The 72,089-nt window shown below is 48.8% G+C and overlaps 2 protein-coding genes across 3 annotated transcripts in view; both read left to right on the top strand.

Annotated features, from left to right (window-relative positions):
- PPP2R2A (protein phosphatase 2 regulatory subunit Balpha) overlaps positions 1 to 1,867 on the top strand; it is a 56,255-nt gene extending 54,388 nt beyond the window's left edge. For both annotated transcript variants that reach the window (XM_075346461.1, XM_075346460.1), the window contains exons 9-10: positions 545 to 636; positions 728 to 1,867. In XM_075346461.1, coding sequence (XP_075202576.1) covers positions 545 to 636; positions 728 to 1,007 — 372 coding nt within the window. In that variant the 3' untranslated portion in view covers positions 1,008 to 1,867. The remainder of the gene's footprint in view (positions 1 to 544; positions 637 to 727) is intronic.
- Positions 1,868 to 22,926: 21,059 nt separating this feature from the next.
- Positions 22,927 to 62,672, top strand: BNIP3L (BCL2 interacting protein 3 like). The gene is made up of 6 exons (XM_075346459.1): positions 22,927 to 23,037; positions 30,016 to 30,190; positions 32,291 to 32,357; positions 41,772 to 41,875; positions 44,112 to 44,261; positions 55,961 to 62,672. The coding sequence occupies exons 1-6, from the start codon at positions 22,998 to 23,000 to the stop codon at positions 56,007 to 56,009; spliced, it is 585 nt and encodes a 194-aa protein (XP_075202574.1). The 5' UTR covers positions 22,927 to 22,997; the 3' UTR covers positions 56,010 to 62,672.
- The last annotated feature ends 9,417 nt before the right edge of the window (positions 62,673 to 72,089 follow it).

Raw genomic sequence — 72,089 nt, 5'->3', positions numbered from 1 at the left:
GTTTCTGTGGAGGACAGGGACTTATATGATCTCTACTGCAGTGTAAATTATTTTGTAGCCTATACAAGCAAAAATTGAAAGCCTAGATAGACCTGATGATCGCATCAGACTTTATGCCACGGTTTGCCGTTGCTGATGTGGTGTACCCCTGGGTGATGTTACTACAATGCCCCTGCACTGGGTTTGGGGTCACTATGGCACTGTTATGCATTTCTGTAGCTGGGATTTGGTCAAACCATTAATCTCTGCATCCGATAAAAAACTTGTTTGTTACTGAGAGGAGTCCATCGGCAGCTGAAGCGGAGGACGGTGCACCGAGTTTTCCACGTAGGCTGCAGATGGTCATCTCCTGGGTAATGTGTTCATCCCGTTTACTTCCGATCACTAACAAAATGGGCAACTTTGCAGCTGGAGAGGCTTCAATCAGGCAAAAGTCATAGTCGCAGGCCTGTGGTTTAGCTGCTGTCCGACACACGACACCCCCACCCCCCATAGTGCCTGAGGTATGCCCCCGCAGTCAGCATCCGTTCTGCTTTCCTTGCAGGTACATGAATACCTCAGGAGTAAGCTCTGCTCCTTATACGAGAACGACTGCATCTTTGACAAGTTTGAGTGCTGTTGGAACGGACCTGACAAGTAAGTAATAAGACGGCGCCGAGCCCTGCGGAGACGAGGGGGGGGGGGGGTCGTATCTATGCCACTAACTCGTGCCGCTCTTCCCTCCTAGCGTCGTCATGACCGGCTCCTACAACAACTTTTTCCGAATGTTTGACCGCAGCACCAAACGTGACATCACCCTTGAGGCCTCACGGGAGAACAGCAAGCCACGCATGGTGCTGAAACCACGGAAAGTGTGCGCCAGCGGGAAACGGAAGAAGGACGAGATCACGGTGGACAGTCTGGACTTCAACAAGAAGATCCTGCACACGGCCTGGCACCCGAAAGAGAACATCATTGCCGTGGCCACCACCAATAACCTGTATATATTCCAGGACCGGGTCAATTAGTACTGGCCCTTTTCCATACAGGACAGTCCTTTTAGTCCCAACTAGTTCCAATAGTCGAGCCTAGAAATTCGTACCCCGTTCCAAAACTGAAGAGCTCTTCTGACCGTGCGGGAACTCTTGCCAGTCCCACCCCGTCTGACTTTTCCAGTGTTTAAGGTGCCATCGATTCTCCTTTTATTTTTATGGCTGCACAGGGCGGTCCTCGCTCCTGCGGTCTTCTCGCCCTGTGGGGAATTACTGTATTTTTTTTTCTTTCTTTTTTAACCATCTTGCCTGATGTGTAGATTTCATTTTGTCTAATTTTTTTTTTTTTATTATTTTGAGATGTCAATGGCGGTCCCAGCCTGCGCTGCGTGCGGTCCCCTCTGTAGGACCAGACTAGTCAGGGTGGCTTTAACCTGTGCTTTATTTTGTTCTTCCCCCTCCTTCACTCCATATTATTCTTACATTCTTTTTTTTCTTACACCCCCCCCCCCCCACCTATACACTCCCTCATCCTTTTTTTTATGTCTTTTTTGCATTCTTTAGAAACTCATTTTTCCGTACCTAAAACCTCCCATTTCCCGCTCGTCGTACCCTGCGCTGGCGGAAAGTCCCAACGGCTGGGAATTGGGCCGAGCGCGGCCGGATCGGAGGCATGGGGGCGGGGGGTGGGGGGGGACAAGGTCCTGACCGAGAAGTCGTCTTGGTCTCTCATTTCTTAATGACGACCTGACTGTAATCACTACTTGCCTTGTCTGGCGATTGAGAAAAGGGGGGGAAGAAAAATCAAAACAAAAAGGACTTAAATGAAAAAAATAATGAAAAAAAGCCAAAAAACTAAGGATAAAAAACTACTGAATAAAAGTTAATGAAAAGGATGTGTCGTAGTTATTAGAAATGCTCATTAATCCGTTAATTAAAGGGGCGTTCCCAGTCACCACTGATGATGGGGGAGACCCTCCTTTTTGTTATTGGTGGGGCCCTCGATGTTGAGCGCTTAGGTGATGACTGGGAACCCTATATTGGTTATAAGTGGCAATAATGAGCTTTATCTCCACACGTGAGGATGGACAGATCCACAGGAGATGTGATAAATTGTGATACTTCCACCAATCCTTCATTGACAGCCATAGGGCCGGATCCGGCGCACTCCACTACAATGTGATACAGTATAATGGCAGCGAGACAACTTCCAGGTCACATGCTCCGGTCACATGACAGCATGTGACCGGAGCTTGTCGCGCTGCCATTGTACTGGACCACATTGTACTGGAGTGCGCCGGATCCGGCAATCCGGCGAAAAGCCGGGTGTGGAAACGGCCCTTACTACGGTTCCATTCACACACGAGGCTTGGGGATCCACGTTTCCCATGATCAATTGGATCACCGCACCTTTATACATTCATCACCTGTCCTCTAGGTGGGTGATATTCTTTATAGGACAACCCCTTTAAATACTTTACAGGGGATTGTCTGGGAATTAACGAAGTGTAGGATAGTGTGTGGGGAGGTCAATAGATACAAGTGCATCTCAATAAATTAGAATATCATCAAAAAGTTACATTATTTCAGTAATTCAATACAAAAAGGGAAACTCATATTATATAGAGTCATTACACACAGAGGGATCTATTCCTATATATTATATAGAGTCATTACACACAGAGGGATCTATTCCTATATATTATATAGAGTCATTACACACAGTGATCTATTCCTCTATATTATATAGAGTCATTACACACAGAGGGATCTATTTTTATATATTATATAGTCATTACACACAGAGGGATCTATTCCTATATATTATATAGAGTCATTACAGAGGGATCTATTCCTATATATTACATAGTCATTACACACAGAGGGATCTATTTCTTTGTCGCTCTATTGGGAGACCCAGACAATTGGGTGTATAGGCTATGCCTCCGGAGGCCGCACAAAGTATTACACTCAAAAGTGTTAAGCCCCTCCCCTTCTGCCTATACACCCCTCGTGCTCCCACGGGCTCCTCAGTTTTATTGCTTTGTGCGAAGGAGGCAGACCTGCACACATAGCTCCACAGATTGGTCAGCAGCAGCTGCTGACCAGGTCGGATGGAAGAAAAGTGGGCCCATATAGGGCCCCCAGCATGCTCCCTTCTCACCCCACTCTTGTCGGCGGTGTTGTTAAGGTTGAGGTATCCATTGCGGGTACGGAGGCTGGAGCCCACATGCTGTTTTTCCTTCCCCATCCCCCTCAGGGCTCTGGGCGAAGTGGGATCCTATCGGTCTCCAGGCACTGAGACCGTGCTTCATCCACAACTCCTGGGAGCCTGCTGGATAGGAGCCGGGTACCGTTCAGGGACATGGCCCTGCTACTTGAAGGTACTCTGTATCCCTGTGGGGACCGCGCACGGCAACACCTCAGCTTTGCTGGGTGTGCTAGTGCACCGGGGACCGCGGCGCTGACCGGGTTAAACTGTGCCATTACACACTCAGCGTCGCTGAGTGTGTTGATATGTAGGGGCTACCGCGCTAACCGCCGCTGCCATGGGAAACTGCGGCGCGGCTGGGACTTGTAGTTCGCCGGGGACTTCGGCGCCGGCCGCGCTTTTACGGCGGCCACGCTTATACTCGAGTCCCCGGCTTTCTTGCGGCCTAGTTTCCTTTTCTCCCGCCCTCAGCCCTGACAGGCAGGGGAAGGGCGGGACGCTGCACGGAACGAGCAGCACTGAGGGCTGGAGTATGATTTCCATTCTCCACCCCCCTCACTGTGCACAGTGTGAGCACCAGTTCCCGCACTTTCTCGGCCACGCCCACGGCTCCCTCCTCTCGTCAGGACGCCGCAGCCATTCCTGTCAGCTCCTCCGACGCTGCAGAGAGGGACAAACCCTGGGAGACCCAGACACGGTCTCTGGTGGCCTCACAACCGCTTTAAAGCGGGTGGTAAGCAGCACCTGTTGGTGCTAGCCCCATGGTGCTGTAGTGTATTGAAACATTATTTGTTTATAGTATACTCTTTCACTGTATGAGCACAGTTCATTCTGGCTATATACCCTATTGTGTTAGGGAAAACAATAGCATGGCGCTCACAAAGCAAGGGTGCCAAAACACAGGCTTATTATGCTGCCTGCGCCGATTGTACGACCCAGCTGCCGGCAGGTCCCACTGACCCTCATTGTGTGCAATGTTCGGCCTCTGTGGCACTTCTTCAGCCAGAGCCTCTGCTAAGAGGGGCCCAGGGGGAGCCACCTGTTGACACTGTCCAGGTGACGGGGACTGAGTTTGCAAAACTCTCTGAGACTATGGCTAAGATACTAGAAGCCTTGCAGTCCAGGCCGGTATCTCAGCACAGGGACTCTGTTGAATCATTGTTCCCTGGCCCCCCTCAGTTGGACCAACAATGTCCTCCCGGGGTATATCATACATCCCAGGCTGAGGGTTCTGACTTAGACCCCAGTCCCAGACCGACTAAGCGGGCTCGCTTAGAATTTCCCTCGACATCATATTGTTCAGGGTCTCAGCGGGGGGAATCTCTGGTTGATGATGCGGAGACAGCTGATCAGGATTCTGATCCTGAGGGCGCTCTCAATCTTAATACTCCAGACGGGGACGCCATAGTGAACGATCTTATTGCGTCCATCAATCAAATGCTGGATATTTCTCCCTCAACTCCTCCGGCGGAGGAGTCAGCTTCTCAGCAGGAGAAATTCCGTTTCAGGTTCCCCAAGCGTACACCGAGTATGTTTCTAGACCACTCTGATTTCAGAGAGGCAGTCCAGAATCACTATGCTTGTCCAGATAAGCGTTTTTTCTAAGCGCCTTAAGGATACACGTTATCCTTTTCCCCCTGACGTGGTTAAAGGTTGGACTCAGTGTCCCAAAGTGGATCCTCCAATCTCCAGACTGGCGGCTAGATCCATACTTGCAGTGGAAGATGGGGCCTCGCTCAAAGATGCCACTGACAGGCAGATGGAGCTCTGGTTGAAATCCATCTATGAAGCTATCGGAGCTTCTTTTGCCCCAGCATTCGCAGCCGTATGGGCGCTACAAGCTATCTCAGCAGGTCAAGTGCAAATTGAAGCAGCCACATGCACGTCCGCGCCACAAGTGGCATCCATTACCACCCAGACCTCGGCATTTGCGTCTTACGCTATTAATGCTGTCCTGGACTCTGCGAGCCGTACGGCGGTTGCGGCCGCCAATCCGGTGGTACTCCGCAGGGCCTTGTGGCTACGGGAATGGAAGGCAGATTCTGCTTCCAAAAAGCGCTTAACCAGTTTGCCAATTTCTGGCGACAGGCTGTTTGGCGAGCGTTTGGATGAAATCATCAAACAATCCAAGGGAAAGGATACATCCTTACCCCAGCCCAAACAGAACATACCCCAACAGAGGAGAGGGCAGTCGAGGTTTCGGTCCTTTCGGGGCGAGGGCAGGTCCCAATTCTCCTCGTCCAAAAGGTCTCAGAAAGAACAAAGGAACTCATGCATGGCGGTCTAAGTCACGTCCTAAAAAGACCACCGGAGGCGCCGCTAACAAAGCGGCTTCCTCATGACTTTCAACCTCCTCTAGCAGCATCCTCGGTCGGTGGCAGGCTCTCCCGCTTTTGCGACACCTGGCTGCCACAAATAAAAGACCGCTGGGTGAGAGACATTCTGTCTCACGGTTACAAGATAGAGTTCACTTCTCATCCCCCGACTCGATTCTTCAGGTCATCCCCGCCTCCCGAGCGAGCCGAGGCTCTTCTGCAGGCGCTGCGCACTCTGAAGGTAGAAGGAGTGGTGATCCCTGTTCCTCTCCAGCGACAGAGCCACGGTTTTTACTCCAACTTGTTTGTAGTCCCAAAGAAGGACGGGTCTTTCCGCCCGGTTCTGGACCTGAAACTGCTCAACAAACACGTAAAAGCCAGACGGTTCAGGATGGAATCCCTCCGCTCCGTCATCGATTCAATGTCCCAAGGAGATTTCCTTGCATCGATCGATATCAAAGATGCTTATCTCCACGTACCGATTGCTCCAGAACACCAGCGCTTCTTGCGCTTCGCCATAGGAAACGAACACCTGCAGTTCGTGGCACTGCCGTTCGGCCTGGCAACAGCCCCACGGGTTTTTACCAAGGTTATGGCTACTGTAGTAGCGCTCCTACACTCGCAGGGTTACTCGGTGATCCCGTACTTAGACGATCTGCTAATCAAGGCACCTCTCAAGAGGCATGCCAACGCAGCCTCGACGCTACCCTGGAGACTCTCCAGGGTTTCGGGTGGATCATCAATTTTCCAAAGTCAAATCTGACACCGGCCCAATCACTGACGTATCTTGGCATGGAGTTTCATACCCTCTCAGCGATAGTGAAGCTTCCGCTGATCAAGCAGCAGTCACTACAGAAAGGGGTACAATCTCTCCTTCAAGGCCAGTCACACCCCTTGAGGCGCTTCATGCACTTCCTGGGGAAGATGGTGGCAGCAATGGAGGCAGTCCCTTTCGCGCAGTTTCACCTGCGTCCCCTTCAATGGGACATCCTACGCAAATGGGACAGGTAGTCGACGTCCCTCGACAGGACCGTCTCCCTCTCTCAGGCGACCAAAGCTTCCCTTCGGTGGTGGCTTCTTCCCACTTCATTATCGAAGGGGAAATCCTTCCTACCCCCATCCTGGGAAGTAGTCACGACGGACGCGAGTCTGTCAGGGTGGGGAGCGGTTTTTCTCCACCACAGGGCTCAGGGTACGTGGACCCAGCAAGAGTCCTCGCTTCAGATCAATGTTCTGGAAATACGGGCAGTGTATCTTGCCCTGAAAGCGTTCCAGCAGTGGCTGGAAGGCAAGCAGATCCGAATTCAGTCGGACAATTCCACAGCGGTGGCATACATCAACCACCAAGGCGGCACACGCAGCCGGCAAGCCTTCCAGGAAGTCCGGCGGATTTTGATGTGGGTGGAAGCCACGGCCTCCACCATATCCGCAGTGCACATCCCAGGCGTGGAAAACTGGGAAGCAGATTATCTCAGTCGCCAGGGCATGGACGCAGGGGAATGGTCCCTTCACCCGGACGTGTTTCAGGAGATCTGTTGCCACTGGGGGGTGCCGGACGTCGACCTCATGGCGTCCCGGCACAACAACAAGGTACCAATGTTCATGGCACGGTCTCAAGATCCCAGAGCTATGGCGGCAGACGCCTTAGTTCAGGATTGGTCGCAGTTTCAGCTCCCTTATGTGTTTCCTCCGCTGGCACTGTTGCCCAGAGTGTTACGCAAGATCAGGGCCGACTGCCGCCGCGCCATCCTCGTTGCTCCAGACTGGCCGAGGAGGTCGTGGTACCCGGATCTGTGGCATCTCACGGTCGGCCAACCGTGGGCACTACCAGACCGAACAGACTTGCTATCTCAAGGGCCGTTTTTCCATCTGAATTCTGCGGCCCTCAACCTGACTGTGTGGCCATTGAGTCCTGGATCCTAGCGTCTCCAGGGTTATCTCAAGACGTCATTGCCACTATGAGACAGGCTAGGAAACCAACGTCCGCCAAGATCTATCACAGGACGTGGAAAATTTTTCTGTCGTGGTGCTCTGCTCAGGGTTTTTCTCCCTGGCCATTTGCATTACCTACTTTTCTGTCCTTCCTTCAATCTGGACTGGAAAAGGGTTTGTCGCTCGGCTCCCTTAAGGGACAAGTCTCAGCGCTCTCTGTGTTTTTCCAGAAGCGCCTAGCCAGACTTCCACGGGTAGGCACGTTCCTGCAGGGGGTTTGTCACATAGTTCCTCCTTACAAGCGGCCGTTAGAACCCTGGGATCTAAACAGGGTGCTGATGGTTCTTCAGAAACCACCATTCGAGCCAATGAGAGATATTTCCCTCTCACGACTTTCGCAGAAAGTGGTTTTTCTAGTAGCAGTCACTTCCCTTCGGAGAGTGTCTGAGCTAGCAGTGTTGTCGTGCCAAGCCCTTTTCCTGGTGTTTCACCAGGACAAGGTGGCTCTACGTCCGGTTCCGGAATTTCTCCCTAAGGTGGTATCCCCCTTTCATCTCAATCAGGATATTTCCTTACCTTCTTTTTATCCTCATCCAGTTCACCAATGTGAAAAGGATTTGCACTTGTTAGATTTGGTGAGAGCACTCAGACTCTACATTTCTCGTACGGCGCCCCTGCGCCGCTCGGATGCACTCTTTGTCCTTGTCGCTGGCCAGCGTAAAGGGTCACAGGCTTCCAAATCAACCCTGGCTCGGTGGATCAAGGAGCCAATTATCGAAGCTTACCGTTCGGATGGGCTTCCGGTTCCCTCAGGGCTGAAGGCCCATTCTACCAGAGCCGTGGGCGCGTCCTGGGCTTTGAGGCACCAGGCTACGGCTCAGCAGGTGTGTCAAGCGGCTACCTGGTCGAGCCTGCACACTTTCACGAAGCACTATCAGGTGCATACCTATGCTTCGGCGGATGCCAGCCTAGGTAGACGAGTCCTTCAGGCGGCGGTTGCCCACCTGTAGGAAAGGGCCGTTTTACGGCTCTCTTACGAGGTATTATTTACCCACCCAGGGACTGCTTTTGGACGTCCCAATTGTCTGGGTCTCCCAATAGAGCGACAAAGAAGAAGGGAATTTTGTTTACTTACCGTAAATTCCTTTTCTTCTAGCTCTAATTGGGAGACCCAGCACCCGCCCCTGTTTTTTTGTGTACACATGATGTTCATGTTGAATGGTTTCAGTTCTCCGATATTCCTTCGGATTGAAGTTACTTTAAACCAGTTTTTAATTCTTTTTCCTCCTTCTTGCTTTTGCACCAAAACTGAGGAGCCCGTGGGAGCACGGGGGGGTGTATAGGCAGAAGGGGAGGGGCTTAACACTTTTGAGTGTAATACTTTGTGCGGCCTCCGGAGGCATAGCCTATACACCCAATTGTCTGGGTCTCCCAATTAGAGCTAGAAGAAAAGGAATTTACGGTAAGTAAACAAAATTCCCTCCTTTTATATATTATATAGTCATTACACACAGAGGGATCTATTCCTATATATTATATAGTCATTACACACAGAGGGATTTATTTCAAGTGTTTATTTCTGTTAATGATTATGTATTGCAGCCAATGAAAACCCAAAAGTCATTATCTCAGAAAATTAGAATAATTGCCACAAAACACCTACATAGGCTTCCTAAGCATTTGAAATGGTCCCTTAGTTTGGTTCAGTAGGCTACACAATCATGGGGAAGACCAGATGTCCAGAAGGCAGTCATTGACACACTCCACAAGGAGGATAAGCCACAAAAGGCCATTGGTAAAGAAGCTGGCTGTTCAAAGCTGCCAGTATCCAAGCATATTAATGGAAAGTTGAGTGGAAGGAAAAAGTGTGGTAGACAAAGGTGCACAAGCAACTGGGATAACCACAGCCTTGATAGGATTAAGAAAAGGCCATTCAAAAATTTGCGGGAGATTCACAAGGAGTGGACGCTGCTGGAGTCAGTGCCTCAAGAGCCACCACACACAGACGTATCCAGGACATGGGCTACAAGTGTCACATTCCTTTTGTCTAGCCACTCATCACCAATAGACAATGCGAGAAGCGTCTTAAACCTGGGCCAAGGAGAAAAAGATCTGGACTGTTCTCAGTGTCCAAGGTGTTGATTTCAGATGAAAGTAAATTTTGCATTTCATTTGGAAATCGCGGTCCCAGAGTCTGGAGGAAGAGTGGAGAGGCCACAAGCCAAGCTGCTGAGGTCTAGTGTGAAGTTTCCACAATCAGTGATGGTTTGGGAAGCCATGTCATCTGCTGGTGTAGCTCCACTGTGTTTTATCAAGACCAAAGTCAGTGCAGCTGTCTGCCAGGAAATTGTACAGCTCTTCATGGTTCCCTCTGCCGACAAGCTTTTTGGAGATGGAAATTTAATTTTCCAGCAGGACTTGGCACCTGTCCACACTGCCAAAAGTAGCAATACCTGGTTTACTAATCAGAGTATCGCTGTGCTTGATTGGCGGCAAGCTCGCCTGACCTAAACCCCATAGAGATCTATGAGAGACACCAGAGCCAACAATGCAGACGAGCTGAAGGCTGCTATCAAAGCAACCTGGGCTTCCATAACACCTCAGCAGTGCCACAGGCTGATCGCCTCCATGCCACGCCGCATTGATGGAGTAATTCATGCAAAAGGACCAAGTATTGAGGCATTTACTGTACAGACTTTTCAGTAGGCGCCAACATTTCTGAGTGTAAAATCATTCTTTCAGTTGGTCTTATATAATATTCTAATTTTCTGAGATAATGACTTTTGGGTTTTCATTGGCTGTAAGCCATAATCATCAACATTAACAGAAAAAACATGCAATAGATCACTCTGTGTGTAATGACTCTAAATAATACATGGAAATGGATCCCTCTGTGTGTAATGACTCTATATAATATATAGGAATAGATCCCTCTGTGTGTAATGACTATATATAATATATAGGAATAGATCCCTCTCTGTGTAATGACTCTATATAATATATAGTAATAGATCCCTCTGTGTGTAATGGCACTATATAATATATAGGAATAGATCATTGTGTGTAATGACTCTATATAATATATATAGATCCTTCTGTGTGTAATGACTCTATATAATATATAGTAATAGATCCCTCTGTGTAATGACTATATAATATATAGGAATAGATCCTTCTGTGTGTAATGGCTCTATATAATATATAGTAATAGATCCCTCTGTGTGGAATAACTCTATATAATATATAGGAATAGATCCCTCTGTGTGTAATGACTTTATATAATATATAGGAATAGATCCCTCTGTGTGTAATGGCTCTATATAATATATAGTAATAGATCCCTCTGTGTGTAATGACTCTATATAATATATGCGTTTCCCTTTTTGTATTAGCTGAAAGTAACGTTTTGAGGATATAATTTGAGATGCCCCTTTATATTCTACACACCCCTGTTAGAATGCCAGGATTTGTCATGTGACAAGCATGCCAAGAAGAATCATTTTGGAACTTTTTTCCGCCTTTATTGTCTGCCATAATTGTACAATTCAACTGAAAGATAAACAATTTTTTCAGGTAGAAAAATTTAAAATAATTTGGTTGTATAAATCTGCACACCCTTAAATTAATGCTTTGTTGAAGTATCCTTTTGAGTTTATCGGCATGGCCCATCTATATCTAGCACTCTTTGCCCACTCTGCGTTGCAGAAGATCTAAATCTGTCAGGTTGTGAGGACACCTGTGTACAGCGCCCTCTTCAGGTCACCACAGAATTTGTTGGATTCAGGTCTGGACTATGGCCAGGCCATTCCAAAACTTAATCTTCTGGCGAAACCATTCTTTTGTTGATTTGGAAGTATGCTTATGGTGGTTTTACTAAAAGGTGAAATTACAACCCCTTTAAGTATCGGCCATCAAAACATTTGCCTACCCCTTTAATCGGTCATCAAAAAACCTCATAGTATAGGACATCACTATCATATGCTAGGATAACGCCTTGAAATATAGGCTTTCAATCTCATATGCGGCCTGATGAATTTGTTGCAAAATTTTTTGAACTATTCAGAATTCCTTCCTCTGTAACTACATCCCCAGTTCCAGCTGCCAAAAAAGAGCCCCAAAGCACAATGCTGCTCCCGCCATGCTTCACTGTGGGTATGGTGATCTTTTGGTGATGTGCAGTGTTGGGATTGTGCTGAACATACCTTTTTTTTAAAATTCAACCTTGGTCTCCTCAGACAGAACTCGATTCCCCACATGTTTTTGGGAGACTTGATGTGGGTTTTGGCAAAACATAACAAGGGTAGTATGTTTTTCTTTTTAAGAAAACACCTCTGTCTTCCGAACCTACACCACAGGCTAGGCGAAAAGATTGTTGCCACATGCAGCACACAACCAGTACTTGCCAGAAATTGCTGCAGCTCCTTTAATGTTGCTGTAAGTCTCTTGGCAGTTTCCCAGTCCAGTTTTCTTGTCTTTTCATTACTTTTTGAGGGATGTCAAGTTCTAGGTAATGTCACAGTTGTGCCAAATTTAAGCCACTTCATGATGACCATCTTCACTATATCTAATGCCTTGGAAGTTTTTTGTACCCATCGAACTGATAACTTTCAACAATGAGATCCTTTTGCTGTGTTGTTCGCTGTTTACGGCCCACTGCTGCTGATCATAATGAGATACCTTTGCTGTGTTGTTAGCTGTTTACGGACCATTATTATTAATTATTATAGCGCCATTTATTCCATAGCGCTTTACATGTGAAAGGGATATACAAAATAGGGACAGGCACAATAATCATAAACAATACAAGGCACAGACAGGTACAGGAGGACAGAGGTCCCTGCCCGTGAGAGCTCTCAGGCTGCGAGACCATGGCTGCTGATCACAATGTGATCCCTTTACTGCGTTGTCAGCTGTTTACGTTCCATGCTAATGTACAAGGCAACAAAGAAAAATGTCAGGAAAATCCTAGTAGAATAGCGAAACTGATGATGGCTGTGTTCTGACAGCTACAGTATGTAACATGAGTATAAATGTGATTGATTTTGAATACAACCACATCACCAATTATAAGAGGGTGTTCAAACTTATGCAACAGAGAGCAAAAGAGAAGGGTGTTTGATACTGCGCCGAAGGATCACAGGAACAGATGTTTAGATTAATGCATCTTTATTTCATCCAGGTCTACGCGTTTCCGGAGCCACTGCCCCCTTCCTCAGGACCGTCAGGAAAGACAAAACATCAAATCTTTTGTCTTTCCTGACGGTCCTGAGGAAGGGGGCAGTGGCTCCGGAAACGCGTAGACCTGGATGAAATAAAGATGCATTAATCTAAACATCTGTTCCTGTGATCCTTTGGCGCAGTATCAAACACCCTTCTCTTTTGCTCTCTGTTATCTGCCAATTGGGTGGCTGCAGCCTTGGATCAGATTCTACATGCGAATACAGTTGTTGTGACTCTCACAACGACATCTGGTGAGTAGTTTCACCCTCCTCCCACCCCTTATATACTGGGGTAAGACCCTATATGCGCTTTTCTCTCCACAGATTTCTTATCCAAACTTAAGCAACCACATTTTTTGTCTTCTCGTTATTTCCTCCCTTAAAATGATTTGTTTGTTTCTGAATGGATTTGTTCAGGTTATGGGTGACCTTAAGGCTACATTCACATGACCGTTCTGTTTTTGCGGGCCGCAAAAAATGGTCCGTTTTTTTCCGTGTGACATCCGTTCTGTATACGGTCCGTGTGTCATCCGTGTGCCTTCCAGGTTTTTTTTGCGGACTGCAAAAAACGGAAGTAGCAAGAAAGATAAATAGATGAGAGGATATAGAGATGGAGATAGAGGGATGAATGAATAGATGAGACATATATAATGTCCCACCCCCCTCCTGCATATTCTAAGCTGGCACCCTTTTGTGACTTTCATGTGGCACTAAAGGGTGCTTAGCCTTGTATTTAGCCAAAAAAAAAAGAAATTAAAAAAAAAATGACGTGGGGTCCCCCCTATCTTTTGTAGCCAGCTAGGGTAAAGTAAAGCAGACGGCTGCATTCTGCAAACCACAGCTGGCAGCTTCACCTTGGCTCATAATCCAAAACAGAGGGCACCCCACGCTGTTATTTTAAATTAAATAATTTAAAACAAAAAACGTGGGGTCCCTCCAAATTGGATCACCAGTCAAGGTAAAGCGGACAGCTGTGGTCTGGTATTCTCAGACTAGGGAGGTCCACTGTTATTGGACACTTCCCAGCCTAAAAATAGCAGGCTACAGCCACCCCAGAAGTGGTGCATCCATTAGATGCGCCAATCCTGGCGTTTTGCCCCAACACATCCAATAGCCCTGGTGCGGTGGCAAACAGGGTAATATATGGCGTTGATATCAGATGTGTAATGTCACCTGGCATCAAGCCCTGGGGTTAGTGATGTCACGCGTCTATCAGATACCTGACATCACGAACCATGTTAGTAATAAAAAAAAAATTGACAACAAAAAAAGTTTTATTTGAAAAAACACTCCTCAAAACATTCCCTTTTTCACCAATTTATTGAAAAGAACAATCAAATCCAATAAGGGGGTCCCACGACGATCCATACCATAGTCACTGTCCTAGTCAATGAAGAACAGAATGTTCCCCATTGGCTGGGAGAGCCGTGCAGTGACCTGAGCTAACATCAATAGGTCAGCCCAGGTCACTGCAGGGGATGACGAGCGCTGCTGTCAGGTTAGATGAGATCATTACCTGCAATAACGGATCTCCTGCTCTCCTGACGTCAGCGCTGTCACTGACTTCTATGCCCGCCGCGTTCACAGTGAGATCCCGTGAAGTCACCGCTAGTGACAGTCTCGGGCCGCCCGTGAGATGTGATGTAAGAACGCAGCGGGCATAGAAGGCAGTGACAGCGCTGACGTCAGGAGATCATCACAGCAGGTAATGATCTCATCTAACCTCCTGACGGCAGCGCTCGTCATCCCCGCGGCTGCCCACACTGCAGTGTGCGAAGCTGGTGATACTGCAATGCTGTGTGGAAGCTGCTGATACTGCAGTGCGGGCAGCCACGGGGCGGTAGCGGGACCCAGACTGCACGGGCACCCGACTGAGGTCACATGGAAGTGCTTCCGTGCGGCTTCCAGGGATTTTGCGGACCCATTGACTTGTATTGGGTCATGGTCCGTTATCACGGAACAGAATAGGACATGTTCCATAATAACGGAGCGGACATACGGCATCCGATGTGGTTTTTTTTGTAGGATCGGATGCACACGGAAGTGCTACCATGTGCATCCGATCCTACACAAAAGACATTGAAAAGATGCTCCTGTCCGTGGGTCCGCAAAAAAACAGGAACTGACCAGGACAAATGGAATGGTCATGTGAATGAGCCCTAAAGGTGCAAAAAGTTCTGTAATGATTTTTCTTGGGATGAGATTTTTGTAGACCAGCCCCTTTTTTTTAAGAAGGTCTCATAATTCAGGAGAAACCAGTTTACCACCGACTGCTGCAGATTCTTCACTTGTTCTCTCCAGATTCTAAGATTCTACACGAATATGTGATGTCGGTTTTGCTTAAAGGGGTTGACCCACAAGTTACAGTAATTACACAGCAGCCCATAAATGTGTGATGGCTATGCAGGGTGTCTCCACTGAGATCCCCGGGCCTCCTGAGAACGGGCGCATGGACCAGTCGTAGAGCATGTGGCTCACTGAGCTACGACCGGATCGATGGGAGCCCAGGAGTCAAATCCCCCAACGATTAGTGAGATGGAAAGGCAAACATGCACAGTTAAACATTGGGACTGACCCTACGTGCGATCAGTGCTTTGCTTGCCCAAACAAGCCTCACACTGCATTTTCTACTATAAGCTGTTGGGGAGCAAAAGTTTTAGGCAGGCGACTACAAAACGTACAAACCGGTTCACTGGCAGGAGCCGCTGCTTGGCTTAGTGATTCTGATCCAATGGTGCTCGTATATGACAGGTTGTTCTAGTGCCATTTACTTCAATGGAGCTGAGCAGCAATACCAGACACAGCCTTATGATGAGGGTGGCACACTTTCTGGAACAAAGCAGCCACAGCAAAGATCCCTGTGTGTGCCACTGCTTCATCCCAGCAGAGTATAATTAAATGGGGAATGAGACCTGCAAAAAAGAGCAACTTGCTCCAACTTTTTGCAATTTGCGACCCCCCATTTAGAAGTAGTACAGTGCGATCTCTGGCTGAGCAGCTACTTGAGTCGTATTGTGCAGCAGCGGGTGGCGGATGAGAAACTGAACGGGACAGTCTTGGTCCCTCTTTTTCTTTTCTTGGTATAGTGAGGGTCTGAGTGGGTAGATCCTAAGCATTATGTTCCCCCCCCCCCCTTAACGGATTGTCATTGTTTTCCATTTTTGCCTTCCAAGATCCGTAACCGGTTTTATTTTTTTAGTCTATCTTTTTTTGTTCTTCAGCCTACATTGTATGGTAAAAATGACCTGACATCAGATTCTCCTTGTCAGTACCATTACGACCTTTGTTCATTTTTTTTTTTGTATATATATATATATATTTTTTTTATTATTATTTTTTTATTATTTATTTTTTTATTAACTCAGTGGTAGGAAAAAAAATTACCATTTTTTGAGCCTTTTAGCATTTTCATTTTTTGATCAGTGGAGCTATGTGAGGACTTATTTTTTGTGAAGCGACGTTTCTATTGCTACCATTTTATGATAGATATGACATTTTGATCTTGTTGCGTGACCAAAAAAAACCCCATCATTGGTGTTTTTAATTTTTTTCAGTTTACCGTGTTTAAACCCTTCACGAGCTATGACATATCGGTCCATCATATGTCGAGTCTGTCCCCTTAGTGTACACAAAAACCATTATTACCTCTCTCCCCCCTGATGAAGTCTGTTATGGCGAAACGTTGAGGAGGCTAATACCTTAATACCTTTAGACAGGCAGATGCAGGGTGAGATTATATGTACTATTATGGCGAACATGAATTAAATAAACGCCGTTTCCTAAGGGGACTGGTACAATCAAGAAACTGTAAAAAAAAAAAAAAAGTTCAAATCACCCCCTTTTTTGCTGCATTGAAAATAAAAACCCAACAGACATTTGGTATTGTCGCATCCCAAAATGCCCGATATATATCAAAATATAAATTACATTGATCTAATTGATAAAGGGAGCAATGTGAAGAAAAAACAAATCGTCAGAATTATGGTTTTTTTTTGGTCGCTACAACATTACAATAATAGGCGATTAAAACATCACATCTACACCAAAATGGCAGAATTAAAAATCTCAGCTCAAGACTCAAAAAAATAAGCCATCACTGAGCCCCAGATCTGAAAAAATGCAAACGCTAGGGGATTCATAAAATGGAGAGAAAGGCAACTTTTGTTTTGCATTTTTTTTTTTTTTTTACAAATTTCAGGGTTTTTGTTTTTTTTTTTTTTACCATTTTAAATAAAAAAAAACAACAACTATACATGTTTGATATCTACAAACGTGTACTGACCTGGTGAATCCTAATGCCAGGTCAGATTAATAACTAAATAATGGGAAAAAAAACAAGTCATAAAATTTATTGTGGAATATTGATTTAAACAATTAGGGCTCTTGGAACAAAGGGAGTAAAAAGACAGAAAATGGTGAAGGGGTTATCTTTATATTTTAATCGTACTTTTTTTTGGGGGGGGGCGGCGGTGGTACAACATATGAATTTTCTTAATTTTAATATCTTTTTTTAATCAGGGAAAAGGGGTGATATGAATTTATTTATATATATATATATATATATATATATACACACACACACACACGTGTGTGTATATACATATATATATATATATATATATATACATATATAGATATATATGTGTATATATATATATGTATATATATGTGTATATATATATTTATATACATATATGTATATATATATTTATATATATACATATATATACATATATACACATATATATATATATATATATACATGTATATATACATATATACACACACACGTGTATATATATATAAATATATATATGTGTGTATATATATATATATATAAATATATATAAAAATAAATTCATATCACCCCTTTTCCCTGATTAAAAAAAAAAGATATTAAAATTAAGCAATACTGTGACATTGCAGGTTCAAGTCAGATAAGGGCACTAATATATAATAATAATAATGATGATAAAAAAATAGGAAATAAAAAAATGAAAATTAAAAAAAATATATATATATATATATATATATATATATATTTTTTTTTTTTTTTATTTTCAATTCTTTTTATTTCCCATTTTTTATTTTTATTATATATTTAGTGTCCTTAGCTGACATGAACCTGCAATGTCACAGTATTGCTGGATGTAAGATAGTAAAAATCAAGGTCTCCTTTAGAAAGTCGGTCACAGGCTGGGTTTCAATGAAGCTCCATGATTGCAGGTTTGGAGGTTTTTAACAAACCCGCTTCGTGGTTTGACATATCGAATGATGTGCCCCCATGCTGATGCACTGTTAAAGCCACTGTCTGAGATACACAGTGGCATTTAATATGTTGAGAGTCGCGGATGGAGCTTTACTTCAGCTATGACTGTTAGACACAGCCAGGACCTGTGTTTAACAGCCATCATCTGCCAGATATGGAGCAAGTTATGGTTTAAGACCAGATTTTTTTTTTTTTTATTAAATTGCCAATTGCTTTTTATTTCTCAATTTATAAAAACAAAATTAGTCATCTTCATCTTTTCACACAGGCACCTGGGACCATTTTACATGTATACTTAACATTTGCTATCCTTTCAGGGAGACTTCAGCAGTTTTTGTGATTACAGGCAGGATTATAATGACTGGTATTGGTAACACATGATCCACCAATCACAATAGGGGATATCACAGCTGACCCCGGTTCTCTAACCCTTCACAATGACCATTGCACACGCTCATTAGAAGCTTCAATAACAGGGCCTGAGTCAGTCCTTTGCAGTTAATGTACATGGGGATTTTCTGAAACTACTGGAAGTTGGTCTACCAAAATAAAAACAAAAATGTGGCCAATGTAAGAATTGCAAAATCTTTTTTTTACAGAGGACCTTTCACCAAATGCTTCATGTTGCACTGGACACGGGATGTGATTGCGGCTGCAGAGACATTTATTTTTTTAGACTTTTAATGTTTTCATTTTTTGATCAGTGGAGCTGTGTGAGGGCTTATTTTTGGTGGGGCGAGCTTTTGATTGTGTGGTGTTTTCCATTTTTTTTTCTTCTTCTGTTTACAGTGTTTAACCCCTTCACAAGCTATGACGTTCCTCCCGGGATTAGTAGTACAATGTTCAGCTGCATGACCTGCGCACCCCACCACTGTGTACAACGCACAGCAGAGAAATCATCCCGCTGCTCTGAACACTCAATCAGCTCTGCTTTGTCAGTGTAACGCCTCATTCCTCAGCCCTGTATCTAATCCATCCTGTGCGATACAGCCAACTGAGCCCTGTATCTAATCCCATCCCGTGTGATAGTTTGCTGAGCCCTGTATCTAATCCCATCATGTGTGATACAGTCCACTAAACCACAGTATCTAATCCCATCCTGTGTGATAGTCTGCTGAGCCCTGTATTTAATCCCATGGTGTATGATACAGTCCACTAAACTTTGTATCTAATCCCATCCTGTGATAATCTGCTGAGCCCTGTATGTAATCCCATCCTGATCATGTGTGATAGTCTGCTGAGCCCTGTATCTAATCCCATCCTGTGTGATAGTCTGCTGAGCCCTGTATCTAATCCCATGCTGTATGATACAGTCCACTGAGACTTGTATCTAATTTCATCCTGTGTGATAGTCTGCTGAGCCCTGTATCTAATCCCTTCCAGTGTAATACAGTCCACTGAGCCCTGTATCTAACTCCGTCCTGTGTGATAGCCTGCTGAGCCCTGTATCTAATCCCATGCTGTATGATACAGTCCACTAAACTTTGTACCTAATCCCATCCTGTGTGATAGCTGCTGAGCCCTGTATCTAATCCCATCCTGATCCTGTGTGATAGTCTGCTGAGCCCTGTATCTAATCCCAACCTGTGTGATGCAGTTTACTGAGCCATGTATCTAATCCAGGGGTGGGGAACCTTTTTTCAGCCGGGGGCCATTTGGAAATTTCTACCAACCTTCGGGGGCCGCACAAAGTTTTCAATGTGAAAATTACCCGGCTATATTTGGTCAAACAACTCACCCCTACTGTGGCGGCCGAAGCGGCTTCTCTTTGGTGCGGCTGTGATGTTGGATGATACTAATCATGTTTCTTCTCACAACTGCTTTTCTGTCTCGATCTGAAGCGCAGTCAACTCTTTGTGATAATAATATTTGCTAAATCATATACATCACATAGGAGACGCTGGAGGCACACACAACACATAGGATACGCTGGAGGCACACACAACACATAGGAGACGCTGGAGGCACGCACAACACATAGGAGACGCTGGAGGCACGCACAACACATAGGAGACGCTGGAGGCACGCACAACACATAGGAGACGCTGGAGCCACACACAACACATAGGAGACGCCGGAGGCACGCACAACACATAGGAGACGCTGGAGCCACACACAACACATAGGATACGCTGGAGGCACACACAACACATAGGAGACGCTGGAGGCACGCACAACACATAGGAGACGCTGGAGGCACGCACAACACATAGGAGACGCTGGAGGCACGCACAACACATAGGAGACGCTGGAGGCACGCACAACACATAGGATACGCTGGAGGCACACACAACACATAGGAGACGCTGGAGGCACGCACAACACATAGGAGACGCTGGAGGCACGCACAACACATAGGAGACGCTGGAGGCACGCACAACACATAGGAGACGCTGGAGCCACACACAACACATAGGAGACGCCGGAGGCACGCACAACACATAGGAGACGCTGGAGCCACACACAACACATAGGATACGCTGGAGGCACACACAACACATAGGAGACGCTGGAGGCACACACAACACATAGGAGACGCTGGAGGCACGCACAACACATAGGAGACGCTGGAGGCACGCACAACACATAGGAGACGCCGGAGGCACGCACAACACATAGGAGACGCCGGAGCCACACACAACACATAGGAGACGCCGGAGGCACACACAACACATAGGAGACACCGGAGGCACACACAACACATAGGAGACGCCGGAGGCACACACAACACATAGGAGACGCTGGAGGCACGCACAACACATAGGAGACGCTGGAGGCACGCACAACACATAGGAGACACTGGAGGCACGCACAACACATAGGAGACGCTGGAGGCACACACAACACATAGGAGACGCTGGAGGCACACACAACACATAGGAGACGCTGGAGGCACACACAACACATAGGAGACACTGGAGGCACGCACAACACATAGGAGACGCTGGAGGCACGCACAACACATAGGAGACGCTGGAGGCACGCACAACACATAGGAGACGCTGGAGGCACGCACAACACATAGGAGACGCTGGAGGCACGCACAACACATAGGAGACGCTGGAGGCACGCACAACACATAGGAGACGCTGGAGGCACGCACAACACATAGGAGACGCTGGAGGCACGCACAACACATAGGAGACGCTGGAGGCACGCACAACACATAGGAGACGCTGGAGGCACGCACAACACATAGCAGACGCTGGAGGCACACACAACACATAGGAGACGCTGGAGGCACGCACAACACATAGGAGACGCTGGAGGCACGCACAACACATAGGAGACGCTGGAGGCACGCACAACACATAGGAGACGCTGGAGGCACGCACAACACATAGGAGACGCTGGAGGCACGCACAACACATAGGAGACGCTGGAGGCATGCACAACACATAGGAGACGCTGGAGGCACGCACAACACATAGACGCTGGAGGCACGCACAACACATAGGAGACACTGGAGGCACGCACAACACATAGGAGACACTGGAGGCACGCACAACACATAGGAGACGCTGGAGGCACGCACAACACATAGGAGACGCTGGAGGCACGCACAACACATAGGAGACGCTGGAGGCACGCACAACACATAGGAGACGCTGGAAGCACGCACAACACATAGGAGACGCTGAAAGCACGCACAACACATAGGAGACGCTGGAGGCACGCACAACACATAGGAGACACTGGAGGCACGCACAACACATAGGAGACGCTGGAGGCACACACAACACATAGGAGACGCTGGAGGCACACACAACACATAGGAGACAGTGGAGGCACACACAGCACATAGGAGACACTGGGACTGCTCTATATACATTACAGGAGTCACTGAAGGCACATACATCACTGGAGGGGCTGGTCAAAGTGCACCTGCGCAGGACCGCAATGCCGGCTACTGTGCATTAAGTTGGATGCGTCACGAACACGGGCCTCAGAAGAAGGACAGAGATCGCAACAGAGAGGAGATGCTGGACCAGACCGCCCCTAGGTGAGTATAATAAAGGTGTTTTTTTTACATTATACACAGCGACCTGGGCTCTTATATACAGTATTCTGGAATGATTTATATAAGAGTTTGTTGGTTGTGGCTGCAGTTTATAGTCACTAAATCTGGTGACAGGTTCCCTTTAAGGCTTTGACTAGTCGCAGGGCGTTGTTTCTCCAGACTGGTTGCCCTTTCTCTGTGTTATGACTGTTGTATGATGGCATGATTTTTTCCAGCCGGCGTTACCGCAGCCCCTGGAAATCTCACGCGCGGTTTGCTTCACTCACATTGAGCCTCTGAAGCCGGGATATGTACACCGGTCCATGTGAGGGCCCCGGGGCTGCAGATTGTCGTTGATACGTGTCATTGGTGCACAGGTGTCTATGGAGTCATTAGGCCATGTTCACATGTAGCAGGTTTTTTTTTTTTTTAATACAAATTAAAAGCTGCTTATCACAGCATGGGCCGAAGCCATGAGATTCCCGAAATCTCCATCCTTTTGTTTGTTTTCTGATGGAATTTGGGAGCGTTTCAGGTAATCTGCAGCATGTCAATTCTTTCACCCATAGAAATGAATGGGAAAGTGAAAAAAAAATGCCGTTAAAAAAAAAAAAAATTGCATTCCGCATGTTCAGTACACAAAGCAGACGTATAATACGCTGCAAAAAAAAAAATAGTAAAAACGCAGCGGAAATGGGCGCTTTTATTGACTGCAGGAAACAAGGCAGCGGTGAAAACTTTAGGCGTAAAAAAAAAAAAAAGAGCAAAAAAAACCCGAACTGGCAATAAGGGGTTAAACAAAATAGAATGTTGGCCGGTTGCCAGGAGCAACAAAGATTTAAAACAAGAGGTCTTTTTGAAAAACAAGAGAAACCGTTACAGGCCGCATCACGTGACCAGACAGCGGCCGTCGGATGCCACGTCACGCCTACGACAACTAAGAGTTAATAGTTGTCTTTAGTCATGTGATCGTTTAGCCCCCGCCCCCTTTCCTCAGGTGATGATGCGGGGTGACGTCAGATAGGGCGTGGCTACGCAGTGCGGCGCCGTCTCCCTTCCAGACTGAAGCTGCCGCCGTCATGTCCGACAACAACAACGGGGAGGATCCCGCGCTGCACGGTGAGTGGGCTCCGTTCACGGCTCCCCCGGGGTTCGCCGCGGCATTCACTGCGGGGGGATTCAGGCGGAAATAGATATTCAGTCCCCGCTCGGCCTCTCCGTGCGATAGAGACGGGGACAAGGCTGTGAGACAAACATCAAGAGCGGCCAATCACGAGCGAGCACAATGGCTTGTGGGCGCGGCTTCAGAACAGAATGTTCCTTTTCGGCCAATCGCATATCAGGGGCGTGTGTTAGTAGGCGGGGCTGTCTCACCATTGTTATTGTCTGAGCGCTGGGTCATGTGACATCTCCATATTCTGCGACCTGGCCGCCTGCTGGGAGGTGTAGTACTCTCCATTTAGAGGGACGCAGGCTGCAGAGCCCGGACTAACCTGTATGGACTATACATCTCATCAATAGTGCAGAGCTATTGACACTGACCCCCTCCCCAATGGGGAGACACTGCGGCCCCTGCACATACCCCCTTCAATGGGGAGACACTGCGGCCCCTGCACATACCCCCTTTAATGGGGAGACACTGTGGCCCCTGCACCCCCCCCCAATAGGGAGACACTGCGGCCCCTGCACACTACCCCCTTCAATGGGGAGACACTGCGGCCCCTGCACATACCCCCTTCAATGGGGAGACACTGCGGCCCCTGCACATACCCCCTTCAATGGGGAGACACTGCGGCCCCTGCACATACCCCCTTCAATGGGGAGACACTGCGGCCCCTGCACATACCCCCTTTAATGGGGAGACACTGCGGCCCCTGCACCCCCCCCAATAGGGAGACACTGCGGCCCCTGCACACTACCCCCTTCAATGGGGAGACACTGCGGCCCCTGCACATACCCCCTTCAATGGGGAGACACTGCGGCCCCTGCACATACCCCCTTCAATGGGGAGACACTGTGGCCCCTGCACCCCCCCCAATGGGGAGACACTGCGGCCCCTACACACTACCCTCTTCAATGGGGAGACACTGCGGCCCCTGCACATACCCCCTTTAATGGGGAGACACTGCGGCCCCTGCACCCCCCCCAATAGGGAGACACTGCGGCCCCTGCACACTACCCCCTTCAATGGGGAGACACTGCGGCCCCTGCACATACCCCCTTCAATGGGGAGACACTGCGGCCCCTGCACATACCCCCTTCAATGGGGAGACACTGTGGCCCCTGCACCCCCCCCAATGGGGAGACACTGCGGCCCCTACACACTACCCTCTTCAATGGGGAGACACTGCGGCCCCTACACACTACCCTCTTCAATGGGGAGACACTGCGGCCCCTGCACCCCCCCCCCCCAATGGGGAGACACTGCGGCCCCTACACACTACCCTCTTCAATGGGGAGACACTGCGGCCCCTACACACTACCCTCTTCAATGGGGAGACACTGCGGCCCCTACACACTACCCTCTTCAATGGGGAGACACTGCGGCCCCTACACACTACCCTCTTCAATGGGGAGACACTGTGGCCCCTGCACCCCCCCAATGGGGAGACACTGCGGCCCCTGCACCCCCCCCAATCGGGAGACACTGCGGCCCCTGCACCCCCCCAATGGGGAGACACTGCGGCCCCTGCACCCCCCCAATGGGGAGACACTGTGGCCCCTGCACCCCCCCCAATGGGGAGACACTGCGGCCCCTGCACCCCCCCAATGGGGAGACACTGTGGCCCCTGCACCCCCCCCAATGGGGAGACACTGTGGCCCCTGCACCCCCCCCCAATGGGGAGACACTGTGGCCCCTGCACACACCCCCGATAGGGAGACACTGCAGCCCCTGGACCCCCCCAATGGGGAGACACTGCGGCCCCTGCACCCCCCCCAATGGGGAGACACTGTGGCCCCTGCACCCCCCCCCCAATGGGGAGACACTGCGGCCCCTGCACACACCCCCGATAGGGAGACACTGCAGCCCCCGCACCCACCCAATTTGTAGACACTGTGCCCCCGGCACCCCCAGATCCGTCCCTGTGTGGCCCCGGGATTACTGACACTTCTACTTTTCTTTGAATTCATTCCAGTAAATGCCAGCAGAGCGCCTCACTGTGGTGAATGCCGGTCATGTGACCGATCAGTGATCAGATGTACAGGAATGTGTGACGTTACATAACCTGTCACATGGCAGCAGCTGCCGAGCTCTGGGCAAAGGAGCGGGACTCGCGTCTTATTCCTTGTGTTAATGTATATAACATCCGGCCCCCACATGACGTCTCCCGTTACTGGGACTGACCGGCCGCTGGTGCAGAGCTCACTGATACCAGTGCATCCTGTAATAGGAGCCACCGGGGTAACACGTCCGTTCCTGACATTTCTTCCTCCAGATTCTTCCCCCATCACATGTGAGTGATATTAGTGAAAAGTGGAAAGAAGCGCAGCAACTCAGCCTCAAAGTAGAGACCCCGTAACGCTGGGGAAGGGGGGCAAGTGCTGAGGAGCAGAGGGCAGAAAAGTCCCCACCGCTCTGCTGACCCCAGAACTGCAGAGTCCAGATTTCCTCTGGTGACATCAGCACAAACACTGCCCCCGCCGGGAGCTTCATGGCCGAGCAGCTGCAGCCGTACATCACCGAGCACAATGCCGAGCCGTACATCACCGAGCACAGTGCCGATCCGTACATCACCAAGCACAATGCTGAGCCGTACATCACCGAGCACATTGCTGAGCCGTACATCACCAAGCACAATGCTGAGCCGTACATCACCGAGCACATTGCTGAGCCGTACATCACCGAGCACATTGCTGAGCCGTACATCACCAAGCACAATGCCGAGCCGTACATCACCGAGCACAATGCCGAGCCGTACATCACCGAGCACAATGCCGAGCCGTACATCACCGAGCACAATGCCGAGCCGTACATCACCGAGCACAATGCCGAGCCGTACATCACCGAGCACAATGCCGAGCCGTACATCACCGAGCACAATGCCGAGCCGTACATCACCGAGCACAATGCCGAGCCGTACATCACCGAGCACAATGCCGAGCCGTACATCACCGAGCACAATGCCGAGCCGTACATCACCGAGCACAATGCCGAGCCGTACATCACCGAGCACAATGCCGAGCCGTACATCACCGAGCACAATGCCGAGCCGTACATCACCGAGCACAATGCCGAGCCGTACATCACCGAGCACAATGCCGAGCCGTACATCACCGAGCACAATGCCGAGCCGTACATCACCGAGCACAATGCCGAGCCGTACATCACCGAGCACAATGCCGAGCCGTACATCACCGAGCACAATGCCGAGCCGTACATCACCGAGCACAATGCCGAGCCGTACATCACCGAGCACAATGCCGAGCCGTACATCACCGAGCACAATGCCGAGCCGTACATCACCGAGCACAATGCCGAGCCGTACATCACCGAGCACAATGCCGAGCCGTACATCACCGAGCACAATGCCGAGCCGTACATCACCGAGCACAATGCCGAGCCGTACATCACCGAGCACAATGCCGAGCCGTACATCACCGAGCACAATGCCGAGCCGTACATCACCGAGCACAATGCCGAGCCGTACATCACCGAGCACATTGCCGAGCCGTACATCACCGAGCACATTGCCGAGCCGTACATCACCGAGCACATTGCCGAGCCGTACATCACCGAGCACATTGCCGAGCCGTACATCACCGAGCACATTGCCGAGCCGTACATCACCGAGCACATTGCCGAGCCGTACATCACCGAGCACATTGCCGAGCCGTACATCACCGAGCACATTGCCGAGCCGTACATCACCGAGCACAATGCCGAGCCGTACATCACCGAGCACAATGCCGAGCCGTACATCACCGAGCACAATGCCGAGCCGTACATCACCAAGCACAATGCCGAGCGTCGGATGGAGCGGTGTAAAGCCGCAACCACTGGCCTCTGGAGGAAGCGTGTTCTGTCCAGGGATGGATCACACTGCTCTATCTGGCGTCTGATGGATGAGTCTGGGTTTGGTGAATGGCAGGGGAACAGTTGGGGGAGGGGGATACTGCTCTGGGGGTTATTAAGGGGTCTGCCTCTTAGTTCTAGTGAAGGGAAATCTTAATCCTTCAGCAAAAGTTATTTTGGACAATTGTAGCTGCCACCCATAAATATGTAGTTGGGTATTTGGTGGAGGAACATGAGTCTATTTTTGCACCTCAAAATTGTCAGTGCTTTTGCGGCAGCTGCTTGGCATTGAGTCCTGCCGCCCTATGCAGGCAGTATTCAGGTTTCTCGTCCCCGCACTTCCCCTCTTATTATGGCTTTCATGGTGATGCCGCGGGCTGCGTGGTCGGCTGCACTCGCCGCAGGTCAGCGCTGAGCCTGTCAGTCATTGCTCTCCATTGTGTCTGACGGAGATGCCCTCGCATCTCTCCACTGAGGATCCTCTGCGTATAAACGGCGTCTGAGGAGAGGATTATCGGGATCTGTGGGGTGAATGTGGCAGAGACGCCGGCGTGCGTGCAGAACTGCACAATGTCGGAGCTGTGCTGCCCACACCCCGGGGTCTCCGCAGGCCGCTCGCCCCCGCCTCTCACACAGCGGAGGAATGGCTGTCTGGGAGTATTTCAGGACAGAGACTTAAAGGGAACAGCGGGACAGATTATGTGCAAATGGCTTCTGCATAGATTGAAGTGAAGGAGAGACCCCCGTGGCTTCGGTAGGGGAGGGAGGGGGCTGACTGCAGCCATTCGGAAGCATTTGCAGCACCAAATGTATGAATTGTCATTACAAATCGGATTAATCGGAGACTATCTATAAATATATATATCATGGTGGTCCGAGTTCACCCAGGACCCTTACACCTATAATGCACCAGTCACACAGGGATGGATAGGCAATTGAAAGCCAAAAAATGGCACAAATCTACATCTGCAGGTGGGATACCGCCGCCGGTGGTGACTGATGGCCCGTCTATGATCAGGTCGGTGGGTGTCCCACATTTTCCAGCACGTTGCACCAGTATTTTCGGATTCTCCAATGTGCTTTATGGTGATGTGCTTGTCTTCTTTCTTCAGGAGTGCACCGCTCCTCTGCCTCTCCGCTTCCACTTGTCAGGGAGCGGTGTGCTCCCGATGATCGATAGCCTCTCCACTGGTCCGAATTGTGCTCTTTCCCCTTCTACAGAGACAGTCGGGGACTGAAGCTGATTGGATCCAGTGTTGCCGGCAGCTTGAGCAGCGCTCTCTGGCTGTATAGTAAACAACTTGTAAGCGCTGCACTCCTTGCTGAGGAGGCGATTTTCAATAGGAAGTAAATAGCAAAGTTGCTTGTTTTTGCAGTTTCATTCACTATAGTACATGAGACAACCCCTGTAACAGTATAAGGCACCATAGTAGCCATCTTTAGTGTTACTCCTTAAAGGAATTGTCCACCTTTGTAGGCTTTTTTTTTTTACTTAAATGCATGTATTTTGAGATAAATATCATATTGGCAATTTGGTTTCCTAAATCATTCTGCCCCGTTTTGCTTTTACCGGCTCTTTGTTTTCTTGCACATCCAACCTATGATGCTGTCCGTGGTCCTAATTAGCTAAAAGGAGCTCGGGGGAAAAAAGATCAAGGCATTAGACATTTTCAGAATGAGCTCCCTGATGGATTCTCTGTTAACTCCTTCTGCAGCCTGCAACGAACAGTGCAGCACTGAGGTTGCAGGAGGCAAATGGTGCAGTGTTTGTAGTGAAACCTAATTACCAAAAGACATGTATTTGAGTAAGAAGGTAAAGTGCTATAGGACCGAGTGAGGAGAACCTCATGGTGCTAAATGGCAGCCCGACACGGAGGGCGACTAGTTGGGGACTCGCTGACAACCATCATAGTAGATGTTAGTGCCGCCGCTGTGTGGGGGACGGGCTCTCCCGGGGCGCGTTGTGTGGGGGGCGGGCTCTCCCGGGGCGCGTTGTGTGGGGGGCGGGCTCTCCCGGGGCGCGTTGTGTGGGGGGCGGGCTCTCCCGGGGCGCGTTGTGTGGGGGGGCGGGCTCTCCCGGGGCGCGTTGTGTGGGGGGCGGGCTCTCCCGGGGCGCGTTGTGTGGGGGGCGGGCTCTCCCGGGGCGCGTTGTGTGGGGGGCGGGCTCTCCCGGGGCGCGTTGTGTGGGGGACGGGCTCTCCCGGGGCGCGCGTTGTGCGGGGGACGGGCTCTCCCGGGGCGCGCGTTGTGCGGGGGACGGGCTCTCCCGGGGCACGCGTTGTGCGGGGGACGGGCTCTCCCGGGGCACGCGTTGTGCGGGGGACGGGCTCTCCCGGGGCTCTCCCATGTGGATGGACCCTAAAGTGTTGTCCCCTTGGGGCCGTTCTCTCTGGCTCTTGGGAAACTACAATGTCCAATACATGGAATTTGGGGGTTGTAGCGTCACACTAGCTGGAGGTACTCAGGATGGAGACCACTGGGTCGGGGTCTTTAGAGCTTTTCTTATTTTCCCGCTGTAGTGCTATAGGGACAGCATACAGTAAATGTGTGACCCCCGTCCCTCACACAATGGCAGATGGTCTCGGGCCATGTTCACATTGCCTCTTTTTCCTTCCGGCAGAAGACACTTCAGTGAACTCTCCTTTTCCTCTGTTTTGCACCCTGGTAGTCCTTATCTCCGTAGAGTAATGCCGGGGGCTCCCCGTGGTCGTACAGTGTCCGGCTTGGCCGCTCCGGAGTGCAGGAAAGTTGGGTGCTGCCCGGGTGGCTGACGTTGTCCTCGTGTGCTGTGCATACTATTCCCATGATGCCGAGGTTACATCAGCCTCAGTAAAGGGTTAATGCCGGTGGCTGCACGCTCACTACATGATGTAACTAATTGCCGGCTTCCTTGTCATCCCATTGTCACACGTGAGGCCGGGCCGGGGCTGGTACCAGACGTGTCGCTGGGCTCGGATGTCACATAATCCGGCAGCAGCCGCTCAGGAGGTTTATCTGTGGCCCCGGCCCGTCCTCTGCTCTGCCTGATAAGACGCTCGCCGCTCCCATCCTGGCCGGCCAGACGAGTCCGTGTCTCCTCACAGGTTCCTGGGTGGAACTTCAGATGAACGGGAACAACATGGACAGCAACAGGACCGGCGGCCTGGAGCACGTGCCCTCCTCATCCTCCATCCACAACGGCGACATGGAGAAGATCCTGCTGGACGCCCAGCACGAGTCCGGACAGAGCAGCTCCCGGAGCAGCTCCCAGTGCGAGAGGTGAGAGGTCCGCACCCGCCCTCATCACACCCCCAACACTGCCGAATCAGGAAAGACCCTCATCTGTACTAAGGGGGTACTTACAAAATGTTCTACCCTTTATCATTAGGAAAGACCCCCATCTATACTAGGGGGGGTCCTTACAAAATGTTCTACCCCTGTATCATTAGGAAAGACCCCTCATTTATACTAGGGGGATTCCTTACAAAATGTTCTACCCCTGTATCATTAGGAAAGACCCCTCATCTATACTAGGGGGGTCCTTACAAAATGTTCTACCCTTGTACCATTAGGAAAGACCCCCTCATCTATACTAGGGGGGTCCTTACAAAACGTTCTACCCCTGTATCATTAGGAAAGACCCCTCATCTATACTAGGGGGATTCCTTACAAAATGTTCTACCCCTGTATCATTAGGAAAGACCCCTCATCTATGCTAGGGGGGTCCTTACAAAATGTTCTACCCCTGCATCATTAGCAAAGACCCTCATCTATACCGGGGGGGGGGGGGGTCCTAACAAAATGTTCTATCCCTGCATCATTAGGAAAGGTCCCATCTACACTTGTGAGGAGTTACATACAGAATATTCTACCCCTGTGTTATTGGGAAAGACCCCCATCAGTACTTTGGGGTTCACTTATAAAATATTCTAACTTTGTCTTATTGGGAAGGACCCCCATTTATACTGGGGGGGGGGACACTTATGAAACATTGTAGACTGTTTATTTAGGAAAGGCCCTATGTATACTTGGAGGTGGGGGAGGGGTACTTACAAAATGTTCTACCCCTGTCTCATTGGGAAAGACCCCATCTACACTTGGGAGTTACTTAAGGAATATTTTACCCCTTGCTTATTTAGGAAAGACCCTAATCTATACTTGGGAGGGATTCAGGCATACTTATGGATTAATTTTACCCCTTTCCATGAGGAAAGACCTCATATGTACTGGGGGGGTTACTTATAAAAGTTTCTACCCTGTTCATTTTCGAAAGACCCATCATCTATGCTAGGGGGGTCCTTACAAAAGGTTCTAACCCTGTATCATTAGGAAAGACCCCTCATCTATATTTGGGGGAGTTACTTACAGAATATTCTACCACTGTCTTATTGGGAAAGACCCCCATCAATACTCTGGAGGGAGGGGCGGTTACTTATGAAATGTTCTACCCCTGTATCATTAGGTAAGACCCTCATTTACATTTCTATGTCTTGTTGGGAAAGCCCCCCCAGTTATACTTGGGTGTTCGCTTATCTTTTACCCTTCTCCTATTAGTGGAGACCCTCATCTTTACATGGGGGGGGGGGGGGGGCACTTATCTAATGCTTTATTACAGAAGCCCCCTATTTATACTTAGGAGTTAACTTATGGACATTCTGTCCCTTTTTTTAGGTAACACCCCCTTTAATATTTGGGGTAGGTGGGGTCCTTCTGAAATTATCCACACTTGTTTTATTAAGGTAGGGCCCCCCATCTATCGGGGTTCACTTGTTTGTTTTATTAGGGAAGCCCCCTATCTATACTGGAGGAGGGAAGGGGCGCCCTTGTCTATTTTACCTGTTTTCTTAGGGTCCTACTATAACTTGAGGGGGGTACTATTGGACAATTTTCGTAGCTCCCTAGATCGTTAACCCCTTAACAAATGGAGGGTTCAGTCCTAAACACCCCGACATTTTTTTCCTTTATCATTTTTTTGCGCACGTGTCATATTTACAGCCTTAAAGGGGGTGTCCAAAGTTTTCAAGTTATTGCTGCCTGGTCTCGGGTGAGGATGGAGGGGTGTTGTGCTGTGACTTTTTCCTCAATCTGTGTTTTTCATGTTTTATTGTATTCCCTTATTTTTTTGTATATTTTGTTATGTAATTGGCTCCCCATTGAGGTTATAGGGAGCACAGGGCCCCCAGCGGATCTGGGTGTGCGGTGCTCCCGAGAGTCACGTGAGCCCCCGTCTTACACAGCCACACAGCTCCATTACTTCAGATATTTCCATCTCTCGGCGCCCGTGTGTCACCTTTCCTTTTCCCCCCCGTCCCACCTAATACCCCCAGGTTCTGGGATGTGATGACTTACTGTATGTTTCTGTCTCCCTCTCGCCCGCAGCCCCTCGCCTGAAGAAGGGCAGATCACCTTTGATGTGGAGATGCACACAAGTAAAGACAGCTTCCAGGTAAGGATCCTTCCAGTATACAGTACAGACCAAAAGTTTGGACACACCTCATTCAAAGAGTTTTCTTTATTTTCATGACTCTAAAAATTGTAGATTCACATTGAAGACATCAAAACTATGAAATAAAACATGTGGAATGAAATACTTAACAAAAAAGTGTGAAACAACTGAAAATGTGTCTTATATTCTGGGTTCTTCAAAGTAGCCACCTTTTGCTTTCATTACTGCTTTGCACACTCTTGGCATTCTCTTGATGAGCTTCAAGAGGTAGTCACCGGAAATGGTTTTCCAACAGTCTTGAAGGAGTTCCCAGAGATGCTTAGCACTTGTTGGCCCTTTTGCCTTCACTCTGCGGTCCAGCTCACCCCAAACCATCTCGATTGGGTTGAGGTCTGGTGACTGTGGAGGCCAGGTCATCTGGCGTAGCACCCCATCACTCTCCTTCTTAGTCAAGTAGCCTTTACACAGCCTGGAGATGTGTTTGGGGTCAATGTCCTGTTGAAAAATAAATGATGGTCCAACTAAACGCAAACCGGATGGAATTGCACGCCGCTGCAAGATGCTGTGGTAGCCATGCTGGTTCTGTATGCCTTCAATTTTGAATAAATCCCCAACAGTGTCACCAGCAAAGCACCCCCACAGCATCACACCTCCTCCTCCATGCTTCACGGTGGGAACCAGCCATGTAGAGTCCATCCATTCACCTTTTCTACAAAGACACGGTGGTTGGATCCAAAGATCTCAAATTTGGACTCATCAGACCAAAGCATAGATTTCCACTGGTCTAATGTCCATTCCTTGTGTTCTTTAGCCCAAACAAGTCTCTTCTGCTTGTTACCTGTCCTTAGCAGTGGTTTCCTAGCAGCTATTTTACCATGAAGACCTGCTGCACAAAGTCTCCTCTTAATAGTTGTTCTAGAGATGAGAAGGTGTGTCCAAACTTTTGGTCTGTACTGTACATGTCCACCTCATGCCCTAAGGAGCAGCGCCTATGCTCATCATTGCCCACATCCAGCACATGTAGACCTAGCACCCTGTGGGGACACCAAATTTTTGTCTGTACTGGCCGATCATTACTGCTGGCCTGTATGTAATATAGAACCGGTGTCCTGCGGGGCCACAGAGTTCTTGTCTGCACTGCACACTATAGTATTTTAGAAGGGGTTGTCCACTAATTTAACACCCTCAGATGCCGCTGTCACTACCGACCGCAGCCTCCACGCACCAGGGGGCCTAATGAAGACCCCAGAATATAGTAAAAGCTTAATGGGAGAACGCTGTCAGGACGGCGGGGGGGGGGGGTGGGGGGTTAATAGAGTTGTCACTTTATGGCTTTAATTATAACTGTTGTTTAATTATTGCATGATATCACTATTTGCAGATCTGCTGCTCACATTTCTAATTGCAGATGTTTAACCTGATTTTCTGCATCCGGTGAACTAGGTCAGAAGTGTCCGACGTCACTGCCATCCGCTCACGGGACGGCCGCCATTGCTGACCTGTCACAGGAAAGTCCTGAGAGCCAAATCTGCCCATCGACATGGGGGGAGGGTATCCCGACATAACTGGGTGGGCTCAGAGCCCCTGTAGGAGCTAGAGGGGCCGATATTGTGATCACACAGCGTCCCTGTGAGGGGTGGAGGACGAGGACCATAACAGTAATAGCCATAACTTCAACACCTCCTGTCAATTCTGACCATGAAGGCCAGGACTCCACAAGGTCATGGGATGTTTGTCAGTGTGGCCTCCATGGGTCAGACTTGTTTCCCTCACATCCCACTAATGATTAACAGCACTGATGGGCAGTGTAAGTGCGGCAGACAGGGGTCTCTGACTGGTCTGCGACTACACAGCCATGTTCCCTGGACACCCCATACGGTCCGCCATGCACCTGGAACACTCCATGAAGCATGCTATACACCCGGGTACACCCCGCACGGCCCGCCATGCACTCGGAGCGCCCCGCACGGCCCGCCATGCACTCGGAGCGCCCCGCGCGGCCCGCCATGCACTCGGAGCGCCCCGCGCGGCCCGCCATGCACTCGGAGCGGCCCGCCATGCACTCGGAGCGCCCCGCGCGGCCCGCCATGCACTCGGAGCGCCCCGCGCGGCCCGCCATGCACTCGGAGCGCCCCGCGCGGCCCGCCATGCACTCGGAGCGCCCCGCCATGCACTCGGAGCGTCCCGCGCGGCCCGCAGCTCCAAGATATGAGATCTTCTCTATTTTTCACTCCTCCGATACCTCAGTAACTGACTGTTCCTTTTCTGAATAATCTATCACACCCCCTGACAAGCGCCATCGTCACCACACAGCCCTCCCCTTCTCCTGTTGGTGCTTTGTTATGGCTGACCGGCGTGTATGTAGCTCATAGAGGTGAGTTTATACGTTTGTATTCAGACCAGCGGTGAGAGATCTGATAATGAATTCCCACGTCTAAGCCCATTCATAACCCATAAAGTACAGTCATCGCAGCGATGCTGGAAAGCACTAATTACATGGGTGCATCCAAATATTTGCGGAGTGTGGAAGAACCTGCTGGGTGACACTCGCTCACCTCCGGGCTCCCAGGGACTAAATACATTGCGATGACGTCTGACTCGTGGTAATGGTGCACAGGGTCGGCCCAATTAGCAATTCTAGGAGAAAATGTCTTTTTCTTTGTCGCTCCTAATTGGGAGACCCAGACAATTGGGTGTATAGCTACTGCCTCCGGAGGCCACACAAAGTATTACACTTAAAAGTGTAAAGCCCCTCCCCTTCTGCCTATACACCCCCCGTGGGATCACGGGCTCCTCAGTTTTCATGCTTTGTGCGAAGGAGGTCAGACATCCACGCATAGCTCCACTGTTTAGTCAGCAGCAGCTGCTGACTATGTCGGATGGAAGAAAAGAGGGCCCATACTAGGGCCCCCAGCATGCTCCCTTCTCACCCCACTTTTGTCGGCGGTGTTTGTCAAGGTTGAGGTACCCATTGCGGGTACGGAGGCTGGAGCCCACATGCTGCATCTTTCCCCATCCCCCTTAGGGCTCTGGGTGAAGTGGGATTTTACCGGTCTCCAGGCTCTGAGACCGTGCTCCATCCACAGCCCCTGGGGAATCTGCTCGATATGGAGCTGAGTATCGTCAGGGACAGGGCCCTGCTACATCAAGGTACTCTGTGTCCCCATACAGACCGCGCGCAGACACACTGCAGCATTGCTGGGTGTGTTAGTGCGCCGGGGACAACAGCGCTGCGCGCTTGTGCCATACTAACTACAGCTTGCTGAGTCAGTGTATTGGGAACTGCCGCGCCGGCCGCTGCTGTCAGTTTTACACTGCGGCGCGGCTGGGACTTGTGGTGCGCCGGGGACTTCCGCGCTGGCCGTGCATATATGACGGCCGCGCTTATTACTCGAGTCCCCGGCTTTTGCGGCCTAGTTTCGCTTCGTTCCCGCCCCCAGGCCTGCCAGTCAGGGGAAGGGCGGGACGCTGTACAGAATGTCAGCGCCGAGGGCTGGAGTCTACTTTACATACTCCAGCCCTCACATTGGGCACAGTGGGACGCCAGTTTCCCGCACTTTGTCTGAGGCACGCCCACGGTCCGCCCCTCTTCACAGAACGCCGGCAGCCATTCCAGTCTGAGCTGGAGAGGGGAGACAAGTTCTGGGAGACCCAGACACGGGATTCTGGCAACCACACACCCGCTTTTGAGCGGGCGGTAAGCGGCACCTCGGGTGCTGACCCCACTAGTGCCGAAGTGTACATTTGTATTTTTATGCTTGCATGCTATACATTGCACTGTACGGTCGCTGGTGATTCTTGGCTATATACCCTCCTAGATTGCTCAGAGGAGACAACAGCATGTCGTCCGCAAAAAGCAAGGGTGCCAAGGCACAGGCTTTCTATGCTGCTTGTACCGCATGTGAGGCTACTCTACCGGCAGGTTCCACTGACCCCCATTGTGTGCAGTGCTCGGCCCCTGTGGCACTTGCTCGGCCGGGGCCTCTGCTAGAGGTGACCCAGGGAGAACCACCTGTGAATGCTGTCCAGGTGACGGGGACAGAGTTTGCAGTTTTTGCTGATAGATTGTCTGTGACTATGACTAAAATTCTAGAAACTTTGCAGTCTAGACCAGTAACTCAGACCATGGGCACTGTTGAATCACTGCTCCCTGGTCCCCCTCAGTTGGAACAGCTCCGGGATCCGGGGGTGTCTCTTGCATCCCAGGGTGACGGCTCTGACACGGACGACAGTCCCAGACAGCCTAAGCGAGCTCGCTATGAGCGGCCCTCGACTTCATCTCACTGGTCAGGGTCCCAGCAGGAGGATTCTCTGTGTGATGAGGCGGAGGTAGCTGATCAGGATTCGGATCCTGAGACCGCTCTCAATTTGGATACACCAGCAGATGGTGACGCCATAGTGAATGATCTTATAGCGTCCATCAATAGAATGTTGGATATTTCTCCCCCAGCTCCTCCAGCGGAGGAGTCAGCTTCACAGCAGGAGAAATTCCATTTCAGGTATCCCAAGCGTAAATTAAGTACTTTTCTGGACCACTCTGACTTTAGAGAGGCAGTCCAGAAACACCACGCTTATCCAGATAAGCGTTTCTCCAAACGGCTTAAAGATACACGTTATCCCTTTCCCCCTGACGTGGTCAAAGGCTGGACCCAGTGTCCCAAAGTGGATCCTCCAATCTCCAGGCTTGCGGCTAGATCCATAGTTGCAGTGGAGGATGGGGCTGCACTTAAAGATGCCACTGACAGACAGATGGAGCTCTGGTTGAAATCCATCTATGAAGCTATCGGCGCGTCGTTTGCTCCAGCATTCGCAGCCGTATGGGCACTCCAAGCTATTTCAGCTGGTCTTACACAGATTGACACGGTCACACGTACATCTGTTCCGCAGGTGGCATCCTTAACCTCTCAAATGTCTGCATTTGCGTCTTACGCGATTAATGCCGTCCTGGTCTCTACGAGCCGTACGGCAGTGGCGTCCGCCAACTCCGTGGTTTTACGCAGAGCCTTGTGGTTAAGGGAATGGAAGGCAGATTCTGCTTCCAAAAAGTGCTTAACCAGTCTGCCATTTTCTGGTGATCGACTGTTTGGTGAGCGTTTGGATGAAATCATTAAACAGTCCAAGGGTAAGGATTCATCCTTACCTCAGCCCAGACAAAACAAACCCCAACAGAGGAGGGGACAGTCGGGGTTTCGGTCCTTTCGGGGCTCGGGCAGGTCCCAATTCTCCTCGTCCAAAAGGACTCAAAAGGATCAGAGGAGCTCAGATTCTTGGCGGGCTCAGTCACGCCCAAAAAAGACAGCCGGAAGACCCGCTACCAAGGCGGCTTCCTCATGACTTTCGGCCTCCTCTCTCCGCATCCTCGGTCGGTGGCAGGCTCTCCCGCTTTGGCGACATTTGGCTGCCACAGGTCCAAGACCGTTGGGTGAGAGACATTCTGTCCCACGGGTACAGGATAGAGTTCAGTTCTCGTCCTCCAACTCGATTCTTCAGAACGTCTCCGCCTCCCGACCGAGCCGATGCTCTTCTGCAGGCGGTGTGCACTCTAAAGGCAGAAGGAGTGGTGATCCCTGTTCCTCTTCAGGAGCAAGGTCACGGTTTTTACTCCAATTTGTTTGTGGTACCAAAAAAGGACGGGTCTTTCCGTCCCGTTCTGGACCTAAAACTTCTCAACAAGTACGTGAAAACCAGACGGTTCCGGATGGAATCACTCCGCTCCGTCATCGCCGCAATGTCTCAAGGAGATATCCTAGCATCAATAGACATCAAGGATGCTTATCTCCACGTGCCGATTGCTCCAGAGCATCAGCGTTTTCTACGCTTCGTTATAGGAGACGAACACCTTCAGTTCGTAGCTCTGCCTTTCGGTCTGGCGACAGCCCCACGGGTCTTCACCAAGGTCATGGCAGCAGTAGTAGCAGTCCTGCACTCTCAGGGACACTCTGTGATCCCTTACTTAGACGATCTGCTTGTCAAGGCTCCCTCTCAAGAGGCATGCCAACACAGCCTGAACGTTGCGCTGGAGACTCTCCAGAGTTTCGGGTGGATCATCAACTTTTCCAAGTCAAATCTGACCCCGACCCAATCGCTAACATATCTTGGCATGGAGTTTCATACTCTCTCAGCGATAGTGAAGCTTCCGCTGGACAAACAGCGTTCACTACAGACAGGGGTGCAATCTCTCCTTCAAGGCCAGTCACACCCCTTGAGGCGCCTCATGCACTTCCTAGGGAAGATGGTAGCAGCAATGGAGGCAGTCCCTTTCGCGCAGTTTCATCTGCGTCCACTACAATGGAACATTCTCCGCCAATGGGACGGGAAGTCGACGTCCCTCGACAGGAACGTCTCCCTTTCTCAGGCGGCCAAGGAATCTCTTCGGTGGTGGCTTCTTCCACCTCATTGTCAAAAGGAAAGTCCTTCCTACCCCCATCCTGGGCGGTGGTCACGACAGACGCGAGTCTATCAGGGTGGGGAGCAGTTTTTCTCCACCACAGGGCTCAAGGTACGTGGACTCAGCAAGAGTCCACCCTTCAGATCAATGTTCTGGAAATCGGAGCAGTGTATCTTGCCCTACAAGCCTTCCAGCAGTGGCTGGAAGGCAAGCAGATCCGAATTCAGTCGGACAACTCCACAGCGGTGGCATACATCAACCACCAAGGAGGAACACGCAGTCGGCAAGCCTTCCAGGAAGTCCGGCGGATTCTGACGTGGGTGGAAGACACGGCATCCACCATATCCGCAGTTCACATCCCAGGCGTGGACAACTGGGAAGCAGACTTTCTCAGTCGCCAGGGTATGGACGCAGGGGAATGGTCTCTTCACCCGGACGTGTTTCAGGAGATCTGTCGCCGCTGGGGGATGCCGGACGTCGACCTAATGGCGTCCCGGCACAACAACAAGGTCCCAGCTTTCATGGCGCGGTCTCACGATCACCGAGCTCTGGCGGCGGACGCCTTAGTTCAAGATTGGTCGCAGTTCCGGCTACCTTATGTGTTCCCACCTCTGGCACTGTTGCCCAGAGTGCTGCGCAAGATCAGGTCCGACTGCCGCCGCGCCATCCTCGTCGCTCCAGACTGGCCGAGGAGGTCGTGGTATCCGGATCTGTGGCACCTCACAGTAGGCCAACCGTGGGCGCTACCAGACCGACCAGACTTGCTGTCTCAAGGGCCGTTTTTCCATCGGAATTCTGCGGCCCTGAACCTGACTGTGTGGCCATTGAGTCCTGGATCCTAGCGTATTCAGGATTATCTCAAGAGGTCATTGCCACCATGAGACAGGCTAGAAAACCAACCTCCGCCAAGATCTACCACAGGACGTGGAAGATATTCTTATCTTGGTGCTCTGCTCAGGGAGTTTCTCCCTGGCCATTTGCATTGCCTACTTTTCTTTCCTTCCTGCAATCCGGTTTGGAAAAAGGTTTGTCGCTCGGCTCCCTTAAAGGACAAGTCTCAGCGCTATCTGTATTTTTTCAGAAGCGCCTAGCACGACTTCCTCAGGTACGCACGTTCCTGCAAGGGGTTTGTCATATCGTCCCTCCTTACAAGCGGCCGTTAGAGCCCTGGGATCTGAACAGGGTTCTAATTGCTCTCCAGAAGCCGCCTTTCGAGCCTATGAGGGATGTTTCCCTTTCTCGCCTTTCACAGAAAGTGACTTTTCTAGTAGCGGTCACGTCTCTTCGGAGAGTGTCCGAGCTAGCAGCGCTGTCATGCAAATCTCCCTTCCTGGTGATTCACCAGGACAAGGTGGTTCTGCGCCCGATTCCGGAGTTTCTCCCTAAGGTGGTATCCCCCTTTCATCTCAATCAGGATATCTCCTTACCTTCTTTGTGTCCTCATCCAGTTCATCAATGTGAAAAGGATTTGCATTTGTTGGATCTGGTGAGAGCACTCAGAATCTACATTTCCCGCACGGCGCCCCTGCGCCGCTCGGATGCACTCTTTGTCCTTGTCGCTGGTCAGCGTAAAGGGTCGCAAGCTTCCAAATCCACCTTAGCTCGGTGGATCAAGGAACCAATTCTTGAAGCCTACCGTTCTGCTGGGCTTCCGGTTCCCTCAGGGCTGAAGGCCCATTCTACCAGAGCCGTGGGTGCGTCCTGGGCATTACGGCACCAGGCTACGGCTCAGCAGGTGTGCCAGGCGGCTACCTGGTCGAGTCTGCACACTTTTACCAAACATTATCAGGTGCATACCTACGCTTCGGCAGACGCCAGCCTAGGTAGACAAGTCCTTCAGGCGGCAGTTGCCCACCTGTAGGAAAGGGCTGTTTTACGGTCCTATCACGAGGTGTTATCTTACCCACCCAGGGACTGCTTTTGGACGTCCCAATTGTCTGGGTCTCCCAATTAGGAGCGACAAAGAAGAAGGGAATTTTGTTTACTTACCGTAAATTCCTTTTCTTCTAGCTCCAATTGGGAGACCCAGCACCCGCCCTGTTTTCTTAGGGATTTTTGTTTTTTCGGGTACACATGTTGTTCATGTTGAATGGTTTCAGTTCTCCGATGTTTCTTCGGATTGAATTTGTTTTTAAACCAGTTATTGGCTTTCCTCCTTCTTGCTTTTGCACTAAAACTGAGGAGCCCGTGATCCCACGGGGGGTGTATAGGCAGAAGGGGAGGGGCTTTACACTTTTAAGTTTAATACTTTGTGTGGCCTCCGGAGGCAGTAGCTATACACCCAATTGTCTGGGTCTCCCAATTGGAGCTAGAAGAAAAGGAATTTACGGTAAGTAAACAAAATTCCCTTCGCTCCCTTCATTCTGATATCTCACAGATTTACATGCAACACTAATCACTTTCTTCCTAAATGCGACTTATCGACACGTCTGTTTTTATACTTAAATTTTCCACGAAATAAAGGAGTATCTGTTTTATTATTTTATTTTGTGCCAATCATCTCTTTTTGTTCCTGGAAATCTATAGCTGAGTTGACTGCTGGACGTTGTGTGTCCACTTTTCGGTTCCGTGTCCTTATATAATCTGCTGATGTCCATGTCCTAACTGGTAAAGCCCAGCTGAGATTTTTTTGCCATGTCCTAACTGGTAAAGCCCAGCTGAAATTTATTTTTTTTTGCCATAAATTTCCATGAGAAAGAACAGCGGAACAAGACAACATTAATTTCATAAGAAAAGATCCAGAGCTTCATGGGAAGTACAGGAATTTAGTTAGATGGACTTTTCAGGGGATCTGGAAGTATTTCTTTAACCCTTCCCCGACATAGGACGTAATAGTATGGAGGACGTGTTGGGCCGTGTCAGCTGGCACGTATTAGCCAGTAATCCACTTCTCTGGATGAGACGGCTTTCTTAGCTCTCAGGACTTTGCAGATTGCCGTCATTTATCCGATCATCATAGAGAATAATAATCCCCACATTACTATGTGCCTGACTCTAATCACGGACGCCTTTTTTTTTTCTTTCAGTCCGAAGAAGAGGATGGAGACGCCGAGAAAGAAGAAGAAGTATTAAAGAAGAGTGCAGACTGGGTATCCGACTGGTCGAGTAGACCCGAAAACATCCCCCCAAAGTAAGCCGCGTGGAGTCGCACTGCGGTGCACAGATAGGGTGGTGCTGGACCGCCCGTACGTCTACATCTGGTGCTGTACTATGGAGATATTAAGGGTAGCTTTGTGCGGTGACACACAGGGCACGAAATAAAGGGACCACATGTGCCACAATATGAGCACTGCCATGTACACTACAGTTCAAAAGTTTGGGGTCGCCCAGACAATTTTGTCTTTTTCATAAAAAATCCTACTTTTATTTATCAAGTGAGTTGCATAATGAATAGAGAATATCGTCCGGACAGTGACGAGGTTAGAAATAATGATTTTTACTTGAAATAATAAATTTTCTCTTCACACTTTGCTTTCGGCACAGAATGCTCCTTTGCAGCAATTCCAGCTTTGCAGAGCTTTGGCGTTCTAGCTGTTAATTTGCGGAGGTAATCTGGAGATATTTCCCCCCGTGCTTCCTCCCTCCCACACGTTGTATTGGCTTGATGGGCACTTTTTGGTACCATACGATCAAGCTGCTCCCACAACAGCTCTATAGGGTTGAGGTCTGGTGACTGGGCTGGCCACTCCATTACAGATAGAATAGCTGCTGCCGGCTTCTTCCCTAAATAGATCATGCATAATTTGGAGATGTGCTTTGGGTTATTGTCCTGTTGTAGGATGAAATTGGCTCCAATCAAGCGCTGTCCACAGGGTATGGCGTTACAAAATGGAGTGATAGCCTTCCTTATTCAAAATCCCTTTTACCTTGTACAAATCACCCACTTTACCAGCACCAAACAACCCCAGACCATCACATTACCTCCACCATGCTTGACAGATGGCGTCAGGCAGTCTTCCAGCATCTTTAACGGTAGTTCTGCGTGTCACAAATGTTCTTTTGTGTAATCCAAACACCTCAAACTTCGATTTGTCTGTCCATAACACTTTTTTCCAATCTTCCTCTGTCCAATGTCTGTGTTCTTTTGCCCATATTAATCTTTTCCTTTTATTAGCCAGTCTCAGATATGGCTTTGTCTTTGCCACTCTGCCCTGAAGGCCGGCATCCCGGAGTCACCTCTTCACTGTAGACGTTGACACTGGCGTTTTGTGGGTACTATTTAATGAAGCTGCCAGTTGAGGACCTGTGAGGCGTCGATTTCTCACACTAGAGACTCTAATGTACTTGTCTTGTTGCTCAGTTGTGCAGCGCGGCCTCCCACTTCTCTTTCTACTCTGGTTACAGCCTGTTTGTGCTCTCCTCTGAAGGGAGTAGTACACACCGTTGTAGGAGGAAATCTTCAGTTTCTTGGCAATTTCTCGCATGGAATATCCTTCATTTCTAAGAATAAGAATAGATTGTCGAGTTTCACATGAAAGTTCTCTTTTTCTGGCCATTTTGAGAGTTTAATGGAACCAAGAAATGTAACGCTCCAGATTTTCAACTAGCTCAAAGGAAGGTCAGTTTTATAGCTTCTCTAATCAGCAAAACTGTTTTCAGCTGTGCTAATATACTTACACAAGGGTTTTCAAGCAATTTCTAAACATCCATTAGCCTTCTAACACAGTTAGTAAACACAATGTACCATTAGAACACCGGAGTGGTGGTTGTTGGAAATGGACCTCTATACACCTATGTAGATATTGCATTAAAAACCAGACGTTTGCAGCGAGAATAGTCATTTACCGCATTAACAATGTATAGAGGGGATTTCTGTTTAATTTAATGTTAGTGTCATTGAAAAAATATGTGCTTAAGGGAATTTCTAAGTGACCCTAAACTTTTGAACTGTAATGTACATGACACTTTAAGGTATAGTCTCATCTCATTTGTGTTCTGTGAATGGACCAAGCCATAGTCCGAGTGTTTCCTTAGGGCCCCATAAAAGAGAATTGCCTGGTACTTTTCAATATAGTTTTGGTATAAAGGAGTTGACAAGTGGGTGAAATAAAATCACAAGCTGATGCTCCCACTTTGGTGTGTAACCGGTCCCTGCTGGTCCCATCTTTATGCATCGGCAATGATCAGAAATGCGCTAAATCCAAACTTGTACCCTACTATAAGAAATCTTAAAGCGGCAACAGAGAAGCCTCATTCTCCACCATTGATCTTCAACGGTCCACCATTCACAGAAGGACGTTTATAGGAGACCACACTTTACCTATAGAGCAGCAGATCCCGGCTGTGGTGTGATAGGTTGTCCGTTACCGCCATTATCCTCGTCCTTTGTAATCGTAACCTCTTTGGTGTTTTATTTTTATTACCAGGGAGTTTCATTTCCGCCACCCCAAGAGGTCTGTGTCTCTGAGTATGAGAAAGACGGGAGCCATGAAGAAAGGCGGAATATTCTCTGCAGAATTCCTGAAAGTTTTCATCCCTTCTCTCTTCATCTCCCACGTCCTGGCCCTGGGACTCGGGTATGTCTGATCCTCAGAACGGTTCTTAATGTATGATTTACGGATTGACTACTGCATACACAGTGTTAGTGCTCTGATGGGCTCTCCTATGGGTGTAGTTACTTCTGGCATGCTCATGGTTTCTCCTGTGGATGTGGTTAGTACCTGCGCTCTGATGGTCTCTTATAGCTATGGGTAGTACCTGCGCTCTGATGGTCTCTTATAGCTATGGGTAGTACCTGCACTCTGATGGTCTCTCTTGTAGCTATGGTTAGTACCTGCACTCTGATGGTCTCTCTTATAGCTGTGGTTAGTACCTGCGCTCTGATGGTTTCTCTTGTAGCTATGGGTAGTACCTGCGCTCTGATGGTCTCTTATAGCTATGGGTAGTACCTGCTCTCTGATGGTCTCTCTTATAGCTATGGTTAGTACCTGCACTCTGATGGTCTCTCTTATAGCTATGGGTAGTACCTGCGCTCTGATGGTCTCTTATAGCTATGGGTAGTACCTGCGCTCTGATGGTCTCTCTTATAGCTATAGGTAGTACCTGCGCTCTGATGGTCTCTTATAGCTATGGGTAGTACCTGCTCTCTGATGGTCTCTTATAGCTATGGTTAGTACCTGCACTCTGATGGTCTCTCTTATAGCTATGGGTAGTACCTGCGCTCTGATGGTCTCTTATAGCTATGGTTAGTACCTGCGCTCTGATGGTCTCCTATGGTTAGTACCTGCGCTCTGATGGTCTCTTATAGCTATGGGTAGTACCTGCACTCTGATGGTCTCTTATAGCTATGGGTAGTACCTGCGCTCTGATGGTCTCTTATAGCTATGGGTAGTACCTGCACTCTGATGGTCTCTTATAGCTATGGGTAGTACCTGCGCTCTGATGGTCTCTTATAGCTATGGGTAGTACCTGCGCTCTGATGGTCTCTTATAGCTATGGGTAGTACCTGCGCTCTGATGGTCTCTCTTGTAGCTATGGTTAGTACCTGCACTCTGATGGTCTCTCTTATAGCTATGGTTAGTACCTGCGCTCTGATGGTCTCTCTTGTAGCTATGGGTAGTACCTGCGCTCTGATGGTCTCTCTTATAGCTATGGTTAGTACCTGCGCTCTGATGGTCTCTCTTGTAGCTATGGGTAGTACCTGTGCTCTGATGGTCTCTCTTATAGCTATGGTTAGTACCTGCGCTCTGATGGTCTCTCTTGTAGCTATGGGTAGTACCTGCGCTCTGATGGTCTCTTATAGCTATGGGTAGTACCTGCACTCTGATGGTCTCTCTTATGGCTATGGGTAGTACCTGCGCTCTGATGGTCTCTCTTATAGCTATGGGTAGTACCTGCGCTCTGATGGTCTCTCTTATAGCTATGGGTAGTACCTGCTCTCTGATGGTCTCTCTTATAGCTATGGGTATTACCTGCACTCTGATGGTCTCTCTTATAGCTATGGGTAGTACCTGCACTCTGATGGTCTCTCTTATAGCTATGGGTAGTACCTGCACTCTGATGGTCTCTCTTATAGCTATGGGTAGTACTTGCGCTCTGATGGTCTCTCTTATAGCTATGGGTAGTACCTGCTCTCTGATGGTCTCTCTTGTAGCTATGGTTAGTAGTACCTGCGCTCTGATGGTCTCTCTTATAGCTATGGTTAGTAGTACCTGCGCTCTGATGGTCTCTCTTATGGGTGTATTTAGTGCTGGCGCTCTGATGGTCTCTCTTATAGCTATAGTTAGTACCTGCGCTCTGATGGTCTCTCTTATGGGTGTATTTAGTGCTGGCGCTCTGTTGGACTCTCCTATGGGTGTAATTACTGCTGGTGCTGTAATGGTCTTCCCTGTGGATGTAGTCAGTGGCAGCGTTCTGATGGTCTCTCTTATGGATGTATTTAGTGTTGGTGCACTGATGGTCTCTCCTGTGGTTGTAGCTTGTGCCAGCGCTCTGATGGTCTCTCTTATGGATGTGCCGTATTTTTCGCACTATAAGACGCACCGGACTATAAGACGCACCCTGGTTTTAGAGGAGGAAAATAGGAAAATAAAACTTTAAGCAAAAAAATGTGGTCATGACACACTTATGGGGCGAGGATCTGCTGCTGACACTGTTATGGGGGTAATGTCCCCAAATTCTCTACTAAGGTACCCCATCCTGGTAATGATCCTCCTGCCTTGTATATGATCCTGCTATAAACCCCTATCCTGCTCATATACCCCTATCATGCTCATATACCCCTATCCTGCTCATATACCCCCATCCTGCTCATATACCCCCATCCTGCTCATATACCCCCATCCTGCTCATATACCCCCATCCTGCTCATATACCCCCATCCTGTTCATATTCCCCCATCCTGTTCATATTCCCCCATCCTGTTCATATTCCCCCATCCTGTTCATATACCCCCATCCTGTTCATATACCCCCATCCTGTTCATATACCCCCATCCTGTTCATATACCCCCCATCCATCCTGTTCATATACCCCCCATCCATCCTGTTCATATACCCCCCATCCATCCTGCTCATATACTCCCATCCTGTTCATATACCCCCATCCTGTTCATATAACCCCCATCCTGTTCATATACCCCCCATCCATCCTGCTCATATACTCCCATCCTGTTCATATACCCCCATCCATCCTGTTCATATACCCCCATCCATCCTGTTCATATACCCCCATCCATCCTGTTCATATACCCCCATCCATCCTGCTCATATACCCCCATCCTGCTCATATACTCCCATTTTGCTCATATACTCCAATCCTGCTATATGCCCCCATCCTGTTCATATACCCCCATTCTGTTCATATACCCCCTATCCATCCTGTTCATATACCCCCATTCTCTTCATATACCCCCATCCTGTTCATATACCCCCCCATCCATCCTGCTCATATACTCCCATCCTGCTATATGCCCGCATCGTGCTCATGTACCATCCTGGTATATGGCCTGTATCCTATAGCACATAGAAAAAAAAACAAACGTTTATACTCACCTTTTCCTCACTCCCTGCAGCCGATCATCTTCCTCTCTGCAGTGTGTGTGTGTGTGTGTGACTGTGTGTGTGACTGTGTGGAGCCGTTCCCCTGCAGCACGCGATGTCTTCCTGTCTGTGCCGATCACCTGACCGGCACAGAGAGGAAGACATCGCGTGCTGCAGGGGGACAGCTCCACACACGGGGAAGGGTGAGTGTACTGATTCACTGCACCCCGCGCTGATGATCACGACGCCGCCGCGCGGGGAGCAGTGAATACAGCCGCACATGATCACTCCAGGCTGTAATTGCCAGGGGTGATCATGCGGACCGGCTCTTTACTATGCGCGCGTCCCCGCTCGTCCTCCCGCCCACCTGTCAGCGCCAGCTTCTGCGCTGAGAGATGGGCGGGAGGATGGGCGTGCATATGTAATGAGCGGGCACACGTGGTCACAGCAGGCTGCTACAGCCTGCTCGTGCCCCCGATGACCCGCAGCACCTCATTCCCCGCAGCCACAGTCAGACCATAAGACACACCCCCAACTATTCCCCAACATTTGGGGGAAAAAAAGTGCGTCTTATGGTCCGAAAAATACGGTATTTAGTGCTGGCGCTCTGTTGGACTCTCCTATGGTTGTATTTACTTCTAGCACTCTGTTGGTCTCTCTTATGGATATAGTTAATGCTAGTGCTCTTGATGGTCTCTCTTATGGGTGTAATTACTGCTGGTGCTCTAATGGTCTTCCCTGTGGATGTAGTCAGTGCCAGCGTTCTGATGGTCTCTCTTATGGATGTATTTAGTGCTGGCGCTCTGATGGTCTCTTATAGCTATAGTTAGTACCTGCGCTCTGATGGTCTCTCTTATGGATGTATTTAGTGTTGGCGCTCTGATGGTCTCTCTTATGGATGTATTTAGTGTTGTCGCTCTGATGGTCTCTCTTATGGATGTATTTAGTGTTGGCGCTCTGATGGTCTCTCTTATGGATGTATTTACTGCTGGCGCTCTGTTGGTCTCTTATAGCTATACTTAGTACCTGCGCTCTGATGGTCTCTCTTATGGATATAGTTAATGCTAGTGCTCTTGATGGCCTCTCTTATGGATGTATTTAGTGCTGACGCTCTGATGGTCTCTCCTGTGTTTGTAGCTTGTGCCAGCGTTCTGAAGGTCTCCCCTGTGGTTGTAGCTTGTGCCAGCGCTCTGATGGTCTCTCCTGTGTTTGTAGCTTGTGCCAGCGCTCTGATGGTCTCTCCTGTGGTTGTAGCTTGTGCCAGCGCTCTGATGGTCTCTCTTATGGATGTGCCGTATTTTTCGCACTATAAGACGCACCGGACTATAAGACGCACCCTGGTTTTAGAGGAGGAAAATAGGAAAATAAAACTTTAAGCAAAAAAATGTGGTCATGACACACTTATGGGGCGAGGATCTGCTGCTGACACTGTTATGGGGGTAATGTCCCCAAATTCTCTACTAAGGTACCCCATCCTGGTAATGATCCTCCTGCCTTGTATATGATCCTGCTATAAACCCCTATCCTGCTCATATACCCCTATCATGCTCATATACCCCTATCCTGCTCATATACCCCCATCCTGCTCATATACCCCCATCCTGCTCATATACCCCCATCCTGCTCATATACCCCCATCCTGCTCATATACCCCCATCCTGCTCATATACCCCCATCCTGTTCATATTCCCCCATCCTGTTCATATTCCCCCATCCTGTTCATATTCCCCCATCCTGTTCATATTCCCCCATCCTGTTCATATTCCTCCATCCTGTTCATATACCCCCATCCTGTTCATATACCCCCCATCCATCCTGTTCATATACCCCCCATCCATCCTGCTCATATACTCCCATCCTGTTCATATACTCCCATCCTGTTCATATACCCCATCCTGTTCATATACCCCCATCCTGTTCATATAACCCCCATCCTGTTCATATACCCCCCATCCATCCTGCTCATATACTCCCATCCTGTTCATATACCCCCATCCATCCTGTTCATATACCCCCATCCATCCTGTTCATATACCCCCATCCTGTTCATATACTCCCATTTTGCTCATATACTCCAATCCTGCTATATGCCCCCATCCTGTTCATATACCCCCATTCTGTTCATATACCCCCTATCCATCCTGTTCATATACCCCCCATCCTGTTCATATACCCCCATCCTGTTCATATACCCCCCCATCCATCCTGCTCATATACTCCCATCCTGCTATATGCCCGCATCGTGCTCATGTACCATCCTGGTATATGGCCTGTATCCTATAGCACATAGAAAAAAAAACAAACGTTTATACTCACCTTTTCCTCACTCCCTGCAGCCGATCATCTTCCTCTCTGCAGTGTGTGTGTGTGTGTGTGACTGTGTGTGTGACTGTGTGGAGCCGTTCCCCTGCAGCACGCGATGTCTTCCTGTCTGTGCCGATCACCTGACCGGCACAGAGAGGAAGACATCGCGTGCTGCAGGGGGACGGCTCCACACACGGGGAAGGGTGAGTGTACTGATTCACTGCACCCCGCGCTGATGATCACGACGCCGCGCGGGGAGCAGTGAATACAGCCGCACATGATCACTCCAGGCTGTAATTGCCAGGGGTGATCATGCGGACCGGCTCTTTACTATGCGCGCGTCCCCGCTCGTCCTCCCGCCCACCTGTCAGCGCCAGCTTCTGCACTGAGAGATGGGCGGGAGGATGGGCGTGCATATGTAATGAGCGGGCACACGTGGTCACAGCAGGCTGCTACAGCCTGCTCGTGCCCCCGATGACCCGCAGCACCTCATTCCCCGCAGCCACAGTCAGACCATAAGACACACCCCCAACTTTTCCCCAACATTTGGGGGAAAAAAAGTGCGTCTTATGGTCCGAAAAATACGGTATTTAGTGCTGGCGCTCTGTTGGACTCTCCTATGGTTGTATTTACTTCTAGCACTCTGTTGGTCTCTCTTATGGATATAGTTAATGCTAGTGCTCTTGATGGTCTCTCTTATGGGTGTAATTACTGCTGGTGCTCTAATGGTCTTCCCTGTGGATGTAGTCAGTGCCAGCGTTCTGATGGTCTCTCTTATGGATGTATTTAGTGCTGGTGCTCTGATGGTCTCTTATAGCTATAGTTAGTACCTGCGCTCTGATGGTCTCTCTTATGGATGTATTTAGTGTTGGCGCTCTGATGGTCTCTCTTATGGATGTATTTAGTGTTGGCGCTCTGATGGTCTCTCTTATGGATGTATTTAGTGTTGGCGCTCTGATGGTCTCTCTTATGGATGTATTTACTGCTGGCGCTCTGTTGGTCTCTTATAGCTATAGTTAGTACCTGCGCTCTGATGGTCTCTCTTATGGATATAGTTAATGCTAGTGCTCTTGATGGCCTCTCTTATGGATGTATTTAGTGCTGACGCTCTGATGGTCTCTCCTGTGTTTGTAGCTTGTGCCAGCGCTCTGATGGTCTCTCCTGTGGTTGTAGCTTGTGCCAGCGTTCTGAAGGTCTCCCCTGTGGTTGTAGCTTGTGCCAGCGCTCTGATGGTCTCCCCTGTGGTTGTAGCTTGTGCCAGCGCTCTGATGGTCTCTCCTGTGTTTGTAGCTTGTGCCAGCGCTCTGAAGGTCTCCCCTGTGGTTGTAGCTTGTGCCAGCGCTCTGATGGTCTCCTTTGTGAATCCAGTGCTCAGATGTAAAAAAAACAATGTCTCTTGGGCCCACTGTAGGCATTTCTCTCTTAATGATATGGTCGTGCCTTGCAGTAGTGTCTTCACATTGCTGTGCAGTAGATTCCCGGTTTGCTGTATTAGAGGCCACATATATCACCTGCTACACCTCCTCTACCACTTCTCCCTGGGGAGCATTTCCCATAAGACTCCGCACCAGTCTGCTCTCCCAGAGGACCACAATGAGTAAGCGTTATATACAACAGATATTATTCATGCGCCTCATTCATGTCATATTTTTTATTTATTTTTTTTCCCAAAATGACATGTTCTTTTTGTGATTTTGGAAAAATGAAAGCAAAATTTGCAGCATGACCTATAACATGTTAATAAATAACCCGTGTACATGTGAACGGAATGTGATGAAGTTTTCCGGTGGTTTCTGCATCTAAATCCTCGTCAGAATCGCTGACATCCCCCGAATGAGGGCTGTTTTTTTGTCCCAAAAATATATAAATGTATGTCTCTGTGCAGTGGAATATCATCACTTATCGTTCTTGTGGATCCCATGCAGAAATGCTGTGAAATCCACCCCATATAGTGACAATGGGGCTCATCCGTGGCAAGAATCTACGTGGCGGCCCCGGGGTTTTGCTGTGGATCGTTTTTCTGAAATCATCAACATGTGAATGGTCCGGAGGGCTCACTGAGGCCACCTAGTGGGAATTTATAGGCAGCAACAATATTATTTTTTTTACCATTGGTTTTTCAAGTGGTTTAAAATGTCAACAAACAGGTTCCTCAGTTTTCCTCCCCTGAACGCCACTGTGTAACAGCAGCTTATGTTCTGGTGGATTTGTCCTGTCCAAATAATATAACATTTCCACTGCAGTTATATACCAGGGTTGCTGGGAACTGGAACTAGGGAGGTCAGTTTGGGCAACATGAAAATATGGGTGGTCTCTCACTGTAGCCCCCTGTTGTGAATAAGTTTTCCAGTTCGGGGCCCCCTCTTGTGGTCAGTGCTGGCGGTGCAGTTGATGTGTGGAATGAAAGCCACACACCTGCAGAGGACTGGCAATCAGGGTCAGACTGGGACTATATAACTGAGTAGTTTTCTCTTGTTACTTGCCGGTGCTCAATGGTCTCCGTTTATGTTAAGGACATTCTGTAACCAGCCCTGCTCACTTCCAGAACTTCTCTCAGATAAGTGGTCTTTGTACCTCTGCTATTTGTTTTCCACTTTCTTGTTGTTTTTTTCTGATTTAATACTAAGGCTTGATTCCTATTTTGTCTGTGTGGCGTTCTTGGTGGAATGGGATCATTCCCTGCTGGGAGTGTCTGTATACTTAGCTCCATGATTCTGCAAGGTATTGTGTTTGTCATGCTTTGTATTATTCAGTCCCTCATCTGTATTAGTGTTTTTGGATCCCAGTAACATCTGTGTGCTGATACAGTGGGGGAGAGGTTGTGTGAACTCAGGATTTTTCCATATCAGTAGTGCTGGTATATATTAGGGTATTTACAGCTGCAGACAGTTGCTCTTTCCTAAAAAGATAGTTTGGGCCTCACCTTTGCTGAACCTGTCCTTTCTGGCTTTGTATTGTATTTTTCTATATCAGCGTAGCCTTTACATGTGGGGGGCTATCTATCTATCTTTGGGGACTGCTCTGAGGCAGATTAGCTTTCTTATATTTCTATCTGTGAGATTATTTAGTTCTCCGGCTGTGTCGAGGCGTCCAGGTCATCGTAGGCTCGTCCCATGGCTACTTCTAGTTGTGTGTCAGGATTAGGTCTGCAGTCCTTAAAGGTTTCAGCCACTCTGTTACCTTTTTGGGATTCCGCATTTTTTGATCCTCCTCGGTCCCTGAATCATAACAGCCACCATTGGAAAAACCAGCTCATGCTGGGGCTGCTCAGATCCAGCCGTTGATTTTTAATTTTTGTTTCCTACACACTTGTTTCCTTGGAATTTAAAGAATGTAAAGAATGTATCAGTAGCTGAAATCTATATAAGATGTGGGGGAAAAAAAAAGTTTCCCAAAAATGTTTTCTTTTAATTTTTCTTGTTCTGAAAAGGGATTGCCCGAGTAATGGACAATCCCTTTCACTACATTCATGGGAGAGACCATCAGAGCTCCAGCATTAACTACATCCAAAGGAGGAGCAGTGTGAACAGTGCAAGATTTCTTCTTTTTTTTTTTTTCTAGAGTGCAATGACACACCTGTAAATACCTATATATATATATATAAACAGTAGATGACTCAAGATTCACCAATGACAATACTGGATGTCACAACTTACCTCCTCCGCCTGTACAATGACTAATAGAATCTATATATAATTAGATAACACAGCTCACCTCCTTTTCCAGTACAATAACTGATCACACCTCTATATACAGTAGAAAAGTCAAGATTCACCAATCACAATACTAGATGTCACAGCTCACCTCTTGCTCCTGTACAATGACTGAGTAGACTTCATACAGTAGATAACACAGGATCCATCATTCACAATAGGTGATGTCTAAGCTCACCTCCCTCCCCCCCTCCTGTACAATTTATGATAACACCTCTATATACAGTAGATAACACAGGATCCACCATTCCCTATAGGTGATGTCACAGCTCACCTCCTCCCTCTCCTGTACAATTACTGATAACACCTCTATATACAGTAGATAACACAGGATCCATCATTCACAATAGGTGATGTCTAAGCTCACCTCCCTCCCCCCCCTCCTGTACAATTTATGATAACACCTCTATATACAGTAGATAACACAGGATCCACCATTCCCTATAGGTGATGTCACAGCTCACCTCCTCCCTCTCCTGTACAATTACTGATAACACCTCTATATACAGTAGATAACACAGGATCCATCATTCACAATAGGTGATGTCTAAGCTCACCTCCCTCCCCCTCCTGTACAATTTATGATAACACCTCTATATACAGTAGATAACACAGGATCCACCATTCCCTATAGGTGATGTCACAGCTCACCTCCTCCCTCTCCTGTACAATTACTGATAACACCTCTATATACAGTAGATAACACAGGATCCATCATTCACAATAGGTGATGTCTAAGCTCACCTCCCCCCCTCCTGTACAATTTATGATAACACCTCTATATACAGTAGATAACACAGGATCCACCATTCCCTATAGGTGATGTCACAGCTCACCTCCTCCCTCTCCTGTACAATTACTGATAACACCTCTATATACAGTAGATAACACAGGATCCATCATTCACAATAGGTGATGTCTAAGCTCACCTCCCCCCCTCCTGTACAATTTATGATAACACCTCTATATACAGTAGATAACACAGGATCCACCATTCCCTATAGGTGATGTCACAGCTCACCTCCTCCCTCTCCTGTACAATTACTGATAACACCTCTATATACAATAGATAACAGGATCCATCATTCACAATAGGTGATGTCTAAGCTCACCTCGCGCCTCCTGTACAATGACTGATAACACCCCTATATACAGTAAATTACACAGGATCCATCATTCAATAGGTGATGTCACAGCTCACCTCCTCCTGTAGAATGACTGATAACACTTCTATATATTGTAGATAACACAAAATCCACAAATAGTTGTCACAGCTCACCTCCTCCTCTTCCTCCTGTGGAATAAAATGTGTTTGTATAATAGTTGTGTCTGTGCATAGTGATGATTTGGGCAGAGAGGGTCCGAGTCTTTCTTATCTGCTAATGATAATGTGCAGAACAAGGAGGCGTCTAACATTCGGCCTTAGGGCCAGTGTAAAAGGACAAGAATTATTAGGTTTTGTTATATAAAAATATTATTTATTTTTTTTTCTCAAGTGAAAAATTCTTAGGCTATGTGCACACACTGCGTTTTCACCCCGCGATTTTATTTTTTGCGTTTTTGCTGCAGAAATTTCTTGAGAAAATGGTTGTAATCTTTCTGCAGACATTCCCCAGCAAAACCTATGGCAAAAAAAAACATATAGAGTACACATAGAAATCAAACGTACATATAAAAATAAAAAACAAAAAAAAAATGTGGGCTCCGCTGTATTTTTTACAGTCCAGCTGAGGTAAGCACATAGCGGCGGCCCAGTATTCTCAGGCTGGGGAGGGCGAGGGCCAGGGTTAATGCCCACCCCCCTCCCGCAGCCAAGAATATCAGCCCGCAGCTGCCCCGGGACTGTCGCATCCATTATGCGGCAGTCCCGGAGTGTCCCCGGCTCTTCCAGATTGCCGTGATGCGGTGGCAGTCAAGGTAATAATATAACAAGTTAATGGCAGTTATGCCCTGCCACTAAGTCCAAGCTTAATCATGGCAGTGTCTATGAGACAGCTTTCATGATTAACCCATAAGTAAAGTGAATAAACACACACACCGAAAAATCCTTTATATTAAATAAAACACAAAAAAGCCCCCTCTTTCACCATTTTATTAAACCCCCCAAACACACAGCTCCGGCCTAATCCATGCAGGTCCCACGATGCTTGCATCCAGCCGCGACTGACACTGTACTGAATGCAGCCTCGTAACGAGCTGGCAGAGGTAATTACAGGTCATTTCTCACGGTTGGTAATGTGAACACACTACCGCTCGCGAGAACTGCAGTGTGTCCTCACAGGGACTCTATTGATTCTCTGTCTGTCTATCTCTATCCCCCTATCTATCCCCCTATCTATCCATTATTTTTTTATCGATCTATCTATCGAATATCTATCTATTATCTATATTATTTATTGCCTTTTAAAACATCAAAAAATGCAGGGTCCAACCTGCAAAAAAACCGCACCAAAAATGCACCAAAACGCGGAAAAACGCATGCGTTTTTTGGTGCATTATTGGTGCGTTTTTTTAACGCAGGTGGGCTAATCCTTCACTCAAGAAATTTCTTAAGAAAAATCCTTTTTCTAGTGTGCACTGAGCCATAAATCCATTGACCATACAATCCCTATGTAGATACCAGGTCTTCTTCTTTTGGCCGCTCCCCTTCACTGTATGCCATTATGAGATGAGCGAACGTTGCCGGCCGTCCACACTGATGTGTTCTTGTCATTGCAGCATTTATATTGGGAAAAGACTGACCCTCCCATCCGCCAGTTCTTATTGATGGAGCATGATCCGGAATCGAACCCTCGACCCCGTGAAGGTGTGTTCCCGTCACATTTGTGCATTTTGGACTTGGCACCATGTTACGCATGACTCAAAGCACCCTCCTCTCGTCATCCATCTTACAAACCTGGGAGCCCTTTCCTTACAAACCTCCTCGGGGGAGGCTTCGGAGCAGCGATCTCTTAATGTGAAGAACCCAAATCAACAGCTCATCTCTCGATCCTTCACTTGAGACCCACATTCCCCGGGAGAAGAAGTGTCTGACTGCGGCCAATGCTCAGGACAGACGTTTTTTCTTAGTGGACCACCCATGAAAGTGATGAAACCCTACAATGGGGCCCAGTGCAAACAACAAGAGTCCCGGAAAGTTAACTTGATCACCCAATAGCCTTGTGGTGAGAGCACCCTAAAAAACCCCACAAAAACGCCTTCACCAAGCGATCGGAGAGGTGTCCATTTATCGGAAGCCAAACAGCCCCCTAGAGTGTCGTCTCCAATTCTGTTTGGATTGCATGATTTCATTCCTTTAAGGAATGGAGAATTTTGGATTGTACCTTTTTTCCAATCCTAATTCGGGACTGCCACAAAAGATCACGTACAGAAAGCGGAGACTTGGATAGAAGCATTCATTTTCTTGGGGGGAAAAGTTAAAGTAAAAGAACCAACCTGACGACTTCAAGTAGAAGCAGATCCTAGAGGGAACTGTCCTGATGATCATCTCATAGATACACTGCTCCCCCTGATGATGGGACACACGTACCCTGCTCCCCCTGATGATGGGACACACGTACACTGCTCCCCCTGGAGATGGGACACATGTAGATTGCTCCCCCTGGAGATGAGACACACGTACCCTGCTCCCCCTGATGATGGGATACACGTACACTGCTCCTCCTGAGATGGGACACATGTACATTGCCCCCCCTGGAGATGGGACACATGTACATTGCTCCCCCTGGAGATGGGACACATGTACATTGCTCCCCCTGGAGATGGGACACATGTAGACTGCTCCCCCTGGAGATGGGACACATGTAGACTGCTCCCCCTGGAGATGGGACACATGTAGACTGCTCCCCCTGGAGATGGGACACATGTAGACTGCTCCCCCTGGAGATGGGACACATGTAGACTGCTCCCCCTGGAGATGGGACACATGTAGACTGCTCCCCCTGGAGATGGGACACATGTAGACTGCTCCCCCGGGAGATGGGACACATGTAGACTGCTCCCCCTGGAGTTTGGACACATGTAGACTGCTCCCCCTGGAGTTGGGACACATGTAGACTGCTCCCCCTGGAGTTGGGACACATGTAGACTGCTCCCCCTGGAGATGGGACACATGTAGACTGCTCCCCCCTGGAGATGGGACACATGTAGACTGCTCCCCCCTGGAGATGGGACACATGTAGACTGCTCCCCCCTGGAGATGGGACACATGTAGACTGCTCCCCCCTGGAGATGGGACACATGTAGACTGCTCCCCCCTGGAGATGGGACACATGTAGACTGCTCCCCCCTGGAGATGGGACACATGTAGACTGCTCCCCCCTGGAGATGGGACACATGTACCCTGTTCCCCCCCTGGAGATGGGACACATGTACCCTGTTCCCCCCTGGAGATGGGACACGTACACTGCTCCCCCTGGAGATGGGACACATGTACACTAATCCATAGCAGTATTTAGTCCGCAGAAATACTGTTCACTGAACTTGGTCACAATCTACAACTTTTTACAGCTCTGCCCCCTAATAGTACAGTTAGGTCCCAGTCATGCCCCCTCGTAGTGTCATCAGTCTCGCCACCATACCTTGTGTGACCCGATCCGATCATTCCCCCACCGGGACTGTGAATTTCTCTTACTCTTCTACCCTATTTTTTACATCTTTTGTTGTTTTTGTCTTTTTAACACACAAAATGTGAATTATTACTGCTTCTGAGATATTGCCGATCCTGGTTGGATCATATTTGTGGCCCCGACTTTGCGTCATCACACGATACGTGATCGCCAGCCAATGTGGACATCTGTGATGGACTGATAGGAGGAACAGGAGGTCCACAACTGTGACAGACGAGTCCAAGTTGAGATATGGAGAGTTCTCCGGGGCCTCGTGGAGGACCATTGACTGCGTATTACAAGACGAGCGCTGAAGCCTTCATGTCATGGATTGTAATTACCAAGGTCATTTCTGTAATACAGTGATATATGCAAGTGAAGACTAGTGGCCAATGTAGCAAATATATGACACGAGCTGCCGGAACGGAGCACCGGGTCTTCTGTAGACGTTAGACGGGCGGATATTGGCTCTTTCTCCTGATGCCCGGATGTCATGGTTGACGGAGGCACTGCCGAAACGTCGTCTAGGCGGATCGGACAAGTGCATTTTGCCCTGTCCAATCCTATTATTTTCATAAAGACCCCCATGGGGGGTTGGTTCCTCTTAAAGGGAACCTCCTACACCGGCTCCCTTTTAAACTGTAATATCTGTATGATGTCCTATCTAGACAGAACCCGGGGGGAACTGTTTTGATCATAACCCTGTCATGATCACCAACGTGCCATAGGCTGGGTTTTTATGGCACTGTAGAATAAGCCCCAGACTGTAGACGGTATATTGTCTAATTATAGCCAAGCCCCTCTTAAAGAAGTTTGGCCAGGGTTAAAAAACAAAAATGCACCTTTTACCTTGGGTTGTGTCTAACATTGCAACTCATCCCCATTAGTAGTGGATGGAGCTGAACTGCAATACCACTTATCACTCATGGTCAGGGGTGGTGCTGTTTTTAAAAGAAAGTAGCCATGTTTTTCTAATCCTGGACAACACCTTTAACAGCTGGGATCTGGAGAGTGATATGATCAGGGGATTTAGGACCTGGGAAGGACCTCTATGTAGTCAGCCCTCTGGAGCCAGAAAGGTCCTCTATGTAGTCGGCCCTAGGGAACCTAGGAAGGAGCTCTGTGTAGTCAGCCCTAGGGAACCTAGGAAGGAGCTATGTGCAGTCAGCCCTGGGGGAATGTAAGAAGGACCTCTGTGTAGTCGGATCTTGGGAACCTAGGAAGGAGCTCTTTGTAGTCGTATCTGGGGAACCTAGGAAGGAGCTCTGTGTAGTCGTATCTGGGGTAACGCAAAGAGGAACTCCTGTGTTGTTGGCCCTGGATAATGTAAGAAGGACCTCTATGCAGTTGGCCCTGGGAAACGTAGGAAGGAGCTCCATTTAGTCGGCCCTGAGAACCTAGGAAGGAGCTCTGTGTAGTCAGCCCTGGGAACCTAGGAAAGACCTCTCTGTAATCGGCTCTGGGAACCTAGGAAAGACCTCTGTGTAGGCGGCCCTGGGGGAATGTAATGAGTACTGTGTAGCCGGCCCTCGGGGAACATAAGAAGGAGCTCTGTGTAGTTGGGCCTGGGGAACGTAAGACAGAGCTCTTTGTAGTCTGATCTGGGGAACCTAGAAAGGAGCTTTGTATTCGGCTCTGGGAATCTAGGAAGGAGCTCTGTGTAGTCAGCCCTGGGGGAATGTAAGGAGTACTGTGTAGCCGGCCCTCGGGGAACGTAAGACAGAGCTCTGTGTAGTCTGCTCTGGGAAAATGTAAGAAGGACCTCTGTGTAGTCGGATCTGGGGAACCTAAGAAGGAGCTGTGTAGTCTGCTCTGGGAACCTAGGAAAGACCTCTCTGTATTCGTCCCTGGGAACCTAGGAAAGACCTCTGTGTAGTCTGCCATGGGGGAATGTAAGGAGTACTGTTTAGCCGGCCCTCGGGAAACATAAGAAGGAGCTCTGTGTAGTTGGCCCTGGGGAACGTAAGACAGAGCTCTGTGTAGTCTGCTCTGGGGAAACGTAAGAAGGACCTCTTTGTAGTCTGATCTGGGGAACCTAGGAAGGAGCTTTGTATTCAGCCCTGGGAATCTAGGAAGGACCGCTGTGTAGTCAGCCCTGGCGAACATAAGAATAAGCTCTTATTCAGCCCTGGGAACCTAGGAAGGAGCTCTGTGTAGTCGGCCCTGGGGTAACACAAGGAGGAGCTCTGTGTTGTTGGCCCTGGATAATGTAAGAAGGATCTTTATGTAGTCGGCCCTGGGAATCTAGGAAGGAGCTCTGTGTAGTCAGCCCTGGGAACCTAGGAAGGAGCTCTGTGTAGTCAGCCCTGGGAACCTAGGAAGGCGCTCTGTGTAGTCTGCCCTGGGAACCTAGGAAGGAGCTTAGTGTAGTCTGCCCTGGGAACCTAGGAAGGAGCTCTGTGTAGTCGGCCCTGGGAACCTAGGAAGGAGCTCTGTGTAGTCGGCCCTGGGAACCTAGGAAGGAGCTCTGTGTAGTCGGCCCTGGGAACCGAGGAAGGAGCTCTGTGTAGTCGGCCCTGGGAACCGAGGAAGGAGCTCTGTGTAGTCGGCCCTGGGAACCTAGGAAGGAGCTCTGTGTAGTCGGCCCTGGGAACCTAGGAAGGAGCTCTGTGTAGTCGGCCCTGGGAACCGAGGAAGGAGCTCTGTGTAGTCGGCCCTGGGAACCGAGGAAGGAGCTCTGTGTAGTCGGCCCTGGGAACCTAGGAAGGAGCTCTGTGTAGTCTGCCCTGGGAACCTAGGAAGGAGCTCTGTGTAGTCGGCCCTGGGAACCTAGGAAGGAGCTCTGTGTAGTCTGCCCTGGGAACCTAGGAAGGAGCTCTGTGTAGTCGGCCCTGGGAACCTAGGAAGGAGCTCTGTGTAGTCGGCCCTGGGAACCTAGGAAGGAGCTCTGTGTAGTCTGCCCTGGGAACCTAGGAAGGAGCTCTGTGTAGTCAGCCCTGGGAACCGAGGAAGGAGCTCTGTGTAGTCGGCCCTGGGAACCGAGGAAGGAGCTCTGTGTAGTCGGCCCTGGGAACCTAGGAAGGAGCTCTGTGTAGTCGGCCCTGGGAACCTAGGAAGGAGCTCTGTGTAGTCTGCCCTGGGAACCTAGGAAGGAGCTCTGTGTAGTCTGCCCTGGGAACCTAGGAAGGAGCTCTGTGTAGTCTGCCCTGGGAACCTAGGAAGGAGCTCTGTGTAGTCTGCCCTGGGAACCTAGGAAGGAGCTCTGTGTAGTCTGCCCTGGGAACCTAGGAAGGAGCTCTGTGTAGTCTGCCCTGGGAACCTAGGAAGGAGCTCTGTGTAGTCTGCCCTGGGAACCTAGGAAGGAGCTCTGTGTAGTCGGCCCTGGGAACCTAGGAAGGAGCTCTGTGTAGTCGGCCCTGGGAACCTAGGAAGGAGCTCTGTGTAGTCTGCCCTGGGAACCTAGGAAGGAGCTCTGTGTAGTCTGCCCTGGGAACCTAGGAAGGAGCTCTGTGTAGTCTGCCCTGGGAACCTAGGAAGGAGCTCTGTGTAGTCTGCCCTGGGAACCTAGGAAGGAGCTCTGTGTAGTCTGCCCTGGGAACCTAGGAAGGAGCTCTGTGTAGTCAGCCCTGGGAACCTAGGAAGGAGCTCTGTGTAGTCAGCCCTGGGAACCTAGGAAGGAGCTCAGGTCAGTCTACACTGAACCTACTGTTAGGCATAAAGGATGTACTAATAGATTATATTAGTAATCCCATACTGGGATTTAAAAAAAAAAGTAATTAAAAAAGCACAATTTAATATAAAATATATTTTTTGGTTTATACATTACATAAAAAAAATTAGAAAATCTACATATTAGATATTCACACATCCTTAACCCAAAAAACGGAAAAATATTTTTTTCTAATATTCACACTGAAAAAAATGTTGCTTTTAAAGCCATTTAAATGCAAACCAGCCTTGGGAAAAAAAATACCCAAAATATACAAAGTCTTCAGAATAAAGTAAGACCTGATACAGTCACATCAATAAAACAAAATAGTCGCTAGAATGAAAAAAAATGAGTGCTTCATTAAGGCCCAAACCTGGTCATTAGGGGGCTTTAAGAAGCGAGTTCCCCCTTATAAGCAGAGTCAGTGCCTTGTGACTCATCTTGGATCTCCTGATTGGATAAAACTGCTCAGTGAGGGGAGGGGCATATACAGGAAGTAGCTTTCCTGCCCCCTTACGGTCATTGCATGAAGCTGTCTTATTAGGGCATCATACAGATGTGACTCCTGTAGAGGGGCCTGTAGCTTCCTTCTTAATCTCGGCCGAGTACATGGTGACATGAAGACATCCGGTCCTTAAAATGTTGTAAATGACATTAAAGCGTAACCCTTTTTCACTGTATTTGGGGTGGCTTGGTGCCGCTCGGTGCCCAGGTCCACGATCCAGTGTTGTATTTATACCTACGTGTTTACAGGACAGACAGAAATCATAATGGCTGCCATGAGTGTGCGCTCTGCGGTCAGTCAGCAGAGCCTTGGAGTGCCGTGTTTACCCCCCACCACCACCACCAATACCCCATAATCAGGGGCGAAGGAGAGATGGGAGCGATCTGGTTTTATATCTTCATCTATTAGAAAGGGCAAATTTTAGATGTTAAATCCGAGCACCTGATGCTCACGACCTGCAGGGGGCGGTCATGTAGGAGGCCGCACTTACATGAATGAGAAGGCTTTCTGGAGCGCTTCAGTGATGTCACCGGCTCCTCCGACAAGATGGCCGTCTCCATGTCAGGTGTTCTTTCTAGGCAAATACTGAAATCAGTCTTTTAAGAGTTTCCAGGGAAAATGCCTAAATTGTAGCTGTACTCATTTTGTACCATTAAAGCTCTCACTATATCCTTGTGTCCGTGTCTCATTATTACCAAGATTTGGACCATTAGGACTAATTCTGCCCACTTGTCCCTTTTTAAGGACCATTGCTTGAGATCCCTCTGTATGACTAAGAGAATAGCGTCTCCATTGGAGGACTTGATTACATCCCTGTGTTCTGTCCCCACTTAAAGGCGATGGAAGGTGCGTAGTTGTGAGAGGTTGTGAGAGTCTTACCTTCGTTTTTCCTATAGGTGGGGCAGACAGGACCTTGAGCACTCCAGAGTGAAAACATGCACATACTGAGATGAAACAATGGTGGTTTATTTTCTCCAAAGGTTAGGACATGCAGAGTGCAGTAATCCAAGTACCTGGCATTGAAATCTTCCAGTGATGCTTACCTCTGAAGCTACTACGTGGTCAGAAGACTTTGCTCCTAGTAGCTCCTATAAGGGATCTTGCTCTCACAAAAGTTCTGGCTGGAATGAATATCCCAGGAAGTGATGCAAGAGGGTCATCAGACACTCCCATGGGCTGGGCAAAAGAAACAGAGGAGCTGAAAAGTCTGACCAGTAGATGGCAGCAGAGACAGGCATGAAAAACATTAAATAACAGTTTTAACTAAGACAAATAGAAACAGCACACTCCCCGTCTGAAATTCACTTTGGGGATTTCACTATTGAGTCCATAATACAACCTGAAAGGAAAGGCATGTTAAATGCAAAAACAAGCTCAATTGAGTCCAAAACAAGAAGGATGGCTCAAAGTTCAGGTCCGGTAGCGTTCATCCTGTAGGGACGCTCTCTATGGGCAAAAGCAGAACAAGTTCGTGGATTGGCCTTGCAAAGGTCTACGTCTCACCTTTCCTGATGACCTTTAGCTCCACCTTCCGAACATTGCCGTCCTGACTAGGCAGTATCCTAGTAATTAGTCCCATAGGCCAGTCAGTCCTTTCTGTGGTCTGATCTTTCATGAGGACTAGGTCTCCTTCCTTGAGGTTCGGCTTGGGATGTCGCCACTTCTTTCTTCCTTGAAGAATGGTGAGGTATTCCTTCCTCCATCGGTTCCAGAAGTAGTCAGCCAAGTATTGAACCCGTTTCCAGTGTTTTTGATAAGTGTTCGCGTGGGTGAACTCTCCGCTGGGCATTACCGCGTTGTCAGTTTTTTGGGTAATGAGAATAGTAGGAGTTAATATGGTTGGTGTTTCTGGATCCATGGTCACCGGCACAAGGGGTCTTGAATTGATAATGGCTGAGACTTCAGCTAAAAGAGGGACTAGAGTCTCATGTGTGAGTCTTGAGGAATTGACGTCCATTAGCATGGAGTTCAAGATGTTGCGTGAAATCCCGATCATCCTCTCCCAGGAGCCTCCCATGTGAGAACTGTGAGGGGGATTGAAGATCCAGGTGCAACCTTTCTCTGCCTGCTGATCTTGGATAGGTTTGGTGTCGATGTTCAGTTCTCTACATGCACCGACGAAGTTGCTTCCACGGTCAGACCTCAGCTGTTTCACTGGTCCTCTGATGGCAAGGAACCTTCTCAAGGCGTTGATTAGGCTGGAGGTATCCATGGACTCTAACACCTCAATGTGAACGGCTCGAACACTCATGCAGGTGAATAACACAGCCCACCGCTTGCTGTTTGCTTGGCCTCCGCGAGTTCTGCGTGTGGACACCATCCATGGTCCGAAAACGTCAAGGCCCACGTAGGTGAAAGGTGGCTCTGTGGAAAGTCTGTCTGTAGGCAAGTCAGCCATTTGCTGGTACAGTTGTTTTCCTCTCGCTTTACGACAGTGCACACAATCGTGTAGTATTTGTGCTACACGTCTCTTCATTCCAATAATCCAGAGGCCTGCAGACCGTAAAGCACCTTCTGTAATTTGCCTGCCTTGGTGTTCAGTCTTTTCATGGTGGTGCCGGATCAGCAAGACTGTAACATGGTGTTTGTTGGGAATGATGAGAGGATTTTGTTCTGCAACTCCAAGATGAGCCTGATTTAAACGACCACCAACTCTCAGTAAGCCGAAACTGTCGATGACTGGGTTTAAATTGGCGAGAGGGCTTCTTAATGGAATCTGCTGTATGTTGTGTAAACACTTCCATTCTATGGCGAATTCACTCTGTTGGAGGTGGCGTATTATGAGGGACTCGCTATGGGAGATGTCCTCAGCAGAAAGGGCTTTGTGGCAGACATGTCAGCGATGACAGTCTTTGGTTTTAAGGTCAGTACGACAGCATCTGGCGATATGCACTAACCTAGCGACAGTCCTGACGAGCCTCATCCAGCTGGAGAAACGTTCAAAACGTTGGCAACCGAGGTTGGAAGTTTTTTCTGCACTGGTGGCCAGGGTATTGACTTCAGCTCGGACATCTGGATCGTTGTCTGGATCTAGGATGCTGAAGGCTTCCTGGACACCTTCTTCTGACTGTCTCAGCAGGAACTCTGGACCTGTAAGCCAAGAAGAGTTAGCAAAAGAACTTATAGACATAGGTCTAGTTGCGTGATTTGCTGGATTCAGTTGAGATGATACAGGTTCTGCTAGGTTGTTGCAGACTTCCTTGTCCATAAAGGTGACGCTGTGTTCTCTCATTTCAGGCTTGCTGTTCATGGAACGCTGAAGAGAGTTAAATCTGGTCTGAGCTTGAGCTCGGTTGTTTGGGAGTCTTACCCTGGTAGATCGGAAGGGTAATGGAGAGACCCAATGGTTGGTTTTGTCTTTAGAAAACTCACAGTCCATTATTCCGATGAATTCTCTGTCCTCTACTGACAAGGCTGCTTTATCGTCGTCCTTGGTTGTGAGAAAGACTGATCTTCCCAAGTTGTCGATATGCAGAGAAGAAGCGATGTCAGGTAGCTGTATTGTGTCTGGAGACTTCTCTTTCACTTCATAGTGATGAGGACATGGCTTTAAGCAGGTTGTGCGCCCATCTCCATGCACATAAGTCTTGAAGGAATCAATTTCTGATCGATCAACGCACACATTTCCTATGACTACCCATCCCAAGTCCAGTCTCTGGGCGTATGGTGCATAGTCAGGCCCATTACACTGCTGTCGCACCTTGTGTACCCTTAGATTGTCTCTGCCGAGCAGGAGTAGAATCTCTGCGTTATTGTCCAGAGGTGGGATAACACTAGCGAGGTGTCTTAGGTGTGGTTGATGAAATGCAGCTTCTGGGGTAGGAATTTCATTCCTGTGGCTGGGTATTTGGTCACATTCAACGAGCGTTGGTAGAGGTATTTCAGTCTTCCCATTGATAGGAGAAGCAATGAATCCCTGGCCTCTTCTGCCGCTAGTCTCTATGCGACCTGAGCAGGTGTTCAAGGTGTAGGGTTCTGATGGTCCATTAATTCCGAAGGCTTCAAAGAATTTGGTACCTGCCAGAGACCGGTTGCTTTGGTCGTCTATGATGGCATACACCTTCATTGCCTTTTCTGGATGTCCCTCGGGATAAACCTTGATGAGGCATATTCGGGCACAACATTTCTGCGTTTGGCCCTCTCCACATACCTCTGAGCATGAGCAGGAGACGGCTGTGGTGGTGTCAGTCTGATTCTTGGGCTCCCCGCCATGACTTGGAGTGGGAGTGGTGGTGACTGCAGCCGGTGTGTCTCTAGCTAGCTGGGTTGGGTGCATGGCTGAAACGTGTTTTTCACTATGACACTCCTCACACTTGACAATGGATTTACAGTCCTTGGCCATGTGCTCAAGTGATGCGCAGCATTTGAAACAGATCCCAAGCTCTGTGAGGACTTTCTTGCGCTCCTGTAGGGTTTTAGATCTAAACCCTCTGCACTTGTTCAGTGAATGCGGTTTTTTATGGATGGGACATTCTTGATTGAAAGACTTATCTCGTGATGAAATGATGTATTGTTTATCTGTGGGTGCTGCAGGTGATGGTAGCTCAGTCTTCCTAACACTCACAGTGTTCTTAATGTCTCTGCGTTTGTGTATGGCACCTTCATACCTTGATGATGATGATGATGTTGCAGCTGCCGAAGTGTTGAACTCTAGGAAGTCGAGGCTGGGGGTCGTTCCTCATCTGGGCCTGCTCGTCAATGAACTTGCAGAACTGAATAAATGGGGGAAAGGTGACGTCATTCATTCTTTTGTACCTTGAGACTGACGTTGCCCATTTCTCCTGCAGACTGTATGGCAGCTTCGCCACGATTGGGTTCACTCCATGGGCTGTATCCAGGTAGCACAGCCCAGACAGACGAGGGTCTCTTTTGGCGAGCTCCAGCTCCATGAGCAGATCACTTAGGTCTTGAAGCTTGTGGACTTCTTTAAGGTTGATCTTTGGGATGTCCTGCAGTCTCTTGAATAGGGCTTTCTCTATTGCTTCTACGCTGCCAAAGGTGCGTTCCAGTCTCTGCCATGCAGCAGCGAGACCTGCTTCTGCTTGTCCCACATAGACGGTTCTGAGGCTCTTGATACGGTTTGTAGAGCCTGGGCCCAACCACTTGATCAGGAGGTCGAGCTCCTGTTCCGCAGTGAAGTTGAGATTGGCGATGGCTGCCTTGAAAGTTGCCTTCCAGGCCCTGTAGCTTTCTGCACGATCATCGAATTTCGTGAGACTAGTGTTGATTAGCTCTCTGCTCACCATGAACCTGGCAAACTCAGACATATCTGATTTCTCACCACTTGTTGCCACGACGACTCGTGATGCCCCTGGGGCGTATGGGCTGCCTGGCATGAATGGATGAGATGTTCCCGGGTAAAATGACGTTGCTGCAGGGTTGAGCTGTGGTTTAGCCTCTGTAGATTCTGATGACCGCTGCTTGAGCTGTGGAAGTGGGTCAGGAAACACTTGGTTGCCATCTTGCTGTGGTGGCTGTGTTTGAGAGGGCACCTCTTGGTGACTGTTATTAATTTGCTCGGGTGCTTTAGGTGGTACTGGCACTGGTAGAGGTAAGTTGGAGGTTTCGGTGTTGTCGGCTTGGACGGTACTGCAAACCGGGGTTGCTACAGGTAACTGATTCAGTACATAGTCTCTTGTGCGATCAACTGGATTGTCTGCTTCCAGTGGTGGCGAGTGAGCTGGATCAGGACCTTGGATCAATGCTTGCTCAAGTAGTCTCACTTTAGCTAGCGCAACTTCCTCTTCCATCTGTGACCGAATAATCTTTATCCAAGCCTCCGCTTCTGCCCTTTTGGCTTCCGCTTTAGCGGCTTCTGCTTTTGCATGGGCTTCTGCTTCTGCCCTTTTGGCTTCTGCTTTAGCAGCTTCTGCTTTTGCAAGGGCTTCTGCTTCTGTCCTTTTGGCTTCTTCCTCTACTTCTCTTTCTGTGAAGGAACGTCTCACCTTGGATTCCTCTGCTCTTATACGGGCCTCTAGTATCCTGTCGCTCAGGGCTGAGCTTCTTGAGGATGATGACCCGGATGACCGAGAGGAACGTCTAGATGAGGTTGATCGGTGTGATCTGGTTTCTTGCTGGTGAGAGATACGGTGTTCGGCCTTGTCTATGGCATCTCGCACCTTGGCATCTCTTTCCTTGTCTACCTCTTCTGCCTTGCTCAGGTCTGAAAGAGCTTCATCAATTTTAGTCTTTTAGAAAGGTAATGTACCTTGTTGACAGTCTCTTGTATCTTTCATGAGCTGTGTTCAGCCGTTCCAGAGCGGCTTGTAAGCATGTGGCATCACCTGATGAGGATTCAAGTCTTGACATGTAATAGGTGACTCGTTCCCACTGTTCTTCCAGGTGTTCACATAGCTCATCTTTCATAGTGTGATAGTTTTCAGCGGCCTTTATCGTGGGTTTGGAAGAGCGCTTCGGTCGGACAACTTGGTCTGCTGAAAGCGTGGGCTCTGCCTCCTGGGCTTCATAATGGACAGTATCAGATTGTATTTGCTCTGTTTCAGCAGTGGGGAACTGTCCAAGGTCTTTTTCAGCCATTTTGATTTAAGGTGTACTGTCTCTTTAAGAAACTTGACTTTTGAATAGGGGTCCAAAAATCGTTGTGCAGCTCTGCAAGGACTCCCTGATGAGATTCCCAAGGTGTCTTTAGCAAAACTTGGGGTTCGCAGTGCAACGATGTGCAGTAGTGAGGTATAATGTACTGCAAGTCTATAGAAGGAGTATAGCAAGAGAGAAACAGCAGGTGCATAAACTGTCCCTTTACAATGCAAGCAGAGGTGACACAGGACGTGGCAGATGGGAGAGCTTCCCCTTAGGCTTGTCCAGGCATGCACTGTGCAGGCAGACTAGTGCACAAGGCTTGTTGCTAGGCAGATTACATGGGAAGTTACAGGGCTCTTAGGGATCTGTAGCCGGGGTATTGAGCTCTTAAGCAGTCTTCTGACTGTTCTGTCCCCACTTAAAGGCGATGGAAGGTGCGTAGTTGTGAGAGGTTGTGAATGTCTTGCCTTCGTTTTTCCTATAGGTAGGGCAGACAGGACCAGAGCGCTCCAGAGTGAAACATGCACAAGCTGAGATGAAACAATGGTGGTTTATTTTCTCCAAAGGTTAGGACATGCAGAGTGCAGTAATCCAAGTACCTGGCATTGAAATCTTCCAGTGATGCTTGCCTCTGTAGCTACTACGTGGTCAGAAGACTTTGCTCCTAGTAGCTCCTATAAGGGATCTTGCTCTCACAAAAGTTCTGGCTGGAATGAACATCCCAGGAAGTGATGCAAGAGGGTCATCAGACACTCCCATGGGCTGGGCAAAAGAAACAGAGGAGCTGAAAAGTCTGACCAGTAGATGGCAGCAGAGACAGGCATGAAAAACATTAAATAACAGTTTTAACTAAGACAAATAGAAACAGCACACCCTGTATGACCTAGAGGACCATATAATAAATGGGCAATACCACATTTGTCCTGTAGGGGACACTGCAGGAGAAATATACAGTCACCTCCTGCCATCCTGATTCATGCGTGATTGTGATCAGAAACTGGATCAGGAAACCAGAGGACAAAAACCTATCAAATTATTCTAGGTTTAGTTTTAAAGGGACATTAAAAAAAACTGACATTTCCCAACAAACAAGTGCCTTCTGAACATGAAATAAACAGCTGCACTCTGAGACGCTAAGGTATGCAAACATTGACTATATGAACTTGGGCATGAATTAATGCGAAGGGAATAAATTAAAAAATTGAGACACTTGGCACATAAAAAAGGCCAATTTTATGAGAGCCCAGCTGCCAGCGTCAAGGCGTATCTCATATACTGTGTCCCTACCAACAGATGGCGCTACCTGGGCTGAACAGCTTACAATTTTATGGGATAAGAAATTAAAAATCGCCTTAAGCTGATGGGAAGGCGTGCTCAGTCCTTTATAGCGTCTGAGTGCAGCTGTTTATGCGCAGTTGATACGCCTTGACGCTGGCTGCTGGGCTCGCGTGAAACTGGTCTTTTTTATGTACCAAGTTTCTCAGTTTTTTTAAATTTATTTCCTTAGCAGTAATGCATGTCATAGTTCTTATATTAAATGTTTGCATACCGTAGCATCGCAGAGTGCAGCTGTTAACTTGTTAGTTTATTTAATGTTCAGTATGCACCTGTTCACACTTGTTTATTAGTAAGTACCATCATTTTTCTTATTTTGGATTATGGGGTCATACCTTCTGGCTGAGCACTCCTTCCCATCAGTTTAAAAAAATTGTAGGCTGTTTAGCCCAGGTAGATGCATCATTAGGTAGTGTGAGGTAAATCCGGAGATATGACGATAAATCATGACATTCAAGTCATGTCAGGAAGCCCTCTCCTGGTGTCACTACCCCCTTCCCTTCACACAACTGGTTTAGCAACAAATCCATGGCCATGTCCTGTGATATGGAAATTAGGTGGCTTTAGGACAATGGACACAGGATGACTCCCTGCCGTCACCCTGTAGTAGGAGCTGCTAGCTAGTTAGCAAGGCTATGGAAATAGCCAGACAGAACGACTCCAGTAAAAAATGGTTCATATCTCGCAAGCCATATTTCCGATAAATATGGCAACCATAAAAATGGTGTCTCCGCATGTGGACGATGCCGGCACCCCCTTTTTATGGGAACAGGACATTGGGAAATGCCCCAGGCGTGATATCAGCCAATGGGGAACTGGCAGACAGGTCATGAGTCCCCTCGTTCTGTAGCTAAATTCATAACTGTCACAATGAGAGCATTGGCGTCTGCCTACGACGCTCCCAGGCAAAGTTATAGCCAAAATCCCCTTTGCTGGATAATTCTGATCCATGCAGGGGGAGTGGCAGTGCTTCCCTGTGAGGTCACTAAGGTAGGAGGGGACCTGGATCTGCCCAGGTTGATAACCCTACTTCGGCCATTTTCCAGCGTTCTTCTGCTCGGGGGCCTGGTTGGGACAGACCTGTGAGAGAGTTCCTGGAAACCTGGTCTACAGCGCCCCCCTGTGGCCAGACGCACAAGGTAACTGATTGAATTGCATACCTGTTGTAAACCATGCTTTATCTGTAACTGTACTCTGACATATGTATATTCTGTAGATTCCCTATTGTATATATTGTAGTTTCTAGTGTGCTTTAGGCGATTAAATTATATAATTAATCTTGGGCTGTTCTGTTATCTCGATCTTGAATCCCACGTCTGTGTGTTCGGCTAATAGTTACCGTAAATCGGTTGGTGGCAGCGAGTTGTGCCAAGGATTATTGTGGGGAGGCCAGTGAGATTCGGGGAGATTTTATATATTCCGCCCGCGGAGGTCGGGGGAATATATACCCTACTCTCACCGGGGACCCTTCAATAATCGGCATAAGTAGTATAGCGGCCTCCTTGCTTATTGTCGGGCAATTCCATAATTGGCCTGACTATAAGAGGGGCGCTAGAGAGCGCGTCACGTGCTCTGTCTGTCGGTCGGGAGGTATAAAGGAGGGTTGACTCCTGCTTGTTACCCCCCGATTGTGACGTACTGGTAGCCAGCGCGGGGGATTTCTGAGTGACCCCCCGGTGGTTTGTGACATATTGGTGGCAAGCGGTGGGATCGAGATAATAGTGTGTGTGAGTGTGAGACCCATACTCCCAGACACTAAAGACTGCCTGCAGCAGCTGTGGCTGCTGGGGTCTTCAGACTAGCTCAACACTAGAGTGTCAGAGTGCAGATACTGTAAGGTGTGTGGAGGCATCAGGTGTCAGTTCTGTGTCAGTGACCAAAAGTCTGCAAGAATGGCTGAGAGCACCAGGAGCAAAGCCAAAGGAATGGCCGATGCTCAGGCCAGAGACGATGAGGAGGTTGTCCACGAGTCCTCCAGGAGCTCGACGCCAGAAAACAGCTCTGCAGAGGACATTGCACAACCGGGCACTGCTGGACAAGATGAGGAGCAGCTCGCCCAAGGGTCCTCAACGAGCCAGACGCCAGCCCTCCGCTCTGCAATGGACAGTGAAGCACCAGGCTCCGCAGCGGGCCGCAGATCACCACGTGCCATTCCACCGAGCCTGGGAGGCTCGGATAGCCTTCTTCAAATGGCTATGGCCCTACGCCAGG

Source organism: Anomaloglossus baeobatrachus, chromosome 4 (genome assembly GCF_048569485.1).
Source record: "Anomaloglossus baeobatrachus isolate aAnoBae1 chromosome 4, aAnoBae1.hap1, whole genome shotgun sequence".
NCBI lineage: Eukaryota > Metazoa > Chordata > Amphibia > Anura > Aromobatidae > Anomaloglossus > Anomaloglossus baeobatrachus.
This window is presented reverse-complemented; position numbering and strand designations above follow the sequence as displayed.

Excerpts from the sequence above, each read along its gene's own strand:
- BNIP3L (XM_075346459.1), top strand. The coding sequence starts at position 22,998 with ATGTCCGACAACAACAACGGGGAGGATCCCGCGCTGCACG. Across the intron at positions 23,038-30,015 it reads GGAGGATCCCGCGCTGCACG|GTTCCTGGGTGGAACTTCAG; the intron begins GTGAGTGGGCTC and ends GTCTCCTCACAG. Across the intron at positions 32,358-41,771 it reads CAAGTAAAGACAGCTTCCAG|TCCGAAGAAGAGGATGGAGA; the intron begins GTAAGGATCCTT and ends TTTTTCTTTCAG.